The sequence below is a fragment of the Mesoplodon mirus genome (assembly GCF_964341445.2).
Source record: "Mesoplodon mirus genome assembly, chromosome: 9".
In the NCBI taxonomy this organism is placed as follows: domain Eukaryota; kingdom Metazoa; phylum Chordata; class Mammalia; order Artiodactyla; family Ziphiidae; genus Mesoplodon; species Mesoplodon mirus.
The window spans coordinates 88,922,910-88,983,857 of record NC_138985.1 but is presented as its reverse complement, the minus strand read 5'-3'; the positions used below and the strand labels follow the sequence as shown (position 1 = coordinate 88,983,857).

The following is a 60,948-nucleotide window of genomic DNA, read 5'->3' as shown; positions in this document are numbered from 1 at the left end:
GGCAGTAAGCACGGCACTGGATGAGATTCCCACACTAAAAAGAAAATTCTTTTGAAATGAAAATTGAGGCTGTGATGAAAATCATGAATCAGGCATAAACGCTTCAGTGAATGAGAGGGAGTTACCAGGAAGTTAGGAGGTGACAGAGGGAAGGAAGAGTAGAGGTTAGCGTAGACCAGATGACGTCATGGTAAGTGAGCCAGCTTGTATTTCTCAGGAGAAACAAGCAGAGACAAATTTCCTTCAGTAACATTCTTCCCTTATGTGCCAGATCTCGTGGACAGAAGTTGATGAGCGCAGTAGCTGATCTTATTTCCTAGTTACATCTTGACACTTCAACCCCAGCTAGCCTCTGCGCTCTCACAACTCTCTCATCCCTTCGAGTCCCAGTTCTCCTGGTGTCCTACTCTAATGGCTTCCCCTTTTCTAACATTTACAGCTCCTTGGAAATGTGTGCAAGCATGTGTCGTGTGTGTGTGTGTGTTTGTGTGTGTGTGTGTTAAGGGGAGGTGATGGTCATTCTACCTGTACGGTTTTTGTGTTTAGTTTTTGCCTCATAGAAATGATGATCCTCTGGATCCAGAAAAGAAAAAAAAAAATGAGTCATTGTCTGAGAGGTCAGCTAAGTGTACAAAATCAGTATTATACTTATAGACACAGAGATAGAGATATAGATAAACAGATAAGCTCTAAAGGTTGAGCGTGTGAGAAGTTAGAGAGTCATGAAGAGCAGTACTGAGAGGAGAGATGGTCATTCTCTACATTATTCTAGATCAGTTGCTGTATTTGAGATTCTGGATGCTCAGGACTTCACCGGAGCCAGAATGAAATCATGTCTGCAGGAGTCACTCTTTCTGTTGATGGGGCATGGGAGAAATGAAAGTGGGATGGAAGGGGAAAATAGTATTTATAGAAACGATCGTCACGAGGGCCTCTTATTCCAACAGTAACTGCTGTAAAATGGGGGAAAGCAGAGCCTTTTACATGTGTCCAGACTGTGAGATCACTGAGAGCAAAAAGTGTGCCTTATTGTCTTTTCTTTGCCTTTATGGGTTTCTGCAATTTTATTATAATGTTTTTTGGGGTTTTTTTTTTACTGTACACGGGCCTCTCACTGTTGCGGCCTCTCCCGTTGCGGAGCACAGGCTCCGGACGCGCAGGCTCAGCGGCCATGGCTCACGGGCCCAGCCGCTCCGCGGCATGTGGGACCTTCCTGGACCGGGGCACGAACCCGCGTCCCCTACATCGGCAGGCGGACTCTCAACCACTGCGCCACCAGGGAAGCCCCATAATGTTTTGAGGTGTGAATTTACTTAGCATTTTCTGCTTGGGATTCATTGAGTTTTGAATCTAAATATTAATGTCCTTTAACAGTTGTGTAGAATCTTCAGCCATCCTCTCTTCAAATAGCTCTGACATCCTTTCTGGAACTTGAATGGCTGCATATTCCTTTTCGTCTTACCCTCTACCTACTCTTGCTTTCACTTTCTGGATAATTTCTTTTCCCTGCAGACTTGATCATTCTCTCTTCAGCTATGCAAATCTGCCGTATAATCTTTTCACTGGGTTTCCTAACTTTAATGTTTGTGTTTTCAGTTTCTTCAAGTTCTATTTTTTAAAAATTAAAGCCAGGACTACTTTCAATTAAAATTTCCCCTCAAACTTTCTTCAGACAATCAAAATGGTGATGATTGGGACTGAAGCTCAGGTGAAAGCTTACTAATGATTATAAATCCTCAGAGGAGCCATCCGGTGCTAGACAGACAAACTTTGTTATTCTCTTCTAAAGAGAGGATTTAGTTCTTATCCACCTTTACTCTGAGGGTTTTGTGTGCTGGGGTCCAAGCTGTTTTCAGACTTTAGCCTTTACCTTCTGCCTGCTTATACCCCCGTCTTGCCATGGGGTTGTCAGAAACCACTGATAACAAAGCTAATTTTGTCACTTACCTCCCACAGTTCTTGCTTTCACTTCAGATTTGGACTCTCTATTCCTCAATTTTGTGCCAGATCTGCTAGGCTTTTTTTTTTTTTTTTCTTTTTTTTTTTTCCGGTACGCGGGCCTCTCACTGCTGTGGCCTCTCCCGTTGCGGAGCACAGGCTCCGGACGCGCAGGCTCAGCAGCCACGGCTCACGGGCCCAGCCGCTCCTCGGCATGTGGGATCCTCCCGGACCGGGGCACAAACCCGTGTCCCCTGCATCGACAGGCGGACTATCAACCACTGAGCCACCAGGGAAGCCCCAAGGCTTTAAATTTTAATATTTGGCACTAGTACATCTGTCAGAATTCATTTTAACTCATCCATAAACATGTCATTTGCATGTTGATTAACTGTCACAATCTCTTCTGTAACAATCTCAGATTGGAATTGCACATAAGTCACAAATGAACAGATTTCTATTAATTGCAAAACCTCATATGAAATAATTGTTGTTTTTCTGAAGAAAATCTGTAGCCAGTGTGCAAATTATACATTTTGTTTATATAGTTGATGTTTTAATTATGCATTTGTTTATACATAAAACTTGGATTTCCAAATCAAGGACTATAAATATAAAGAAGATCTAGCCAAACTAAACGTAAACCTCATGCGATCAAATTCATCAGTTTGGCAGCGGGACGCGCGGTAAATGGATCCACCCTGGCAATCCGACGCAGTGCATTTCCTACTGTAAGGCAGGAGAGGGCGCTCTTCCCCACAGTATTTTGGTTTGATCCTCCAGGAGCAAATCAGGTGTGAGAAGCCAGCCCAGTCAGAGGAAACACTGCACAAGTTCAAGCAGCATCTTGGCGGAGTCCTACTGGAGACCTTGAGAAACTAAATTAGACCTATCACAGCTCCGGGCGGGAGGACCTTTTCTCAGTTCTGTTGAGGTTCTCAGAGATTCCAAATGGCTTTGGAGGAATACTGAAGTTACAGTGTCCACTCAGAACTAAAAAAAGGAGGGTTTCAACCCAGTAAGTGCATCCAAGTGAATTCCCAGCCAGCAATCTTAAGTGTTCTAGAGGCAAACTATACTAACTCGATGAATGCTTTCTGACCAGGTAATTAGGGCAGCATTCACTCCTCAGTAGGGTTCTAGAAGGTGGAGGAATTCACAACTCTGAAAATGCAGTAGACGTTGAATTCTGGATCCCTTCCTTCACATGTTCTTTAACAGTTTGAAATACAACATTAAAGTTCATGATCTCTGGAGGGTTGAAGCTTTGAACTATCTCTGCCCTTTAAAGAATGGTTCTGGCTCTATGTTTTGGGAACTCAACAGCTAGTATTCTCCTGCATTATTTTTATCCTCCTTTAAATTGCACTATGATTGTCATGAGCCTCACTTCTTAAAGTAGTATTGATAGCATGGAAACATTTATTTATTTTAGTTAACAATGAGAGGGAGATTCGCCTACTCCCAGCCTTAAGAGTGAGTGGCTATACCAATAACTTTTGGGTCTATTTTTAACTGAACTGTTACCTTTAATCCTGTCCTCTGAGTTAGTTTTATGTAACTCTACATTATAGAAGCTTTGAGATGCTCATCCTTTTATCCCAGTCACTGTTATTAATGCCCAAAGAGCACTATGTTCTTGATTTTAGCAAATCAGTGGGCGTTTCTTATTTTCAGCAATAGGCTGAAAATAAAAACAGGGTTGACACTTAATTGTGATAGGACAAGTTAAATAGCTCACATTAGGGCCTCCCTGGTGGCGCAGTGGTTGAGAGTCCGCCTGCCGATGCAGGGGATACGGGTTCGTGCCCCGGTCTGGGAGGATCCCATATGCCGCGGAGCGGCTGGGCCCGTGAGCCATGGCCGCTGGGCCTGCGCATCCGGAGCCTGTGCTCCGCAACGGGGGAGGCCACAACAGTGAGAGGCCCGCATACCGCAAAAAAAAAAAAAAAAAAAAAAAAAAAAAAAAAAAAATAGCTCACATTAAATTTGTTCTCAGAAATAAATGAAAAAAAATCATCTATAAACATAGGTTATCGTGTGGAAATGATACATCTTTCAATAGGTTTCTAACATTCAGAAAATAATTGAAGCGTTATGTATGTTTTCAAAGAAAAGTAAGTAAAATGGAATGAAAAGGCATTTATTGGCAAATTGACCTCCAGCTATTCTTCAACTAAAATCTTTAGCTAGGGAGGCAGTTTGTGCCCTAGAGGAAAAAGCAGGAAAGTGAGGAACCCTGGGTCCTGGGTTTACCATTAATTAGCTGTATCACTGTGATGTTTATTTCCAATTCTGAGTCTCAGGCTACAGAGTTGTCAAATGTGCAGGATGGGGCATTGCAGGTGGAAAAGTCATCTGAGGAGTTAAAATTATTCACACTTATATGGTATTTATTAGAACAAATAAAAACATATATATGTATCTATATTTATATAGCTATAAAGAAACTAATGCCTATATGAGAGATTTAGATAGATATAGATACACACACATGGCCAGTAAGGCAATATGGTGAAACAGGAAGTAAAGGGTAAGAAAGGAAGGAGAAAAACAATTTGTGGGTAATATTGCTCTTCTATTTTTTCCTGGCAAAGTTGCTTCCAAGTTTCTTGAGTTAAAAGGAAAAAAAAATATGTAAGAATTATTTTCGTCCCATGGAAGTACGTTTTGTTTCATTTCCAAATTGAATGAATTACTTTGACTTAACTACTTAAGTCAAAATGTCAAGGATATTTTTTTTCCAGAAACTAATACATAAATTTTACAAAGCACTTTTCCCCAACATCTTTTCAAGTTTAAAAGGCTGAAACTTTGGGCCTCCCTGGTGGCGCAGTGGTTGGGAGTCCGCCTGCGGATGCAGGGGACACGGGTTCGTGCCCTGGTCCGGGTAGATCCCACATGCTGCGGAGCGGCTGGGCCCGTGAGCCATGGCCGCTGAGCCTGCGCGTCCGGAGCCTGTGCTCCACAACGGGAGAGGCCACAACAGTGAGAGGCCCGCGTAACGCAAAAAAAAAAAAAAAAGGCTGCAGCTTTGCCTGCAGTCCTACACTTTTGCACAGCTCCTAACAACTGACCCATTTATTTCCTGGGTCCAAGGCTATGTCTTACGGCCCCTCCCCTTCCCTTCCTCCCCCCACTCCTCCCCGTGTTCTTCTCCCTCATCCTTCCCTGGCTCACTGCCCCACCCCGACCATCTCTCCTTAGGCCCACACTATTCTTTCCTGGAAGCCCCCTGATCCATGAGTCTCCTTTACCATCTTTCTTGATCTGTTTCTTAGTTTGCCTCTCTGCCTTTTCTATTTTTTTCTCTCTCTTTCCCTTTGTCTGTCTCCTTTCTTGTTTCTTCACGGAGGACAATGTAAAATGGACCTATAGTTTAAAAATAAATGAATAAGATTGTGTTTCCTGTTCTAATTTCAAAATAGGGTAAATTGTTTCCATGTTTCTTTAAAACAGTAATCAAACCACAGTAATTAAAAGAAGGCTCTGTGCAACGTGTGGGTGTGCACACGCACGTGCGTGTGTGAGTGTGCACACTGCACTTGTGTTGTTAATCGGATATCTGTTCCGGAGAGCAGTGCAGTCCTTCCATTAAGACAACAGTGCAGTGTCTCTGTTTGCTCTTCAGGACCCACACTCCACCCTCCTCTCCTCTGGTCACACCCCCCTGAGGCTAATCTGCCTGAACGAAGTCAACAGAGATCCTGTTCCCTCAAGTCAGGTTTAGCAAATGGGAATTCTGGGAGGATGCAGGAAGAAGGTCACTGCTCTGTGCCGGTTGACCCGCTCTTTCTTTCTGAGTTTTGATAACTTTACTTCCCACCATCTCTTTAGCTTGGGTTTCTGCCCTGTCCTTTCACTTCCCCCTTTTAATTAGATTTTTGATAAATAAACCCTCCTCAAGTTATCCTAGTTCAAGTGTGTCATAGGTAGCCTGTTGGAAACCTGGTGGACACAGCAACCTTCACTCATGTATTCATTCATTTAGTAAATATTTTTTCAGTGCCCACTAAGTGTCAGGCTTGGCACTGAGCTTCAGGAATATAAGTAGTTGGCAAAAAACAGTCACAGCCTCTGACCTCATGGAGATGAAAATTTAATTTGGACAGGTTTTTCCACCACTGTGGGTGGCTGACATTGATTCAACTTATCTTTTTTTTTCATTCGATACTCGATAAAATCTAGCTCAAACTCAATGTAAATGTCACACTCCAAGCATTGTAAGCAGTTGCTTTATCTCCTTAGAACACTTCCTAATAGATGTTCTGCTGGAGTACATGTGGGAGCAGACAGGAGCACACTAATGAGCTACCAACATGGTCCACCAGTTGGAGTTGAAGTCTGCAGCAAAATTCCCTCTTGCTTGGGGGAGGTCAGTCTTTGGTTCTATTCAGGCCTTCAACTGATTGGGTGAGGCCCACCCAGTGTATGGAGGACAGTCTGCTTTACTCAAAGTTCACCAATTTACATGGAAATCTCATCCAAAATCACCCTCACAGAAGCATCACATTTAATATATTCCCCAAATGACAAACTACATCTTTACACCTTAATTAAATAATGAAATATTTCAGATCAAATACATTTTGAAAATTTAAGAATTTAAGTACATAGTACATGACTGTGATGTGCATGGCTCTTTGCTTGATACTGGCCTTACACAGATGAATGACCTAGACAGATTTCCCATATTCATAGAACTTAGTTTGATGGTAAAATAAACATATTCATGAGATCATATGGTTTTTATGTGCAACATGAAAAGAAACAATTGAAGTTTTCTCCACTCAGTGTCACAGGTACACATTTATGAAACTGATTTCTTCTTTTATTCACAATGCTTATCCTATAACTGTTCCATCAGCTTCCCTGACCTTTTTAACAGATATATCTGCAAAGACCACAGCTGTGTTATCAGGACCTCAACACTGTTGCTCGTTAATTTGGATGAGTTACTGTAATGCTCAGAGCCTCTGTGTCTTCATTTCTAAAGTGAGTGTGAAAATTTCTATGTTGTCACAATGGAATGGTAACGTGATTGACAGAGAGACGTAAGGTTTTAGTGGCAAATGGCAAGGAAATCTACAGCAACGGGAAAAACAGAGAATAGTTACGTAAAGCAAGGGTTTACACAGTGAGGTTTCAGAGACCAGGATGGCTTCTCATATTGCCCCACATTCCAATGAAATTATGCAGCTTCGGATGATGCTGCCTGAATGGAGTGAGGATCCTGCTAGCTGGGAGAAACTTGCTTCGCCATTTTCAAGAGTTTTTTAATACCCTATTACTGGTATCAGTCAGGCTGTCCTGGAGACTCTGGCTATATGCCTGCCTCCTGACTAGGTGCAAATAACTAGCACAAAACAAAATTAGCACCTTCCCGAGTGTTTACATGGAGGTGGGATGAAGCGAGGTTCTATTACCCATGATCAGGCTTCAGCAGGCCTGGGCTTCAAGCTCTAGGAGCGTCCCTACTGCAAACAACTAGCTCACAAAGATTTGATATGGAAATGTTTAAAGCACCCGGCCCATGATATGGGCACCCAATCAATTAAAAACTAGAATTCCGTGACACGAATAATATTAGTCATATTACTATATTACTAAAACGACAAGAAAAGATAATATTCTATGAACTGGGTTCTCTTTATTGCTAAAGTTACTCCTAACAGCAAGTTATTATTGTTATTTTTATTATTATTTGTTATTCTGTATATTATTATTTAATATACTATATTTAGAGTATATTCGGATTTTTCATATTCCCAACCTCGTACATTTTACTATATCCCAAGTTTCCTAGAAAAGCAATACTTCATCTTTGAATGTAACTAATACTGGTGGTTACATAATATTTTATTCATTATTTTTCTCAGGAACAACAGTGTGTATGCTTAAAGATGATTATTCAAATATTAATTGGTTTTAGTCAGAATGAGCTTTCTCTTGATTTTCTTCATGTTAAGAATAGCACACTATACTATTTTTGAATGCAAATCATATGTTTTAAAAAGCCATTCAGTTGCCTTACATTACAAATGAAAACATGCAAAACTTGTGATTGTGTTTTTATATATACGGTTTTAATACATTTTTAAAATAAATTTATTTTATTTATTTTACTTTTTGGCTGCACGGGGTCTTCGTTGCTGTGCGCAGGCTTTCTCTAGTTGTGGTGAGTGGGGGCCACTCTTCTTTGCAGTGCATAGGCTTCTCATTGTGGTGGCTTCTCTTGTTGCAGAGCACAGGCTCCAGGTGCACAGGCTTCAGTAGTTGTGGCTTGCGGGTTCCAGAGTGCAGTCCCAGTAGTTGTGGCACATGAGCCCAGTGGCTCTGTGGCATATGGGATCCTCCCAGACCAGGGCTCGAACCCGTGTCCCCTGCATTGGCAGGTGGACTCCCAACCACTGCGCCACCAGGGAAGCCCAATACTTTCTTTATATAGGATGCCATATTTATGTTTTCCACAATCTAGATATAAAACCACTTTATATTCAACTCCAATTACTATTACAATATGAAGAAACTGTTAATAAGGACTGCTGTCTGTCAGTAAAATTAAGAAATGATTGAAGTATAGAGTATGAATGCAAACTTCATCATGCCACAACACTCAAATAGCATGACACCTCACGCAAACACACACCATTATGTACACACACACACCTGAAATACTCCGTTGACTTTATATATGTGTCGGGATAGAGTCAAAACCCTTTACCATGCCTATGAGGTCTTTCATGATCTGGCTCCATCACTGCTCTTTAGCCCCACTGCATTCTGCAATTCCTTGGCACTCTCTGCTTTAGCCACAGTGACCTCCTTTCAGTCTCTCAACTGATCATACCCTCTCCTGCCACCATACCTTTAAGACATGGATGTTCTTCTACCTGGTGCATCCTCCCTTCCCCTGTTGAGTAGTTAACTTCTAAGAATTCTTCAGAACCTCTTTATAGAAGTTCCCTTTGACCTTCAGGATTTCATAGAGTCTAAGCATCACATAGCTCACCATCAAATTTGTCTCCACCGCAATTTCACATTTGCTTGTGCAAACACTTTCTGTGCCAGCTTCCCCATCCCCACTAGACCATGAGGTTTGTAGGGGAGAGTCCTTGTCAGTTTCTGCTCACCATTACATTCCCCCAGAGCCCAGCACTGTGCTTTGGAGAAGCTTGATAAATATTTGTAGAAAGGATGAAAGGTGAATATGAGCCATGTGTGAAAGCATGTAATGTTGGCCAAGTTTCCAGTTCATATATTAGCGCAACTGAACATCAGAAGACATAATAGATGGTTTAATTTATCTGTTTGGAGTATTGAAATGTAAAGATTTCAGTGAATGAAGTGTGATTTGTTCCTGCCCCTGCTTTTGATTCCTTATGGAATCAGTTGCCGAGTGCCTTTGATGAAAATATTTGCATTCTGCTTAATTTTTGTTTGTTTTCTTGTTGTCCTCGGGGAGCAGAATGCCTGTCTGACTCCCCCTGACAGATCAGCTATGGCAGGTCTGCTGTTATAGAAAATTCTCCACCCCAAAGGCTGTAGATCTCCTGCAGGGAAGACTGAGCAAATGCTGTCATTAGCAGCCATGCAGTGCTGAAGACATGCAGTGAGAAAATATGTCAGGCATTGTTTCAACGTACAGCTTTTAGCAGAAAACCATGAAGAATTTTCAGGATATTGATTGCAGATTAAAACAACCATAACCTTTAACTAAAATCCTGAGAGTTTCTCTTGTCATTTTTATTTTCTTATTTTTCTTGCCAATTTAAAAAAATTAATGCATTTGCCCCCATATTTTTCAGGGAAAGATGCTTTCATCAGAGAAGTTTTTAGCTCTACTATTTCACTTCACTTTTTACATAGTCTATTTCATATTTCTTGTTTTAAAATCATCAAAAGAAACCTTCCCTAAAGCTAGGACAATAGGTATATGGAGCTTTCTGAGATAAGATCTCTTTTTTCTTTTTTTTTTAAATGTACGTGCCAGCACACTGCACTGTTTTGTGCATCACCGTCAGTGAATATTTGTTGAATTAGTAAGCACTTAAAATAGTTACATAATCTGTACACTTCTCCTCTAATAAATCATTCTGAGAAACAGTAACATTTCATTTAATTTGGTCAAGACAAAAATGTCTTTTACTATTCAAAACTATCAACTAGAGTAATAATCCTTTGCTCTATATGGGGGCAACAAAGTTGGGTGAATGGACTGATTTGACCAAGAATGAATTCCCTTGAAAATAACAGTAATGAGAATAATAGTCAAGATTAAAAGCAGATTGTTGATGGGTACTTCTGAGATAATTGTCTTCAAGATCTTTTCTTTCAGGTTGTTATACTTCAGGGTGTATCTCTGCTTCGTTGATAATTAAAGAAGGACTTGAAAGGAATGAAAACATTAGAGGTTCAAGTGTAAGACATAGTAAGAAAGGAGCCACAGAATGATTACTGAATACACTGGCATCTAAATAAATAGTTATAATAGAAATTCTCTTATCTGATGAGTAGAACCTGTTGTTGGTTACATCACTGAAAAGCAGTGAATATGATGAAGCATTAAAAAGTGATTAATACATACCTTAAATATTGTATTTTAATCTAAAACATACAAATTTATTGTTTAGTCACCAATCTTTTCAGATGAGACCAAGAATTTGAGTGGTGTCTTCTGATTGAAGGTCTTCATCTTCTTTTTTACACAAACCACACCCATAATGCATCATTCACATTTCCAGTTTGAGTTTCATCATAGTAGAGAAAGAAGTTAACACTTGTAAAGCAATCTAAAAGTGTAAGCATTTTAAGTTTTTTTCATAATATTTTACAGTTGTCTCACTCGCACTTTATTTAACATTTTAATCAATCTTTATAAAATATTCAAAGAAACATCCTTATTTCATAGAAACATCACATCAATTTTTATATTATGTTAATTTATGTAATTACAGTGACAAGAACAACTGGCTTTCACAGGGAAAGAAACAAGCACAACTGATTTTGACTTTGGTAAGCAACATAGGTCAAGGAGCAAGGAGAGAGCAGAAGAGCCCACGTTACCTAGAGGACAGTCTATCAGCGATTGGACAGGTCATCTGCAGCCTGTGTTTTACAGGTAGAATGAAGAGCATTAGTGAATCCAACTTTGGTTAATTCTAATCAAACAATTTTCTTTTAAAAAATTACTTTTCCTTACTTTAAAGATAATATTAATTATAGAAATTTTTAAAAATATGAAAATAGGGCTTCCCTGGTGGCGCAGTGGTTGAGAGTCCACCTGCCGATGCAGAGAACACGGGTTCGTGCCCCGGTCCGGGAGGATCCCACATGCCGCGGAGCGACTGGGCCCGTGAGCCATGGCCGCTGAGCCTGCGCGTCCCGAGCCTGTGCTCCGCAACGGGAGAGGCCACGACAGTGAGAGGCCCACGTACCACAAAAAAAAAAATATATATATATATATATATGAAAATAAAAACCACACAAACACAATGCACCACTTGGAAAATCACTATAAATATTTTCCATCATTTCTTCAGTCATTCTAAATCCATAAAGTTCTTTTATGCATGGATCACATACAATACAATAGTTTTTAAAAATAGTCCATGTTTTTAGCTAAGAGTGCATATATGAATATACCCTAAGATATAACAATATGTACTTATAATGAGCCTGTCATAACTCATAAATATTAGTAGTGATGTTGGACCTAAAATCAGAGTTTCTAGACTTCCTTCTCTTCCATAAACACCCTATAAAAAAGAAAGATTTTTTATAAACAGTATAAAGGATGTGAATCACTAATATGAAAATTATATAAACATTTAAAACACGTATTACTTTTTTGAATATTATATTCTTTAAACAGTGCCTTAACTATTTACAAATGAAGAAACATGGGTAACATTAGAGACATTCCCAAGATTACCCTGCTAGGTAATTAATGGTAGAGTCAGAATTAAAACCCAGATCTCTTCTCCATATTGTAATATCTATTGGTACCTGTGAAAAGTCTCATCTTCATTATCTAGGTGAACAGTATGCTGTAATGGTCTGAGGGTATGTATTTTCCTAAATGTACTTTCCTCTAATAAAATGGCAGATTTCTAATACCTTTAAATATATTTCCCATTAATAATTAAAAATTATAGCAATTTTATAAGCAGTTACAGAACAGCAATAAAATATCTTCAAAAAACAAAATTCTGAATTGCTTTTTCAAAATGGTACCTGAAATTAAAAGAATTTCAAACTTGTTAGAAGTAAAAGCACCCTGTGTTATTGCCTCCAAAGTCTGGTACATAATTTTGAAGCCCCGTTTTAGACTGCAGACAACTCCAAATTAAGAACTACCTCGGCTCAGCTCACTTCATCACGCACCTAGCACAGTGCCACATAAAATGGTGCATACTTGTTGGTTGACTGACTGCCTCCAGTCATTTTTTTTTTTTAATAGAATCTCCAAGTCTTTTTTAAATGTTGTATGTATTTTATTTCTCTTCATCTTGAGCCTGGAAAGAAGAAATGCTTTCTCCACACACCTCCCGTATTCGGTGCCAGAGTCAGGTAGAACTGTTGTCCTGAGCTAAGGAGCTGGGACAATTAAATCGTGTGGTTGTATTTCCTGGAAAAGTGTGTGTAACTGGTGGTGAGACAAACAAGTGGCCCTTGTAAGAACTTCAATCTCTTCATTGATACTCAAGCAACTAAAACAACTCTGTCCAACAGTTACCGAGGACCTGCTGCAGGTCAAGGTGTGCTTTGAATTTACATACTTTCCTTTTCAATCATTACAGCAACCTTGTAAGTCAACGAAGTGATCACCCCTGACTTTTCCTGGTCAGAACCCCTTCTCATATTGGGAAATGCCCCCATAATTCTTCTGTGAACTCCCTTCTCTCCCTAACATAACTTGCAGGTGTCTGTGGAAGCTGTTCATTTCAGTTTTGTGCATGCTCTCTGACCACATCTGAGAGATCCAGGTATGATTATCTGACCATGTCGGGTCCTTTCCTCAGATACTGGAACTAGAAAAAGGAAGTTAATATCTCTCTCTCTAATGATTGAATTCTTTAATGTGTAAATGTGTAAGGTGTTGGCAGGTGTATTTTATCATATGTTTGAGGTGACCAAAGAGCTGGAATGCTGGAAGAAAGAAAAAATGGCAACCGGCAGAAAGAAGCAGAGACAAAGGATGGATCAAGGTTCGGATTCGTTTCCTGTGCCTCCATTCACTCCCATCCCGTCCTCAGGGCATTCTGTAAGGCCTCTTTGCAGGGATGTGCCCTTTGAAAATGTCTGGTTCTCAAGTCCATTCATAATACCTCCCTTCATTGCCTCTCTGGCCTGTCTCTCCCCATTTCTACCTTCAACTCTATTCCCAGCCACACTGTACAACTGCCACTATTTTTTTTTTTTTTGCGGTACGCGGGCCTCTCACTGCTGTGGCCTCTCCCATTGTGGAGCACAGGCTCCGGACGCGCAGGCTCAGCGGCCATGGCTCACGGGCCCAGCCCCTCTGCGGCATGTGGGATCTTCCCGGACCAGGGCACGAACCCGTGTCCCTTGCATCGGCAGGCGGACTCTCAACCACTGCGCCACCAGGGAAGCCCTACTGCCACTATTTTAAGTCTATCACGTTGAGTTTTAGTTCTGCCCTAGTTTTCCCTGGACGTCCAACCCTCCCCTTCTCCCCTGCCTTCCCTACCTCCCCAACCTTCATCTGCAGGTTTACAACTTTCTTCTTCAGGGGCATCAACTTTGACCCCTCCTCCAGTCAGAGTAAAACACCTTTTTATATTTTCCTAAGCAACCCTCACTTTGCCTATTTTAGAGCTAACTTTGTCATCGTGTATTCTAATTAAATGCTTACGTACTTGACTGGATTCTCTGTTACAGTGTGAGCTCCTCGAAGATACAGATCATAACTGTTTTTCTCACCGCTATACATCGAGCACACGTAACACTGTTCCCGGCACAGAGCAGGTAAGCAAAAAGTATCTTTGAATAAATAAAAGATTAATATATATTTTAATATCACAGAGTAAGGAGATCTCTAAGTCAAATATTCCTAAGTATTGTGATTGAGTACTCTTTAAAAACAAAAATGGTGTTAAGCTCTTTTTTTTTTTTTTTTTTTTTTTTTGCAGTACGCGGGCCTCTCACTGTTGTGGCCTCTCCCGTTGCGGAGCACAGGCTCCGGACGCGCAGGCTCAGCGGCCATGGCTCACGGGCCCAGCCGCTCCGCGGCATGTGGGATCTTCCCAGACCGGGGCACGAACCCGTGTCCCCTGCATCGGCAGGCAGACTCTCAACCACTGCGCCACCAGGGAAGCCCTTAAGCTCTTTTTTAAGAACTAAAATTCTCGTACACTATTCCTAGCAACACTGAACCACTTGTTCTATACACTTCCTTCTTTTTCTCTTCTCCCCAATCTTGGCTGGAGTCAGTCCCTCTGCTTACAACATGGTTTCTTCCTCCTACACTTCAGTAACTAACGCCCACCCTCCTGCCCTATTACCTTCCATCTCCTTCAGGAAGCCTCTCTGAACCACTGACTGGTGGAACTTCCTCTTCACTCTCAAAGAACTTGGTTTTTAGTTCAAATTCAATTTCTACCACACTGCATGATATAGGGCAAGTAACTCACCCACTTTGGCCTCAGTTTCCTTATTTCTAAAGACTTATTTTTCTTTTGCACTGAATGCTTTCTAACTTTTCTTATATAATAAGCCCACTTTAGACTTTTATGTATAAAGCATGATCTCCTTCAAGGCTTTCGTGTTCTTGATGGCATTTAAATGTTGCTAATAGCAATAAATAGTTGAACTACTAAAAACAACAACGCAAATATTGTACATTTGTAAAGTCTTTTCATATCTGTGTAATCATCATAACAACCTGGGTGGGCAGAGCTGAGAGGAGATATGGGTAGCCTTGCCTTACAGATACGAAAATTGTGTTTCCCAAAATATAAATGATTGACATTGTCCCAGACTCCAACAGGGTGGTTGGAGGTCTCTGCGAGTTTATTCATGGTCACAATAAGTCTTAAGGAGCCAGAGCATGGCACATTCAAGCTGGAAGGCATCATTGTTCAGGTTAAGGAGGGAGCTACTTATGAATAAGAAGGTATTGTTTCAGACAAGCACGGATAGCCCCTCCACCAGGATTTTCCTAAACCTCTCTCCAAGCTGGCTACCTCAGTGCTTCAGCTTACCACTTGAAGAATGATGCCCAACTCAAGCCAATTACATATTTTTCATTATATTTTCTCCTGTCTCTCTAGATATTCTTTTTTTTTTCCATTTCAAAATGTGTAAGGAAATAGAGAGTAAGAGAAGAGAGTAATGGATGGGGAAAGGTTGTCCTTTTAAAAGGATGGTCAGTGAAAGCCTTTCTAATAAGGTGATTTTTGAGTACTTACAAACATATATCCAGTAATCCCAAAGAAAATCCTGACAAATTGAATTCAACACCACCTGTTTTTAAAAAAAATACTGTAGCATACAATAAGGCTTATCCCTAGGAATGCTAGGCTAGATTAACATTCAGAACATTTTTTAAATAAGTTATGAAATTGAGATATTTAAGGACATGGATCACCTCTTTTAGTCAGCACTGTACTGGAAGTACTTAACAATGAAATAAGACAAGGAAAACAAATGGTTGTTGTAAAGAAATAAATTTGGCGTTATTTGTAGATTAGTTAAGTCTACATATAAAATTTAAAGTTATTGACAAATTTTAGAGCTACCATATGTACCTTACCAGATATTAAGACTTATATAACTGCAGAAATAAAAATAGCATGATGTTGGTACAGGGATAGCCAAATAGACCAGTGTAACCAATGAATAGAACAGAAAACAGGAAAGCGTAGGTAAACTTATGTGGGAGTTCAATAAAATAAGAGAACTGTCATTACAAATGGTAGGAATGGTTGGGCTAGTCAATAAATGGTGATGAAAAAAAATTGACAACCCATATAGGTAAAAATAAAATTATATATATTTCTTCATAGTATATATAAAATACATTTCATATTAAAGACCTCAATATGAACACTAAATATTTAAAACTTTGAGAATAATTTTTAGGAAAATGTCATTATGACATCAGAGTAGGAAAGATTTAATAAGCAAAACTCAAGAAGCAAAAGTATAAAGGACAATAATGATAAGTATTTCTAAAAGTTTTACATTTCTGAACCAATAAGGACACCATCAACAAACTAAAAATCAAGCCACAAGTTAGAAGCAGACTGTGGTGCAGAAGTAGTGAGATCCAGTGTCTATCTAGGATGGGATCAGGAATGTCACAAAAGAAGAAACCCAACTTACCAATAAAAGGTGGAAAGATGCTCAACCTCACTAATAATTATAGAACTACAAATTATAATAACAGTGAAATGCTATTTTACCTCCATGAGACTGGCAAAAATGAATGACAATGACAATATCCAAACAAAACTTTGAGGGGATAGGAAGAAAAGGGGGGCTCTCATATCCTGCTCTTGGAGAAAGTAATTTGTTAATACCTTAAAAAGCTGATGGTGTTAATATCCTATGAACCTGAAATATCATGCATAAGTATAAACCCTAGAGGAGCTCTTGCATGTGGGCACAAGGAAACTTCTACGCTTGCTTTTAAGAGTAAAAAGAATGGAAACAACACAAATGTTAACCAATGTAGGAATGTAAAAATTAACTATAGCATATTCATAAAAAGGACAAACTAGACTTACATGTATCAATTAGGCTGAATCTCAGAATTATAAGCGTAAAAGGAAAAGAGCAAAATTCAGTGTCTTAACTATTCTATGCCACCATTTGTGTAACTCTTAAAAAGCACACAGAACAGTATGATAAATCATATATGATCTAGCATAAAAGTACAAAATATGTGGCTGAAAAAATACACATCAACTTCAGAATATTAGTCACCTCAGGTGATAGAGAGATGGGAATAGGGTGAGAGAAACCTTCTACTTTAACTGTAATACTTCATTTAAAAAAAATTCAGGAGGGGGTAACCTGGGTTAGTTGTGAACAAGAAAAAAAAGTTGTCAACATAAAACCAGAGATATTGCCCCCCCATCTCATTAAGTTTAAGTCTCGGTTATACATGTGAGCTATTTTTTTAATCCTTTTTTTTTACTCTAGATCACATTAATGTGTCACTAATTTCCACCTCTACCCAGAGAGAAATTCAAGTTCAACAAGGAAATAGCTTTTGCACCCTTCCCAGAAACTCCATTGTAATTGATAGGTGGCTTTAAGTGGCTTAAAAAACACAAATTCATTATCTTATCATTCTGGGGGTCAGAACTCTAAAAATGATCAGGCACGGCCTATTCCTTGCCTTTTCCAGTTTCTAGAGATCTCCAGCATTATTTTAGCGCAGGGTCTCACTTCACTCAGACCCTCCTACCTCCCTCTTGCACGGACCCTTGTGATTTCAATGGACCCACTTGTATAATCCATGATCTTCTCCCCACCTCAAGGGGATGAGAATCCCTTGAGAAATCACATCTGCAAAGTCCCTTTTGCCAAGTAAAGTAACATTTTCACAGGTATTAAGAATTAGGATGTGGACATCTTTTGGAAGGCCATTATTCTACCTACCACAATAGGCATTATTTCTCATTGTGTTTTCTCCTGTCTCTCTACATGTTCCCTTCTTTCAAAATGTGTTTATTTCTTTCTCTATCACTTGTTCTCTCTTAAGCAGTTTGTCTGATATTTGTCTGTCGTATTAGCTATACCCTGACAGCTGTGGCCTGATTGTGGGGTTTTACAGTATAAAAGGCTGGAAAGGCCTGGTCAGCCAGGCTGGAAGTTCTGTTCAAGTTAATTTCCCCCTACCTATCATTTCCTTCTACTTCATCAAACAAAACTACTTTCATTGTGGTCTGAGTGGTTCTAAAGTAACCCCTGGTAGGATGCCTCCTAACCCCGTGTTAAAGGGAAAGGGGTATCCTTCGCATCCCCTCTCTGCGTCCCACTCCCATAGAGAGAACTGCTCATTCTCTATGATGGAAGCCTCGGAGCTTCCTTTCTTTCCCGTCCTCAGTTCTTGGAATCACCCAAGGAGGCGAGCGCCTCACCTTACGACTCCCTCGAGGACCCAGGCCTGGAAGCGAACGCATGGATCTCCCCCCATCCCCCGCCCCGCCCCGCCCCCCGCCTCTTCCCACAACCCGGCTCTGGGACCCGTCAGGCTGGTTCAGACATCTAGGGAATTAACATGTCCCGCCCATCCCTAGCCTCGAGCCGCGCAGGCTCCGCGCCTCCGCCCTCGTTCCCTCGTCGCTTCCAGCTCCTACGCGTGGAAGCCGCTACAAAGGGCTTGAATGAAACGTGTGTGGGTTTAGTGACCTCGTAAGCCGCCAGGGGATCCCGTCTCCCCACAAACCAGCGCGTCTCTCGCAGGAGGCTGAGCAGGGGGAGGAGGCAAGGAGCGGAGCGCTGGGTTTCGCGGGCGCGCGCTGCGGCTGGAGTGGCGGCGAGGGGCTTCCCGGCCATGCACCGCCTCACCCGCGGCGGTTCCGGGCACCACTCTCTCCGCCCGGGCTGCGCCCGCTGTCGCCGCCTCAAGCTCCTGCGGCCGCCGGCACTGTCCACCGAGGAGCAGAGCTAGCCCTCCCCACCACCGATTCCCTTCTCCGCGGAGACGCGCCGCCCAGCAGCCCGCGCCGCCCCCTGGTCAACTTTGAGCAAGAGGAGAAACAACTTTGGCCGCGGCCGCGGGCTTCGCATCCCGCTTCTCCTCGTCCGCAGGAGCCTCGCGAGTCGCTGGGGTTAGGTGGGGCGAGAGTTTCCCCGGCGCATGTGCGCGGCGTCTGGCTGTGGGCAGCCTGTCTCCAGCAAGCGGGAGCGGGAGTGTGGCTACTAGTCATCTGAAGGTGGGGAACTTGCTTTCCTTTCCCTTGAAGCGACCTCGTCTTGCTGCTGGATAAAGCTATATCGAAAGCATGTAAATAGGCAGAGCGACTGTTACCAGGAAGGCAGCCACCCCAAAGGCAGGGAGGAGCGTGGGGCTTCGTCTGGGCTTCTCCCAGTCGCAACATTAATCAACAGTCAGGCGTTGGTTGCAAGTTTTCAAGGTCAGCCACCGGCAGCAGCGATTCCCTCTCTGAATCTTGGGGATACGCAGCACTCGGGTTGGACTTGGCTGAGAAATGCACAGGACACCAGACGAGGAAGGATTGTAGAGGGGAAGGGCTGTGACCCTAAGACCCATCCCCCAACCTCCCCCTAATCTCCCGTCCCCCGCTGCAGGGGCGGGGGTTAGTATGTGACATGTGTCTAACTCTCAGCGGCAACTTTGGCAGCAGGTGTCGGTCCTAAGCAGGAGCCGCCGTTGCCGGGTGCGCCCTCGCCCAGCCATGCGGGCCGCGGGCGCGCGTCTCGCCCGCACCTCGCGGCTGCTGCTTCTGTTACTGCTCAAGGTTTCCGCTTCTCCCGTCCTCGGGTCAGCCCCTGCGCCCGGGAACGAAAATTGTCTGGGGGAAAGCTGTTCACCTACACTGATCCAGCGTCGCAGCAGGGACGCTTGGGGACCGGGGAATTCTGCAGGAGACCTTCTGCCAACCCGTGCGCCCAGGGAGGAGGATCAGGAGGCAGCGGTGCGCTTGGCGCCTTCGTGGGACCCACCCGCGGCCCGCGGCGGTGACCCAGGCGCGGGCAGAGGGGCGGAGGCGTCGGCAGCGGAGCCCTCGGGACCTCCAGCCAGACCACCTGGCCCCTGGAGGTGGAAGGGTGCCCGGGGTCAGAAGCCCCTGGGTACTTTGGGGAGAGGGAACCCCACGGCTTTCCAACTCTTCCTTCACACGTCAGAGGAGAAGGAAAGGGGTCCCAGAGGCGCTGGCATTTCTGGACGCAGTCAGGAGCAGAGTGTGAGGAAGGAGCCCGGAGCCAGCGACCTTTATTATTGGCCAAGGAGAGCCGGGAAACTCCAGGGTTCCCACCACGACCCCCAACCCAAGACGGTCAATGGACCGTCGGGGCACGAAGGGCGGACGATTGCACCCCCTGGCAGGGCGCTGGCTCTCAATGGGTCCTCCCTTGAAGGAGTTCACGAACGCGGGGGTCCTCGGCGGGGGAACAGCACGAACCCGCGCTTGCGACTGAAGAACCCTTTCTACCCACTGACCCAGGAGTCATACGGAGCCTATGCGGTCATGTGTTTGTCGGTGGTGATCTTCGGGACCGGCATCATAGGCAACCTGGCGGTGATGTGCATCGTGTGTCACAACTACTACATGCGGAGCATCTCCAACTCCCTCTTGGCCAACCTGGCCTTCTGGGACTTTCTCATCATCTTCTTCTGCCTTCCGCTCGTCATCTTTCATGAGCTGACCAAGAAGTGGCTGCTGGAGGACTTCTCCTGCAAGGTCGTGCCCTATGTAGAGGTAATGCCTTCCAGGGGGTCTCAAGCTATGGGCTTTATTCATTTCCGGGATTTATAGCATCAGACCGGCTGCTCCACGCACCTACTGCTGAAGCCCTTCACTTTTTCTCAGGGTCCCTCCCTCATTTCTTTTGCCAATCATTTATAGACATTGGCATTTATATTACTGGGCACAGGGGCGGACCTAAGCAACTTTGTCCACTCACCTTCAAACTCAGCTGCTCCTGGATTGGGAGATAATTAGCATCTCATAATGTATAGAATTGTTTAGATTTTAAATTTCTCTCTCTGAACTATGGTTTTATACATATAGATTTCTGATTTGGAGACTATCAGAGATTCTAGAGTTAATAAGTAGCCAGTCCATGACTGTCATTATTGGAATCTAGCAAGAAAAAAAAACCTGCATCACTCATCTACTAGGTTTCTAGTGCTCCAATATGATTTCTTCCCCAAGGATATTATCACATTTCTTCTTAAATATCAAAATTGGAGTAATATATATTTTATTTAACAAAAGAAATCTGCTTTTCTTTGTTTGTCACTTGGCCTGGATATATTAGTAACCTCCCAAATTAGTTTGTCTGGCTGTCTGCCATGCTATCCCACCTAAATTTGTATGTCATTTCTGTTTCTCTTTTTTCCTTCTCAACTTTGTAACCATTTTATTTATTTTTCATGAATGAGCTTAAGCAAAAATTACACTTTGTACATCATGGCACAGAATTTAACATTCCTAAAGTATATAGTATATATTTGTCGTTTGTTAGAGTATAAGGGATTGGCTATTTTTCCAAGACTAGAAAATTTCTTAAGAAGAAGGGGACACATAATAGGTTCCAAACTTTGGAAACGAAAATCTTTGAGTAAAATTTGACTGTTAACATCCTACAGCTAGTGTCCTTAACTGTTATTATGGTAGTTGGAATTTGCTCTTTAAATGGCATTTCTTTAAACACCAGCTCTTGGAAGGAGCCCACGTGCTTTGTTGCCAGTTGTGTTTTTAGCCAGCTGGCCCTTGATTTACTCCATTCAGACTGCCCATTTCATTTATGGAAGCAGAAGAAGGGAAACTGTAAATATTCCAGAGCCCCTGATCCTGTCTGGCACCAGGGCCAGTGACACTATGTTCAACATTGTTCCAGGGCCTAATGCTAGGGGAAAGTAAACAGAAAACCGTACCTACTTAGAAGGGCCAAGGCAAGAGACTGTAAATAAGACCCTCTGTTATCCTGGCAGGGATCAGATACAGGATCATGCCATGCTTGCTAAATCAGCTGTTGCTACTTTACCAAGATCTAGGATTTCTCTTGTTGCCAAGCTCCAGGTAGCTCCGAAACATCTAAATATTTGGTAGACAGCTCATTTTTGAATTGTAGAGAAGGAAGTGAAATTTATGGAAGAGAATATGTGTCTACCAATTGCCTTTTCAAGGTCAATTTCAATTTAAGATTTCTCTGATTGTTTGAATAATGCAGAAGAAATTGACATGTGCAAAAAAGAGACAAAAGTAAACTATAAAGTGAATAGGAGAGTTACCTCCAATAAGAGGGAAGCATATTGGCTTGTTTTAAATGTACTGGGCAGGATGAAATCATTATACATTAGAGGGAAAAACAATAAAAAGGACAGAAAAAAGAAACTGGGGAAAGAAAAAAATTACCAAAGTTCTTGAAAAAAAACTTTAAAAGAAAAGAATCCCATTCAAAGTCAGAAAAGAATATACAAACTTTGGTTAGTTTAGTGAGACCTATGAGTTTTGAGTGATGGTATTTATTATATATGTGTTTTAATTTTCTTTCTCTCTAATTCTGAGGATTTTAAAAAATGCATACTTTCATTTTTATTTCATTTTTAAATTTAATTCTCAGCTCCTTAAGAAAAACAATTATTATTTTTTACTCTCTATTTCCCCCCTTCTTCATAGCCCTTTTCTATTTTTAAATTATTGGTACTAGGCTCTTTTTTTCCCCTGGAAAAGCAAAGACTTGGAGAAAAAGATTCACTTATTTTTTTTTCTTGAAAAATTAAACTATAATGTACATTTTTACTGTTAGAATAATGAATAAAAGCCTTAAGATTTAGTGTTTCTATATTCATACCTAATCCTAGTCTTCTGAAATAATTCTATAATGTTTCATCGTACTCTGTGAAAATGATGATCAGACAGTAGTATTAGCTCCATACTTCCTGATTATGAGGACAAGAAATACAATCCAAATCTCAGAATAAAGCATTTCTGCTTCCAGGAGGCACTGCTGTTTTCACAGAAGTAAGAGGGATCTAATGCCTATTCCATGTTGGGTTTCTGAAAAAAAACAGATGCTAATATGGAGATCTGCTTCAGGAAGTTTATTGGGGTGTGAGCTCAGATTCAACACCTGTTAGGGAATGAAGGAAGCAGGACTGGGCAGAGAGGGATGTTGAACTGTGATGCAGATGCCACAGAGACCTCAGCTGACACCACAGGGAGCTCAGGGCTGGGGTGGTCCTAGAGGGAGGTCCTGAATGGAGGCAAGACGGCCCAGCCTTTATAGCCCCTAACAGAACAGTCATTGGATGCAAGTTGCTCCCAGGAAGGGGGCATAACCTTGAGCTGGGTGGATCTCTTTGGTTAAGGGCAATTCCTAGAGAGGGATGCAGCTAAGAGCCATCAACCACCCATAGTCCCAGCAGCTGGGGGAGATCAGCATTTCATTCCTAAAGGACTTTGGGGAAGAAGCAATCTGGGTGGGGAACCACAGCAGCCACTACAGTGGCTTTTGAATTACCACGTTAAATTAGAACCAGATGGCATTTTAACCCAACCCCCTCATTTTAAAGATGACACATGACACTAAGAAAAGAGAAATGACCATCCTACGTATACATATTTAGTCAATGGCAACCAGACCCTTATTCTCAACACTTGATGCTGATATTTGTTTAGTAGGCAAACATCTATGAGGCAAAACAGTGTCCAGTGAGTGTTTTCTTTTTCTTTCTGCTCCTTGGCATCTTTTAAAAAGATATTTGTATCCAACAGACGGGAAAAATAATAAGCCCATTAACATCATTTGTTATATGATGAAATTTGTAGCTCTTTATATTCTTAAATTTCATCATTTCCCATAAATTCCATAGTTGGTAGCTCATTAAATTTTAAAAAATTGCAATAATCTGAGACAATTGCATTTTTTCCTGTGCCAAACATGATTATTTTAATAATCAAATAAAGATACATAGGTTACATTTTATGTTCTTAAAAATCACAAAGTGTTCTAGATTAGGGAGGACATTACAAATCTTTCTGAAAACTCTCTCCCTGATTTGCCCTCATTCCAAATCTTTTTCTTCTTGACCACAAGACTTCTGAAAATTACTTGACATTTTATCTCCTTTATTATCTACATTTTGCCTTTTCTTTACTTTCTAGTCTCTTATATTTATTTTATTTGTTGGATAGTCTTCTTTTTCTTCCCACCACACACCTTCTTATTGATTTATAATGTATGATTTACCATTTTTCTAGTAGTCTTTTTTGCCTTTTTCAATGTTTTTATTTTTAAATTTTTCTTAGTTACTTAAAACTTTTAACCACAATTAGTTTTTATTGATCTTTACAATTTTTCTCTCCCATCTTCTCCTTTGCCTTCTTTTCCTTCTCTACCACAGTTCTTTTTTCTACAGCTTGAGTATTAACATAATCTTAAGGAGGAAGTAGAATTTGGGGGAGAGTTGGGTTTGTGTAGAAAAATAGGTGTTTCTTCAGCAGAAATTATATGTCTTTGCAATTTGCATTCAACTCTTCTTTTTATTTCAATTTGTTGACCAAAACTTAAGGAGAACACCCAGCTTCCAGAGTCTATCTCTAGAAAGCTAGGTTTGTTATAATACTGCTATGAGTGGGAACATAGTAGGAACATTTGTAGTTGATAATTTCTCTCTTTCTTTTCCAGGATTATGATGTCTCTGTGGCCTAGTGATAAGTCCCATAAAGCAGACGGAATGGTAGGAAAGGGGGATAGGAGAGAAGGAAATCTGGGTGGATTGTGGCCTTTCTAACAGCCACATCATTTTTAACTGGTCTGTCAGAGAGTCACCAGAAGAAACTATACTCAAAGCAGTAGTTTTATATATAGAGAGAGCATGTAGATGTGGGTTGAATATGGAGGTCTGGGTGTAGATTGCAGTAGAAGAATGGCAGAGGGGTCCCCTACCACACCATTCTCTTAAGGATCTAAAAAATGGCTAAAGCCAAATAACTCAGGCATTGAATATGGCAACTAGAACAGCTCTCTGCTAATTATTTGATGAAAGCCAACCAGAGTCAGTGTATCACCTGATCCAGATCCACTGCTAACTACTTATTTCCATTTGGATGTTAATTGGACGTTTTGAATAATATAGACAGCTCCTTAGTTTAGAGAACTCACACCTTCATGGTGAGTGGTAGGGAAGGAAGAAGGCTTCACATAGTTCTAAGTTACTCCCAGATCTAACTGTAGTTTTATTTTCCTGGGATACAAGATTCCTGCATGAGGGTGGTGGGTGGATAAAGGGAATACATCTCACCAGGGCCTCTGGACCAGGGATGATTTGTGGAGGTCTAGAACCTTTTGTGATGAAAAAAGCTGGATTCTCCAATGGCTTTAGAAATACTGGTTTTAAACTGAGTGAGCAAATGACTTTTTCATTGTCTTAGATTTTAGTTGGCACTGACAGATACGAAAAGAAGGGTGGGTACTGAAGCTGAAGATGATATTGCTATACAGTTTTGTGAGTCTACACAGATTTCCCTAAAACTCCTAGATTCAAGTACTAGCACATTGATCACGGCAGACAGTAAATTTGCTTGAGGGGTGGATTAGCCATTGGGTATTCTGATAGACTTTTAAGTGGAAACACAGTTTTGTGAGCCACTTGAAAGTTACTACTAATACTATCAGGGAAGATAGACACACTGTGTGAGAATGATGCTTAACAAATATTGTATGACTTCCTATTAATCCCTTTATAATAATTTTCACATTCCCATGCAAGTAACAGTATTTGGCTGATAACTCCAGCAGAAAAGAAAAAAAGTATAAAGTGTGCTCCTATGTATAACTCCATTCATGAACAGTGTACGGTGAAGTTTACTGAATTTGGGTTCCACATAAGAAATAAAAGCTTTATGATATTCAAATGTGAAATCCAAATTATTTCCTTGACTATTGATTGTAATAAGAATGTCATCCTTTTTTAAAGCTTGCCAATGAAGTATAAACAGGAACATGGATTTTTCTTTACTTGCCTTCTAGAGATATTTGTTGGCATTCAGCTTTTAAGGATTATACACAAAACAGCAGCACCCAATAACTGATTAAAGAACAGCTTGTCTAATTCATTATTTTCTATAGTCCTTTTCCATAGATGTCATTATTCATTCATTTATTTACTATCCATTCATTCATTAAACATTTACTGGGCTTTTCTGCTACGCTAGATACTATGTTAGGAGGAAACAGGAATGGAAGAAGAAGGGGAAGAGAGGAAAAAGTTTCCAAAGATGAGTAACATAGATATGATACTGCTATTATAGACAGGTGAAATCGTGTGCTACAGTGTGATGAATACTATAAAAGAGGCTTAAACAAGGTGTTATGGAAGTTCAGGCATGGCTCTGAAATGGGTCAGCTCACGTTTGTACTTAGTTATGACCAAGGATGGAGAAATTCAAGTGAAAACTATGTTCCCTCTCATTCTTTTTCAAGCATAGTCTTACGCTTAGTTTTCATAAGTGCATACAGCCTAGAGCCATGGTGAAAAGTTACAACTATGAAAGTCTTTTAATTCTTGTTTTCTCTAATTTTCCTAGGATAGGAGGTCTATAAGACTTTTGGGCAGATGGGACAGTCCTAGAAATTTCATTTAGAATACAGAATTATTCTAAATATTATTGAATATTAAATTATTATTTAGAATACACTGCCTGAGATAACCATTTCTGCTTTGGAATTAGTCATCCTTATTAGCCATAAGGACATTAAGTAAATCAAATTTTTAAAAGTTTATTTAAATGAATTGTTTAATTAGCAATGTAATAACAGTACATTAAATTGAGTCCTTTTCTTCTGAAAATCTCTAAAACGTACCTATTGTTTATTTGACCTTAGAGGACATAGGAAGACAGGCTGACGAGGGAGATACTTTAGACCCTATTATGGAGTCAGGGAAAGGGAAGCATAAAGAATGGACCTCCCTGAGAACTGGATTAATTTCTCAAGCCCACAGTCAAACTGAGGACATATCCTCAGTTCCTGAGGGCTGCCAGGGTATCTGGTTATATCAACAAGACATCTCTCAACAGTGAAAGAGAAGCAAATATTTCCACAAAAGCAAACTAGATCTGAGCTTTTGAGCGTGCCCAAGGCTGAGGAAGTAAAGGTCCACCTTGCCCTTCACCCTTGTACTGCACAGGCCTCGAGAGAGTGATCCCACCTTTAATAGCTCTTCCTATGTGCTGCAACTAGGTTTAACAGTGTCCCATTGGAAGCACAGGGATCTGAGTCTGGGATGTGGACCATGTGGGGAGAGGGTGGGCAGACTGCTATGCAGTGAGGTTTGTCTCTGGCACTGCATTTCTGTGCCCATCCTCCAGGGATCCTCTGTCTTTTTTTTTTATAACCACAAATGGACCTGCCAAGGTCCCATAATTAACTCAACCTTGTTACCAAGGATACTTAACTCTTATGTATCCTTATGAGAATGGTATTCTTTGTGCCAGAAGAGATGATCTCACCTAAAATTTCAAGGTTGCGTGGAGAATGGCATTGCTACAACCTCAAATATGGGCCCTTTCTATTTGCAAAGTAGGTACAGATACTTTCCACAAAACCTCCAGAAGAACCAATATCATCACAATTCCAGACTTATTCTTGAGACAGAATACTTTCAGTTTGTGAATGTATGATGGTTTTCGATGTGCTCTGTCAGCACACTTGAATGGTTGATAGCATGAATGGTGCCAAGGTCACTGATTTGATCCTAGCCTAGAATGAGTCATTTCAATTAGGTCTATGACTGTACTCAGGGCCGCCATTTTTTTATTCCCTTCTCCTCACTCCCTGCCTTCCGGGAACTTTCCTCCTACCTTTACTGTCTTCTCCTTGGTTCAGATTTCTCTTATATAGGAAAATCATCTGTTAACTAACTCACAGTAAACTGTGAAATTTAGAGATACATGCCTTTTAAAGAGGAATGAATAAAGAAAGGGTACTTCCTTAACCTACTACCAACAATGGAATTTTGGTTAAGAACAGAGGAATTGTGTCTTAAAATGTGATTTCTCATAATTACCCAAGCACAAATGGATGAGGCCAACTCTGATTTTGTCTTTAGTTTAGGTTCACCACCATGCAAATCAATTTCATTAGTCACAAGAAAAAAATAGGTGAAAATTTGTTACTGTTCTTTGGAAACTTGTCAGATCCCTTAGGTGAAAAACAGAAATTCCAGTTCATTTTAAGATTGATTAGAAACATCATAATAATATCAAGGGTTGAAATGTGGACTTTGAGCTTGTGGGAAATATTACATTTTGAAATGAATTTCTAATTATTGAGAATAAATGTGGAATATATAAATGCTTTAAGACCTGTTGATTCCAATAGATGGCTTCCATTTTAGGACAAATGATGTTAATCTTGCTTCATTTGCATTTTTACACTAATGAGCATTGGTATATTTATAATTAAATTGTAACATTTTAGATAAGTTGTAGTAAAATGATTATTTTTTTTTTAACTGCAAAGGAATGTACTTCTACAGAAGTCAGAAGTTGTAATTGGTAGGAATGTCAAGGTGGGACTATAAAGGTAAAGAAAGGTTTATAGGGTCAAGACAAATTTTAGGATGATATACTGGCTTTTAAATAGTCTCCATTGTTTTTTAAATAAGTAAGAGCATGTTATCAAGTTTAAAAAAAAGGGAAGAAAGTTGAAAATGAGCCAGTAATGACAGTTGATATCTTCATTGGAAATCACATTTAGATGAAATAGCCTGGATACAATAGAAATAGATAGATATTTATGATATGTGACTGTATCAGATTAAATCTCAGTGATATTGATAAAGGTAAGAAACCTTCTTTTTGATGGTGGAAGAGTGGCCATGAAGGGCTCTGTTTCATTTCAGAGATGTGTATGTCCTTGTGAGGGTTGAGACAAATCTCTCCTACTCTATATTTTGGTCTGGAAACACTAATGCAAGTGTGATGATTTGCATGCCCTCTGAAATGAAGACCTTTTGATAAAGGCCATCTCATTCACAGCAGTCTGATAAACAGTGGCTCTGAGAAACATGCTGTCTCCACTGTTGCTCAAAGAAGTGTCTGGTGGGGAAGTTGCCCTGAAGTGTTGCAAGGATAAGGATTATGGAAAATGCAAGAGGAAGCCAGGGCACACAAGCTCAAGCCATTTAGAGTTTCAAAGGAAACTCTACCCTTTGCTCCTCGTGCTTTTTTCCTGACTGATTGTTAGGTCTCTAACCATGGACTTATAATAGGTTATCATTCATGGCTCAGATGAATGGGTTTTGTTAACAATAACGCCCTTGTTTCGAGAGTTACTTGTGTACAAAGGACAGCACATAAATAGATGCACTTAAACATCTTTTTGAGGTAAAATATAAGTTAGGCTAGAGTAAGTTGTCATGACTTTGGTTAGAAATTTTCCTGTTTTATAAAAATCAGTGTATTCCAGCCGCTTCACTGTACTTAAGCATGTAGATTTGATTTCATATGAAAGAATTTTTGCTTGGAAGTACATTGGTCTTTTCTTTCCCCATCAGTGTTATCACTGATGTATATCAGAGGGTTTAGCAAAAGACACTCTTTATTTGGTATGAGTTGTACCTTCATAGCTTAACCTCATTCATAAAGGTTTCATATTTGTCTGTCTGCAGTAAGCTTCTGAGAAATGGATCAATAGTTACAACAGGAGTTCCATAGATGACTGTTTTTCTTTCTTTTTTTTTTTCGCCGCGCCATGCGGCATGCGGGATCTTAGTTTCCTGACTAGGGATCGAACCCATGCCCCCTGCATTGGGAGCATGGAGTCTTAACCACTGGACTGCCAGGGAAGTCCCGACTGTTTTTCATAAAGTATCCACGTGTTCTTTCTTCACCTCATTTTGAATTAACTTAATATAGTACTAGGTAAAGATGGTGGCCAGGATTTCCTCAAGGCTGGATGTTTGTATTGAGTGAGCACCTTGAGCAGTGGGGAGAACATTTTGACACTGGAGCTGCCTCTTTCCCATGTGAGTGTCTCTACTTGCCCTGTGCCTGCCCAGTGCCTTGAAGCAACGCTGCAGGTGACCACAGGTGACCACAGCTGCCCACAGCCTCACCCAACATCCACAGCCTCTGGATGTTGACTGGACAGGGGCTGAAGTAGCTTTACTGTTGTTATTCCAGGGAACAAAGAAGAGCAGAACATTGCTGTTGGAAGAAAAGATTTTAGATTTTGTTTATTTTGTTTATTTCAATTCTCTAGTGTCTGTATTTTGATGCCAATCCCCTCAAAATTCTCAGTACCTTATTTTCCCAACTAGTTAAAGATTTCTGCTTCCAGCTTTCCTCTGATCTTGATTCTCACAATTAATAGTCTTGTCTATTCAAAGTGTTTACAGTTGTGCTTTTGTTGATGTTAATTATTCCTTCCATTGCAGTTTAATTAATAACAGATTGCATCTCACTCATTCCATCTCTCAGAATATTGCTTCAAAGAACTACCCATCTAAGCTAATGCTTAACTGCTTTACTCCCAAGAGCATGAATTTTACAATCAGATATGGTCATTAAATGCAGAAGATCTAGCCTTCATGATACAGTTTTATAATTGTGTATAATTGCACCATGCATCTTGGTAGAATTTCTAATGAGCTGTATGTAAACAAGTACATTTAAAAATTGTGATAGAAATCTTTTCATGTTACCCCAGCATTTAGCATTCTAATTACATGGATAGATTCCATATCTAAGTAGGCAGAAATTAGCCCACCACCCATTGTCCAGGTGATTTTTATCAATTAATTTCTGAGGCATGCAGTTAAGCCTTTACAAAGGTTTACGGTCTCCTGTAAATAATTTGGGAAAGTACTGAGCTGGGACTTTGTACCCTTTTTGCTCTTTCACAAAATAAAATCAAGTGTATAAGTAAATTTACAGAAAAGTATCTGGAGTAATAACACTGCAGGCAGTGGCAGCAGGAGGGAGTAGCTATGTGGGACTGGCATTTGGGCTGTAGTTGCTGTTGGCAACTGCGTAGTAAGTGCTATCTGCATTGCGGGCAGTGTTTGCCTCCGCGGTTCCTTTAACAACTCTCTCTGTAGCTCTTGTGACCTTCCTGGACAGTTTGCCCCATTTCAGCTGATCCTAATTGCAGAGGATCCTATCAGAGAGAAGTACAATTTGAAAATAGGAAGCTGGACACAGGAGCTTCCTGAAATTTGTGTATGACAAGTGGGAAGGTTCCCTCAATCTATGATTCATCAAATATGTTTGAGGTCCTCAGTACTGAAGCTCTTGGGAGTATGGCTGAAGAACTGAGCATCTTCAAATAAGATACAGTATAGAAGGATTCCTGAGCGAAAAATTGAGGCACATCTTACTCTTGCTTAAAATTTGTCCTTTTTTTCTTTTTTTTTAAATCTTGTGAGATGAATTATACAGAAGCTAGAACCACCCCCCCTTTTTTTTTTGCTTTTTGAAGCAGTGAACATCTTTTAATGAAGAGTGGATGTGCAGCACCATTTATGATATCTAAGGAGTGGTAATCTAACACCCCTGTCATAGTACCTGTCCACCCACATTCATTTGTTCTTTGCTATTACCTCTCATGAAATGCTTTCTAACAGACTTGGAGATAGGTATGCATAGGCTAGCTCCTGTGATAATTGGTCCAGACTTTAAATCTCTAGATTTAAAATTAAAGAGGTTAATTGGCGAGAAGACGCTATGTCCTGTGTGTTGTGTGTTCTTTGTAAGGAATGATAGAAAATTACCAAGCACATAGATGTTCTGAGCCTCTAAGAGATTGCTTCTCTTCAGAGTCTCGTATTTTCAAAATCACCAAGCTGTCCTTTTAACAGAAATGTTATTCATAATTTAAAAAGAATGCACAGCATAAACCTTTGTAGCTTTGTATTTGTGGACTGACTCAGGATACAGAGTGACAAGGAAACATGCACAAGATTTGCCTCAGTGAAGACAGTGCAGAAAGCCTTGCTAAGGATTTGTGTACATTTGATGGCATGAGAATTTTTTTGTTTTTGTTTTACAGTCTTATAGAGAGATGAATCAAAACATTTGAAAAGCTAATATATAAATTAAAACTTTCAAAAATCTGTAAAATAAAATACAGCAATTTCCCAATAATACTGTTCAATGCAGACCTTTAGAAAATGGCACATCCTTGTCAGATTTCCATTCAAACTATGACATTCAAAAAAGTACTGACATTAAAACAAAATCTGATTTTAAGACAGTTGCAGTGTGGACTTCAATTTTAGAATTACTTTGAGTCTGGCATAGATGCAAAATATATTTCCATCAAGTCAAACAACTCAGTAAGTTGAAAGTTAATTTTAAAAAGGTGAATGTAGAGATGACTCTTTTTTCATGGCAGGCATATTAGATTGATATTTCTTAGACCGGTGTTTATGGGAAACTTCATGAATTTTGTAGTACAAGAACTGTGGTTACAAGTTCAACCATGACCTCTTGATTTGCCCTGATCTAGACTTTGTTGGTCATATTTTGCCTCATTTTTGCTTTTCAAACAGTTAAGCCCTCATTATATCTCCTTTTCAGGCTGTCTCCACCAAGTTATGAGAATAGTCAGGATGTGGATGCAGTGTCCTTATTTCGCACATGAGAACTAGTAGACACTGACTAATGTGTAGTGTGTAAGAAGAGAGATTATTTGACATTGGAACTCTCATAGAATCCACAAGGCAAGTTGTCATCGCTCTGGGGAGAGTGACGGCTTGAATGTAGTAAATAAACAACTAATGTTTTGAGTACTAAAATTACTAAGACAAATGGTTTTCCTTTTGTCAACATGATCCCTTCGAGTTCTAAAAATGTAGACATTAATGTATAATATATATATGTATGTGTGTATATATTTCCTTGCCCCTTTGCCAAGGCATGACTTATGCCTGTGCTTCTTAAACATTCCCACTTAGCGGGCAGGGGAGAGTGAATGCAGGTATTTGGGGTATACCCCAAAGCATCCATCCACCTAGGGAATTTTCTTTTAGTCTCCTGGTTTATCTTAACCCTTATGAACATTTTACATCCTATCCACTGTCCTTGTTTAAATATATAAATAAAGACTCTATTTATTTTATTTTATTTTTTGCGGTACGTGGGCCTCTCCCTGTTGTGGCCTTACCCGCTGCAGAGCACAGGTTCAGGACGCGCAGGCTCAGCGGCCATGGCTCATGGGCCCAGCCGCTCTGCGGCATGTGGGATCTTCCCAGACCGGGGCACGAACCCGCATCCCCTGCATCGGCAGGCGGACTCTCAACCACTGCGCCACCAGGGAAGCCCAAGACTCTATTTACCCTATTTACCCTATACAGTGGGGTAAATCTGATGCTCCCAGATAATTACTGTGTTTATCTTGTGACTTGACAACCACCTTGCCCCTCTGAGTTGACTATGACCTGGCTGATCTTCATGGCTCCTTCCAGCTTTAATATTTTTTGGCTCCATGACCCTGAACCACTGTATTTCTTCTTCTTTTTTTTCTTCTAGTTTTATTTGTTGTCCTTACAATGATTCAGCTGAAGTCACCAACCCAGTTACTCATGCCTCATTCCAGGAAATCGTTTTCTTTTTTTTTTCCCCCGTACTTTTTGCCCATCTGTATTTATTGCCTAATGTTTTGATCTTTCAGAGATGACCCAGGAAAAATATATTCTGTGTTCCTCCCGCAGGCTGCTTCTCTCGGAGTTACTACGTTCACCTTATGTGCTCTGTGTATAGACCGCTTCCGTGCGGCCACCAACGTCCAGATGTACTACGAAATGATAGAAAACTGTTCTTCCACAACCGCCAAACTTGCTGTCATATGGGTGGGTGCTCTCCTGTTGGCACTGCCGGAAGTGGTGCTCCGCCAGCTGAGCAAGGAGGACCCGGGCTTCAGCGGGCGCGCCCCCGCGGAACGCTGCGTCATCAAGATCTCCCCGGATCTCCCCGACACCATCTATGTTTTAGCCCTCACCTACGACAGCGCCAGACTCTGGTGGTACTTCGGCTGTTACTTCTGTTTGCCCACACTTTTCACCATCACCTGCTCTTTAGTGACTGCCAGGAAGATCCGCAAAGCCGAGAAAGCCTGTACCCGGGGGAATAAGCGGCAGATTCAGCTAGAAAGCCAGATGAACTGTACAGTCGTGGCTTTGACCATTTTATATGGATTTTGCATTATTCCTGAAAATATCTGCAACATTGTTACTGCTTACATGGCCACAGGGGTTTCCCAGCAGACAATGGACCTTCTTAATATCATCAGCCAGTTCCTTTTGTTCTTTAAGTCCTGTGTGACCCCTGTCCTACTTTTCTGTCTCTGCAAACCCTTCAGTCGGGCCTTTATGGAGTGCTGCTGCTGCTGTTGTGATGACTGCGTCCAGAAGTCTTCCACGGTGACCAGTGATGACAATGACAACGAGTACACCACGGAACTGGAGCTCTCACCTTTCAGTACCATACGCCGGGAGATGTCCACGTTCGCGTCCGTTGGAACTCACTGCTGAAGCACAGGCTTTGGTTTGCTTAGGTTTCTCTATTTGTTTCATTTTCATATCCTGTGAAGGTTTTTACTTCGTATTTTTCCTTAGTGGGAAAACATGCAGAAAAGGAGAGAAATATTAACTACTGTAGAACTGATTTTGCAAATTAATATTTGTGCTTTGAAAAAAAAAGTTTATATTTAGTTATTTAAGGAGTATGAGGAGGCCAGTAGTTCTAGATCATTTTATCTGGTATGGTGCTAATATTTTATTTGAAAAAAGTGACTGCACCTTAATTAATTGCTAACGTTCTTCTGTTCTTTTAAAAATATAATCACTGTATATTGATTATAGCCATGTGATTTTGTAGGCTATTTTATGTTTGAGTTGTGATTTGAAAGTATATTGTATATGGTATCGTGAGGTGAGTTGTAGTTAAGAAGCATTCACAAAGTAGCACCAAATAAATTACACTTTATTCTTTAACGTCATTGTCAATCTACTTTTAACCAAGATTCAATAAATCTTTTAATTGCCTTAAATGCACAATTACTGATTCTATGCACAATTTTAAATCAGCCTTATTGTTTTATAATTCTATTTTCCTTTAAGGTGGGCAATCACTATGATATAAAGACATTTTCCTAACAGTACTATTTTATATGCATGATTCATAAAACTATACTGTATGTTTAAAAAATTGTATTTTTAATATTCAGCTAGAGATGTAAAATTACTTCCAAATATTTATAAAATATGAATAAATAGACAGCAGAGTAGGAAGAAACTATCTTTTTCTAAAGAAATTCACCTCTGAACTAGCATGTAGAACTACAGGTTTTCCCATGAAGAATTATGAACAGCACCAAGGACTAAAAAGCAACCCACTTGTCATCTGATTTCATCTAAACACTGACCTTTGAAGCACCATGAATTCTGTGTGAAGCACTTTGAATTCTAATTTTTCTCCTTTTAAAAAATGAACTTGATTAAATCTGTGTGACTTAATTTCTCTAAGAAATTACAGTAGTGGAATAATAAAATATTTATACATCTTGATTAGAACACTTGAATATTCAAATACTACCTTTAAGTTGATAGTCCATAAACTCCCAACAAAAAACTAACCCTCTCTATTTGAATTATATGGACCCATTAAGGAGTTCAAGTTAAAGCAGTTGTGTAGCATGCCTTCCATGTGGGACACATGCCTAATCAGAGGGCAGAGGCAGTGACCTGAGCGACACAGTGTGGTTGTAATGTTGCTGTCTTCAGACAAATCATATAGGGGAACCCAATTTTCTGGCTGGAAACTGCCCTATGTGTTTTCTGCTTGTCAATTTCTGTACCATTCAGCTTAACTGGTACTTTCTTTCTTCCAGACTATATATAATATGATGTTCTTTAAATCGTTAAACTTTAGTACTAGAAAAATGAAAGGTACTTAATTCACACCACTGGTCTTCTGCATGAAACCCAGATTAACTAAAAGACAGTGCCCAGAATATCTCCTTTTTCCCAGTCCAGTACTCTTCAAAGGGATTTTTTCGCCTACTGTCTGTATTCTAAGGGGTTTGAGGAAGAATAAAAACAAGGCACCATTGTCCTCTTACAGATCCCTGTAATAGGTCTTTGGAAAACAACTGAGGATGCCTAAACTAGCTTTTGGCTGCTGAGCAGATCAACAGTTATAATTCCACAGTGTCCCTCATGATATTTAGTCAACTTTATAGATCAAGAAACTGATTGAGCATATGGTGTAGAAAAGGTTCTGTGTTATAGTCTGCAGTACATAAAGGTAAACAGAGCTTAGTGTCGGACTTTACAAAAGCAGACAGGGGTGGGATGAGAAGAAAGGAATAAGACACATATGTAAACAATTATGATGTAAGCTGGGACCGGTTGGGAAGGTGTAAAGTTCTGTGATAATTCAGGGAGAGCGCCTCAGATGGGAGGAAGTCATGAAAGGTTTTATGGGGTACCTGGAGGGACAGACCTTCAGAGGGAGTCGATGAAAGGCAGTGCGAGAAGTGGACACTTCAGAAGGAGAGAGATTACTAAGCAGAGGAATAGAAGAAGGCATCCTGGGGTGTGACTGAAGAATAAATAAATAAATAGTCCAGTTTGGTTCCTATGCTATGTGTGAATAGAAGCCTCATGAAGAATACTGATGAAAATATGTGAGACCATATGATAAAAAGGTATGGCTTTATGTCTTTGGCATTCCAGATGCTCTGTGTTCACATGAGAAGCCCTGCCCTCCCTGCCCCCCGTACTCTCATACAATGTGTTCATTAGCAGTGGGGCATAGCAGCTTCTGCTCCCCACATTCATACCTGGTCCTGAACTGAAAAATGTTTTGTAGGGAGCTTGATTCCTCTGAGAAATATTTAAAATACTTCTTTCAAGAAATTTTCTTCTCTGACCCTTCCCTGTCATTTTAAAAATTAGATGGACTTTTCCTGATCATCAAGGATTCTCCAAGATAACAGGTTGAGGTTTCTTCCTGATGATTTGAATTCATCTTGCATTTTTAAATACTCTTCAATTACCTTATGTTGGTTTGGCTTTCTCTGTTCTCTTTCTAGGCAGCATATTCCCAGTATATCCGATTATGGTAACCCTTCTCATAAAGAAAGAGGAAGAGAAAACATTAAAAGTTTCTACAATTTCACTATCATGTTTTATGAGTGTTTTCTCCTTCTTTCTGGAGAGTAGAAAAATATATGCTATATTTTTTTTGCCCTGGTCTTTTAGTGAAAGCAATTGAGGAGTATTTACTGAACCCCAGTTTTGCTTTGCTACTTAGATTGTTAGTTTTTGAATTCAAAGCATTCAGCATGGTGCCTACAATAGATCGGAATTACATTACTTCAGAGCTCAAAGTGATCTCAAAGTCTTCCAGTATTAATTACCCAGCTCTTTTTTTGTATGTACAAAACTGATTTTCTGAGATGTTAACTGAGTTACCCAAGGTCACATAATTTGACCCTGGTTGAATACTGACTTATCATGAAAATTCTAAGAATAGAAGATCTCCTTTTAGGGATTATATATAATAATTCTTTTCTACTTAATCAGTTGGCTCACAGCAGTCTGTGAAATACTGTCTCGATTAAGATAACATATAGTAAGTGTTCAATAAGTACTTGCTCAATGAAAGGATAAACAAATCTTTAAATGAAAGAACACTCAGAAAACACAGTTTAGCAAAAATACAGATGGAAAACCAGGACTATGAGTTAAGAAGGAGTGACAAAAGGAAAAGTAAAAAAAATATAGTTTTTTGGGAACTATGTTCAGACCATAAAATTAGCGGTCCAGCACTAATCAAATTATGTAATTATCTATGGCCATATACATGGTATATATATGTTCTGGACAAATTATAAAAACTGGATGCTATAATTCGCTTTTCAAACCTCTCTATCCCAAAGTTATTAAGTCCAGGTATTCTAAAAGCCACGTTAGTCCTTTGCACATTTTATTCTTTCAAACATTCACTCCATTCCTTCAGTTAAACACCTATTGCCGGCTTTGTGCAGTGGCAGCATCATAGCCAATGAGGTTTATCTGAGGTACAGTTATTGCTACTTGAAAACACCTACATGCCAAACACTGTGCTAAATCCTAGGGACAGAATAGTGTGTGATTTAGATACAGTTCAGTCCCTTTTGGAGTTTACATTATGTGCAGTGCCTACACATAAGATTATTCCCTACTCATAGATTATTCCCTATATCAAGTATTTAGTGAAAATGTGAGTAGTGCTGAGAAAGAAAAGTTCAGGAAGAAAAGTGCTCTGAGAGTTTGTTATCGGGGACCCTGACCTAGTGATAGTGTCAGAGAAAATTCCCTTAGGAAAGAGCTCAGGTAGAGGAAGGGAGTGTGTTAAGGCTCTGTGTGGATGCAGACTGAGCAAGTCCAGGAACCAAGAAGAACCAAGAAGTCTGGCACGCAAAAAGCAAAGGCAAGCATAGACCAAAGTTGGTATGAAACAAATTGCTCTTCATCTACAAAGGGTTTTGGTTATATATAAGTAGAGTAACTTCACTTCATCAATGTTAGACTGCCTTTCTGTGGTTCATGGGAGACTACTTATCATTGTTATTAGTAAACTGACTTCCTTTTATATTTTAATATAACAGCCTCACAATTGTTTGATTTTTTATTATATTTCACTGAATTGTGTTTCCACACTTTCACCCCAAATATTGCAATATGAAGTAGGATAATAGTTCATTAACTGAAGAGACTGTATTGTTATATAAGTAGAAGATAATTATTTACTGTCAAGTTATGAGACCTTTGATTCCTAGAACTCTGGTGCTAAATCAATTGTCCATTGCATTTACAAATTTGTAGAGGATTAGCAATCTTTTGCTTCCAGTGCTCAGAAGTTAAAGATTGATTTAAAAAATAGTTATAGTAATCAATCTTAAAGTGATCGTTCTCTTGAACTAGTAATACTTTAATCAGTTGCATGGCTGTTAAATGAAACATTTTCATTTCCTGTTAGTCCAACTGTTGTCAGTTCCACAAACTGAATTCAATATTTTTCTTCAATTTTTAAGAGATATAAATAATTCATATGCAATACATTCTGTGAAATCCATAGAAACCTTCTGAGTTGAATGCCTTGCCATATAGACAGGGATGTGACTGGTTTGTTTTACTCTCTCTCTACATATACACCAAATTTAAGTATAACCATAGACATTTTAAAATTTCCTAATTAATATTTATTTTCCTGAGTTTTAAGAGAAAAAAAATCTTTTGTAATTTTATTCCTTTTATTTGTATTTGTATTGATAATGTATTTAGAAACTTAGGTCTACCAGAATTTTTTTCCCTAATCAAAGTATGATGAACTTGCTAAAATTTGAAAGTTTGCTACAGACAGAATTTGGAAGTTTAAGGGAACAGTGTCTCTGAGGAGAAAAAGAAAGAGAGAGAGAAAAAGAGTGAAAGAGAGAGTGAGAGAAAGAGAGAGAGAAGAGAGGAGAGGACATTTGGGGTGTCTAGAAGAAATTGTGATGGTGTGAGGGAAGCTTTCAAAAGAGTTCATAAAAATGACAAAATCATATTTTTCTTATACCCTCTTCTCTCACTAATGACTTTTGTTCCTGAATTGTTTTTAATTCTGTTTACCAAGAAGAGTGGGCTCTGATCACCAGCGCTTTCAAGGCAATGGAACAATGATCTATATCAGGAAGCATTTTGGTAATGGGGAAGTTATGTTGGGAAGTATGATTATGCACTTTTGTCATTCTAAAAACACATCCATGTTTTTGTTTAAGAACATGTTTTAAACATGTAGACACATTTAAAAACTCTTCAGCTTGCTTCTATCACATTGACATTTCAAGTTTTGAGTTTAAAGATTTTAAGAACAGTTTATAAAGACAAATATGTTCTTTTGTGAATTATCAGTATATGAGCAGGAGGGACATCAAGAATCACACTTAAGTCCCTGAAAGTCACGTGTGCCATGTTCTCTTTCATTTTGAAAATATGCTCTTGTACCGTATAGTTATGCTATTGTAGACAGGGTTTGTTTTTTGTTTTTTTTTTTTTTTTCTTTTTTTGCGGTATGCGGGCCTCTCACTGTTGTGGCCTCTCCCGTTGCGGAGCACAGGCTCCGGATGCGCAGGCCCAGCGGCCATGGCTCACGGGCCCAGCCGCTCCGCGGCATATGGGATCCTCCCAGACCGGGGCACGAACCCGTATCCCCTGCATCGGCAGGCGGACTCTCAACCACTGCGCCACCAGGGAGGCCCATGTAGACAGGGTTTTGTTCTATTAAGTTTTATTCCTGCTTTTGCTACTCCTAGAAAGAAGACCTTTTTTGGTTTGTTTCTCTATGTTTGGCTTAGCCTTAGTGACTTGGTGTTGGGGTAGCATTCTGTCCTGAATTACTCTGATTTGAATTCCAAATTGATTGCACAAACCCCACATCAACAGGTTGGCATTATTCTATGGGCATAATACAGTGATTGTGGAGAAGTGTGGCTTGAAAGTCCACCCAGGGTGTCAGAGAGTAAATGGACCTTTTGTTGGCTTTGGGGGTTGGATTATTTTTCTTTGTCTTGCTGATTTTGAGATTGTTGGACAGAAATGTAACTTTTTCTTTATTTTCATTTTGGCAAGAGATTAAAAAATCTCAATAGTGTTTCTTTACAAGGCTTCATTGACATCCATAAAACTTTGTTTCTGAAATAACTTTTATCTCCTGAAAACCTTTGGGCAGGACAAGCCGGGCATTTACATGGCATTTGTAACAATTAGAAAGTTCACTGGTTGGGACTGATCTTTGGTCACCGAGTTTAAAAAGATGGGATGCTGTAATGCCCTCTGATTGTGTGATTGTTTAAACCTCACTCATGAAGGATTTTAGCTGAAGAGTCTTTGTCTAGGGCAGGCCTGTGAGATCCAGCTGCAGTAGTCCGGGAATGAATGCCTTTGTGTCAATGGTCAGCTCCCTCTGATATTTGATCAGCCCGTATTTGTATGGCAACCTATTTCTACATCAGCAAAGTATGCATATAATGCTGGGCTTTGTAATCAGGTTGAGAAAACGCATGGGTGTTCAGAGGTTTCCCCTATACTGTTACCTTTGGATGATTAAATCTAGTAGAAAGAAGTGTTATGTGAATAATGAAAAACACAGAATGATCAGATGAAGTTGAGTTAGGACTGTGACTTTGCTTCCAGTGCTGCAACTTCCTGTGGCCAAGATGAGCTATCTGACTCGGCCACTCGATTTTTCAAATTAACTAGAAAGTTTACAGAATCTTTATTTCATTTCCTCCGGACCCAAGGACTATGTCATCAGGCTCCAGCTACTGAAAAAGGAGAGACAGTAAATTTTATGTTAGAGTCTTTTGGAGAGTAGAGAAACTCATACAAAGCCAGCTACACACACACACACACACACACACACACTGCTATACAATGATACAGAAATGGAAAGTTAAGCTGGTCATACCATTTCCTGATCTAGCTGTGGTAAATGCACTTAAACCTCCAGTGTCTTTCTGTTTTAAGTGATAATCTCAGAACGTCTCCAGCAATCCTTACATCATAAGAGACTAGGAGCAATGTTTCCCTACAGAAATAAAATTGGCATTTACAACAAGACAGTTCTTTGTTCTTTGTTATGTGTGACTTCCCTAATATTGCTGCATGTTTAGTATACCTGAGCCCCAGGACCTAGATGCCAGTAATATCTTCAAGTAGTTGTCCTAGAGAAAGCTCCTTTCTTGTCATCCCCATCCCCCATATTTCCAAGTGTCCCAGGGAAACTATGGAGTGGTGCCAGATCAAGCAGATTGCGGCCCTCCGTAATGTATTATTATTACTGAAATATTCTGAAAAATACAGAGGCATAGCCACTATCCAGAGTTTACCATGTTTCATGAAAATTAGAATATAAAAAGAAACATTCAATCCTAAAATTACAGAATACATACAGATAACTCCCGACTTTAAAAATATTATCCCGCAGAAGAACTAAATAGACATTTCTCCAAAGAAAATGTACAGATTGCCAACAAACACATGAAAGAATGCTCAACATCATTAATCATTAGAGAAATGCAAATCAAAACTACAATGAGTTATCATCTCACACCGATCAGAATGGCCATCATCAAAAAATCTATAAACAATAAATGCTGGAGAGGGTGTGGAGAAAAGGGAACGCTCTTGCACTGTTGGTGGGAATGTAAATTGATACAGCCACCATGGAGAACAGTATGGAGGTTCCTTAAGAAACTAAAAATAGAGCTACCATATGACCCAGCACTCCTACTACTGGGCATATACCCTGTGAAAACCATAACTCAAAAAGAGTCATGTACCACAATGTTCATTGCAGCTCTATTTACAATAGCCAGGACATGGAAGCAGCCTAAGTGTCCATCAACAGATGAATGGATGAAGATGTAGCACATATATACAATGTAATATTACTCAGCCATAAAAATAAACAAAACTGAGTTATTTGTAGTGAGGTGGGTGGACCTAGAATCTGTTCTATAGAGTTAAGTCAGAAAGAGAAAAACAAATACCGTACGCTTACACATATATATGGAATAAAAAAAAATGTTCTAATGAACCTAGGAGTAGGACAGGAATAAAGACGCAGACGTAGAGAATGGATTTGAGGATGCAGGGTGGGGGGAAGGGTAAGCTGAGATGAAGTGAGAGAGTGGCATTGATATATATACACTACCAAATGTAAAATTGATAGCTAGTAGGAAGCAGCTGCATAGCACGGGGAGATCAGCTCCATGCTTTGTGACCACCTAGAGGCGTGAGATAGGGAGGATGGGAGGGAGGGGATATGGGGATATATGTATATGTTTAGCTGTTTCACTTTGTTATAGAGCAGAAAGTAACAACATTGTAAACAATTATACTCCAATGAAGATGTTAAAAATAAAAGAAAATAAATACCAAAAAAACAAACAAACAAAAACAAACAAACAAAAATATTATCCCAAGAGGGTTTTTTATTTTTTTAATTAGTTATTTGTAACTTTATACACACTTTCCATAGAAACTGTTAGGCTGTATCTCCAAAATTTATTTAACAAATCGTAGACTTTTTTTTGAGTGTCATCCGGTAAGAGATCCTACAGAGATGAATTTGCCAAAGTCTGAAGTCTATTTCATGTCCTTGAACTATTTCAGCATAATCCAGGGACAATGTGACTTGGGTTGACAAACTCACTGATTGAGATGTGATAGAATATCAACTAGTTTGTGTATTATGGGGTGTATACACATGCTCCACGGTGCTGTGTCCTGCTATCAAAGACCTGAGGCTTTACATTAGTAACCACCACGTGGGTGTCTGGTGAGTGAAGGGAAATGACAGGTCTGGATGGCTAGTCCCCCTAGGTCATGGCAATGCCTGGGCAAAGTCCTTTCATGACTGAGACACCCATGTCTCTCGGATTCTTTCCTTTGGAAAGTGATAGAGAAGCTGCAAGAATTTACTTCTGTGTTCACTACACTCGTTAAATCGAATGCTGTTTCTAGGCACGTTTACTGTTCCTGCATGTCTAAGAAATGATCTGTTACCTCCTATTTAGTGTTGACATTAATTTTACCTTCAGAAGGAGAAAGGTCTTCCTTATACCTCAGGGTTACTCTGGAAGAAACTCAGAGCCATCTTATATACAGCAGATACTCATTACAGAGGTAACATAGCATCAGTAACAGCAAATATTTATAGTACTCACTGTATTCCAGAAGTGGAAATAAACAACGTGTTAGAAAACAGGTCTTTGTTGTTTTTTTAAAAATTAATTTATTTATTTTTGGCTGCATTGGGTCCTCGTTGCTGTGCGCAGGCTTTCTCTATTTGCGTCGAACGGGGGCTACTCTTGGTTGTGGTGCGCGGGCTTCTCACTGCGGTGGCTTCTCTTATTGCGGAGCACGGGCTCTAGAGCATAAGACCTTCAGTAGTTGTGGCTCACGGGCTCTAGAGCGCAGGCTCAGTAGTTGTGGCGCACGGCCTCTAGTGCACAGGCTCAGTAGTTGTGGAGCATGGGCTTAGTTGCTCCGTGGCATGTGGGAACTTCCTGGACTAGGGATTGAACTTGTGTCCCCTGCATTGGCAGGTGGATTCTTAACCACTGAGCCACCAGGGAAGTCCAGAATTATTATTAACATCAGAGATCACTGGTTTTCAAATGTTTTTAATCAAGTAAAAGAATAAAAATTGTAATTATGTATTTAAAAGAGTAAAGTAGAAGTGCAGGTATTTTAAAAATCTTTAATAATAAAACTGTATAATCATCTCCAACATATTTCAGAAACACACTAGTAAAATATTGCAGAAAAAATACTCATTAGTTTCTGTAGTTTTTGTTTCCTCACACAAATTATCTCTTCATCTATGATCCCTAATAATTTTCTGTTGACTGTGATGTTAAACTTAATTTTAAACTATTTTTACTACTTATAATATAATATTGACTTTTTTTCCAAGCTGGCTGAGGAAGATTTAAAAGAATTATCGAAAGTTCTACTGGCAGGAGTCTTACCATGTGATTCAAACAAAATTTTCAAAAGATTGAAGTCATATAATGCTTAGAGGTAAACTATGTGTTAACACTTAATATTTTAAAATTCATGCTTTTTCCCTCGTAAGAATAAGTTAAAGATATGGTGGCTTAAAAATAAATATTATTAAAATAATGCCAATCAGTTATCCAGGAGGATACAATTTTTTTATGTTCTCTTAGAATACTATGTCTGCTTTTAATTAAATGTCTGAGAAAAATTTTGTATTGCTTTGATTTATCAACAAGAAAGTAAACCTTGCCACAGTAGTCAATATCAATTACATAGAAGAGAATAAACACCAAACCTCTCAAACTGAATAAAAATATTTTTTCCATTGGAATTCAATGTCTTGCTTTAAAAAAAATAGAGGTGCAGCAGGGCAACCTCAATATAGAATTTTTATTAAGTTTGGGTAAATTTAAAATCAAATCATAATTGTATAAAAGAGTTCCATTTTGTCCTAATTCTCTAGAAATACTCTTGTCAGGGAGCCAAAAGGAGACTTCTTTATTGGATGCCCTAAAATTTCGCTTCTTGAGTAATTGCTCCCCAAAAAGCTCCTGGCCCTTCAGAACCCCATGTGGAGCTCATAGAGGCAATGAGCTTCAATGTGTAGTTTCCAATTCTTCATTTATTTTATAGCATTCCTGTTATTTCTTCAGGCAGCTGCAATGGAGGGTGTCAGGATAAATTTATGTTTGAAATGGGTACAGAAAAGGAACAGGAAAAGAATTGCAAATCTGAGCAACTTGATGCTTCTGAAGCCTTACTATCAGGGCTCACTGTAATGCTGATATTTCTTTCTCTGTATTCTTTTAACGTGGCTTGTCTCTGTGCCAGGATGTCTGTAGTTTCAGTTGGAAGACTCAAAGGGTGGGGGGCAGAAGTGATCTGGAGGATCACTCATTCACACATCTGGTGGTTGATGCTGGCTATTGGCAAAGACATCAGCTAGGGCTACGGGCTGAACACCTACTTGTGACCTCTTTATGTGACCTGAGCTTCTCACAGTGGGGAGGCTGGGTTCTGAGGGTCAGTACCCCGAGTAGAGCCAGATGGAAGCTACATCTTTTTTATAATCTAGTCTCAGAAATCATATAGTGTTACTTTATGGGTTGGAGCAGTCACAAGCCTGCCCAGATTCAAGGATTGGGGAAATAGACTCCACCTCCTGATGGGGAGTGGCAGTTTTGTACCAGAATATGGGTTTTGGGAGTATATGGGACCACAAATATTAATATTACTGTGGTCATTTTGGAAAATACAATCTTTTGCATCCTGTAGAAAGGCAGCTTTAATCACTAAATCACTTTGTCACAGAAAGTCTAAATCTGCTTCAAAGCAGCCCATTCATTTGCTCTAAACTTACTCTCTGCATATGAATAGTGTAAACAGTGTATTACATGACAGCTCTTTATACACTTAAATTCTGTCACTGAATCCTTCTTTTCTTTATTTAAATACCCTCATTTTCTTTTAAAATCCCTATGGATACACTCTGACTTATCAGTGTACTTAAAATGTGATATCCCAAAGTGAACACAATATCCCAATGTTTCAGGCCAGGTTTTAGAAAAGAATAAAATAAATTGTGAGCCTTCTTATTCACGTATTATACCTTAGATGGTGTAGCCTAAAGTAACTACCTTTTTAAAGTAAATCACACTATTATCTTAAACTGGGTACATTGCTAACTAAATCTGATATTTTATTCTGTTGTGAAAGTTCCAGCTTGAGTAATTTCTTTTCTATTTTATTTTTTTTCCTCTTCTCCTTTCTTCCTCCCTCCCTCCCTCCCTCCCTCCCTTCTTCCTTCCTTCTTTCCCTCTTTATTTATTGTTCCCTGAGTTTAGAATGTGAACAAGCATTATTTTCTCCTGCAAATGTTCTTCATAATCAAATTTAGGACAAAATTTATGCTAATTTAGCCTATCAATTTCTTTATGAAATTATATCACTGCCCTACTCTCAATAAACCATTCTCTCAGGTCATATACTTACTGGCTCAGTTCTTTATCCATGGAAGATATAAAAATCCATGGCCATGAAAATTAGAAATGAGAATAAAAGTTTTCTGTCACTCAAAGAGGAAAATATATAATGAAAACTGAGTACTAAACACTAGTTTAAATCCTTTCGAAAAGCCTGCCATGATTATATAGTTGTTAGTACTCTGTGTTGTGTGAAAAGCTTGCTAGGGCTTGACCCTATTTAGATGAATCTTCGAATAATGAAAGTAATGATAAGAACATACATGAAAATAACTACAACTAACACTACAGTCATTTAAAAATACTTATCATTTGTGTACTGTATAAATGATTTTTTACAACAATCATGAAAGGTGAGCATTATAGTATTACTATCCCCATTTTACAACAAACAAAACTGAGCTTCAGGGAAAATGAAATAACTTGTTCGGGACTAAAACAGCTAGTAAATGGCTCAATTGGGAATTCAACTATTGACAGTTCTAATCCCATATTGTGTGCCTTTCTAACTATGTAATGGATTTGCCCTTCTGAAGAATGCAGTTGATTTTTTCAAGTCGGTTATCTCCTAATAACACAAGGAGTTAACAGCAATGGAAAGATTCTCCAGCTAATTTAAGTGACAAATTTATTGAAAGGATAAGGGTGCTTATATCTGCAAATACAGGAACCATGGTAATTCTGGGATCCAGATTAGGAACTAATGGTCTTTTCTGGGAAGCACCATGGAGATGAATCTGACCAAATTCTTTTCTGCACTAGCACCATTCTGCTAAGATTCAAATCTCAACAGAGCTTCACTGGCCCTGGTTGGGTCATATGCCCACCCTGTGGCTTATGGGAGAGTAGTGTGATTGCAGCCCCCCAAGATTGCCATAATAGGGTTTGGAAAGTGGTGGGAGATTCTCTCAAGGGAAGCAGGGATCTTATTACCAAGAGAAGGCAAAAGGACCCTGGACAGCTAAAAACAACAGATGTTCTCTATGTTACCCTTCAGGTTTGTTGGGGAAATTAAATTAGACAAGACGTATGAGATGGCTGTGACATAGTGCTCAAAAAGTTTTTATTATTATAATCATCACTTAAGTAGAACCCAGCAGTCAGTGCCTTACATATCAAACATACAGTTCAAGAAAAATCAATAACATTAATCAGTTTTTCTGTATGGGAGAAAGATTTACCCCACAGGAGGCCGATGCACATACTCCTGCACATTCAGAGTTGTCAGGTAGTAAGCCAACCAGCTAAGCACTTCAAGTGCAGAAACACCAAAAATTGTCTCTCTTGTTCCTTCCCAAGCCAGTGCCTAGACTAGGACAAGCTCCACCAATGGGGAGGCTAGCCTAGGTAGGCAGTGACTACAGGTTTAGAGCCAGAGTTCCTTTGGAGACACCCAAGCAAGACAGTAGCTGGTTCACTGGATGATGCTTAAAGGCATATAAGGGTCCAATTGGGAGGCTTAATCTCATATACCTACAAGTGCTAGAAAAGTGGTGCATGGTTACGGAGCCAATAAGAAGGATGGGTTGGCAGCAATTTGGGAAAGATGTGCTTGATCCAAGAGGGCACCTGATACTCTGTTCCAGCCAATGTAGTGAGGAGGGGAAATGCAGGCTTAGGGTGGTCAGACCACTTGATCTTTGAAAGAACTAGAAATCCTGATTTTTAGGTGAAGTTAGTTTGCAGTGAATTCAAAAAGTTAAAAAAAAATACTTTGTAATCTAACACTGTGCAGGCCAAATAAAACCCATTTGTTGATTAAATTTGTCCCATGGTGGTCTGTTTGCCATTTCTATTCCAAGAAAGGTTATCAGCCCATAACCTCATTGTCGGTAAATAAGTTCTCTTTGCTCACAGTTGTGCACTCCACGGGTTGCTGCATTTTCTACATTATTTTCCCCCTCATGCTGCCATTCATTGCTATTCATATTAGCATGAATTTAATTATAGAGGGGACGTGTCAGGGAGAAGGTGAGAGGAGCACCGGGGAGAATTTTTCTCAGGCAGTGACCCACACTGCTGTACCTATTCCTCAGGCTTAGACCATGAAGCTAAACTACCTCCAGAAACCCAGGCTGAAGAGAGTGGCCACACGTGGTTCTTGGAAAAAGGAGGAAAACACAATTCTCCCCCCACCCCCCAAATCTCTTCAACTGCTCCTTCCACAAAATACTTGTGGAGTTGAGAACTGGGGTAAGAGACATTTTTATGTTTAGGTTTTTCTTCTGTGACATTTCCTTCCTTCTTTGTTGAGCTTCTCTCTGTGAAGCTATTCTGGACTACTTCTGCTTTTTGAACGAGATCTCTGCTGGATTTTTATACCATGATAAACACCAAAGGCTCCCACTGTACTCTGCTTAGATTTTTGCAAGCTGCAAGTTTTGGCTTCTGGGCAATTTTCTTCCAGCAGATGGGCATTTCCAAATGACACTGTGATATCTAGAAGGGTCAAAGAAAGTTAGATATTTTTTTTTTCAGCAGAGCTTTATCTTATACTGTAATGCTCCACAGCACCTAGCTTAGTAGTGGTCATGGAATAAATGCTCTTGACTGATTTATAAGAGGAGTGACCTCACGTAAAGCAGAAATATGGGACCATGTCAATAGGGTACCTTGAAAATTCCTCTAGATATCTACCTGTAAATATCTTGTCCTATCAGTTTACTAAGGTACTTAAAATTTACATCATTAGTCACTCTTTTGGACTTTCTTCTGAAGATACAATGTAATTATTACCAAGAGAAGTGTGCTTTATTCTATTAGCTACCATTATTTTAAACAATGAAATAGTTGTGAAATAATGTGTAAAATTAAAAATAGATACCAAAGACCCATTCAGGACAATGGCTGCTTAAGGAGCGAGAAAGAACTGGGACTGGGACTCTAAAGGGTAGGCGATGCTCACTACAAGACAAGAAGAGGCTGTCTGGAGGGAAATTATGTCCATGAACATTTGTCTTCTCTTGAAAGTTTGTCAAGATTTTTGGTCTTGGCATAGTTTCCAGTGGGTCTCAAAGCTTCAGAAAATTTATCAAGGTTCAGGTTACATCTCCAGTTATTTCCAGGAGAACAATCTGCAGTCTATGGAACAGATGAGAATGAAAGAGCAATAGAATATATAGCATGGGGCTTCCCTGGTGGCGCAGTGGTTGAGAGTCCACCTGCCGATGCAGGGGGCGTGGGTTCGTGCCCCGGTCCAGGAAGATCCCCGCTGGGCCTGCGCGTCCGGAGCCTGTGCTCCACAGCGGGAGAGGCCACAGCAGTGAGGGGTCCGCATACCGCAAAAAAAAAAAAAAAAAAAAAAAAAAATATATATATATATATATATATATATATATATATATATATATATAGCATGGTCTAGTTTGTAATCAGTGTATGATAGAAACTGTTGAGGTTTATAGCCTCTCTCAATGATGTCACCTTCGGTAAACTCCACATATAAAAGAGAAAGGTCAAGTGTACTTCCCAACTTTAACTGGTTTTCTTGAGTGTTCTTAATTTAATAAAGTATCTAAAAAACATTTTGAGAAATCTGAGTAGGAGGTGCACTGCAGCCACATACTCAAATACACTTGCCACATTCCAATGGAAGCTGATTGCTTAAGTAGTTTAATAGTAATTATAAATGTTATCAGCAAATCTGTCACATCTCATTATGAATTATGAAGTATGCTTTGTTTCTTCAGTTCTAAAACTACCCATTAGAGGTTTCTTAATAACCTTAGAGACTCAGTGACCATTTTCTGCTGTTAGGCTTCTGTCCTCTCCCTATGTAAGCACTCAATTCTCACCCTGGTTTTATTCAGTCTTAAGACAAATCAAATGAATAATTGATCAAAATCCTCAGGTTTTATACTATTGTAAAAATACACACTCAGTTAAAGAGTTAAATAACTTTATGGATGTGTATTTTTTTTAAATTTATTTATTTATTCTTGTCTGTGTTGGGTCTTCATTTCTGTGTGAGGGCTTTCTCTAGTTGTGGCAAGCGGAGGCCACTCTTCATCGCGGTGCGCGGGCCTCTCACTATTGCGGCCTCTCTTGTTGCGGAGCACAGGCTCCAGATGCGCAGGCTCAGTAGTTGTGGCTCATGGGCCCATTTGCTCTGCAGCATGTGGGATCTTCCCATACCAGGGCTCAAACCTGTGTCCCCTGCATTAGCAGGCAGGTTCTCAACCACTGCGCCACCAGGGAAGCCCATGGATGTGTATTTTTTAAGCAAACATCTTTTGGGTATTTCAGAGCTGCACTGCTGGGTTTTACTGGCGCTGCATGCGTGTGTAAGATACAGATCCCATTCCAAGTAATAGTGGAACTCTGCTCTACACCTGGAGGCTTGCTTATGGAGATGGAGGTCACAAGGAGATTGTTGGAACATCTTGACAGAATTTGCCAGTATCATTAAATTAATTTTATAAATACAAGGTAACCTGGAATAATACAGGTATCAAATATGTGCACTAAGACTATATATCAGTGGAGCATAATTGCTGGGCCAGAACATGTCCAACCTGATGGTATGACTATGGGCAAATGCTCTACCAGTGATGAAGTAAGCTTTAGGATCCCAGGATCACAGAGTACATACACACCACTGAATAGATTATTCTATAGTGCAATTTGTATTTCTTTAATGACAAATGTTAAATTATCAGTTATTAATTTGTCTATATAAACCAATAAACTAAAGTGATTAATTGTAACTATCATTAAATAATACCTTTTAATCAATAATTCTACTCGGAGGAAGTAAAAAAATTATAAATGCACTTATACTGTACCTATAAGCTTATAGAAACATTTCATTTAATCACAGCCCTAGAATGATGTAGCCACAGATCATGAGTCATGAAACTGTCAATTTCATAGATGAAAACAGTGAAATATTGGCAGTTTCATATACCTCAGCCTAGGAGTTGAGAAAGCCAAAATTTTGAAAGATTAAATAATTTGTACAAGCTCACATGGATTGTAGTGGCAGAGCCAGCTTTAATCCAAAGGCTGTCCATATGCACCTTCTCTTGGCCACTTGACTTTCAGTGTTCAGTTCTGTCCAGTGTCTCAATGACAGCTCCAGTTACCTGGCAGTTATACCGCAGTTAAAACCACTTGAACACAGAAGCACTTCCACCTTCTGGTGGGACACAGGGACACACTACAATCTATTTCATGCCTGAGCCATTCCAGTCAGCATCAATCAATTTTCCTCTCTTTCAATAAGGTCTTGTCCTTGCTCATACATCCCGAGTGAGCAATGAAGCGGTCAAGAGGAGAACTTATCCCACTTTCTTTAGAAACCAACTGACCAGTATATTCAGAAGTATATACAGGAAAAAACTAACCAAGTCCATTAAAAGACAAAGTTCATACATACCTCTTTTATAAGCCAATAAAATTGATTTTAATTAGTGGGCTAGATGTGCTCACGGAGACACTGTACTATTGTATGATACATATATCTCCCCCTCCACACATGGTATTTGAAGCAGGAAACAAAAATGTATTAGAACCAAAGAGAAAATCAGAGGGAAAAATGTGAATTGGAACAAAGCCGCTGGAACAAGAATGTTGATGTTTGTTCCTACACTTTTGTCTATGTTTCTCTTATGGATCAGCAGCTATGATATAGACTGAATATTTGCATCCATATGTTGGAATCTAATCCCCAGTGTGATGGTGTTTGAAGGCAGGGGGTTTCAAGAGCTAGTTAGGTCATGAGCATGAAGTTCTCATGAATAGAATTAGTGCCCTTATAAGAAGAGGCCAAAGAGCTAGCTCACTCATCTTTCTACCATGTGAGAATACAATAAGTCAGCCATCTGCAATGCAGGTGAACACTCTCACAAGAACCTGACCGTGCTGCCACCGGGATCTCAGACTTACAACCTCCAGAACTATGAGAAATTAACCTTTGTTGTTTAAGCCACCCAGTCTATGATAATTTGTTCTGGCAGCCAGAACTGACTAAGGCTGCTTCACCACAAATGTATAACATCGTATAATACTCATGAGATAATGTCAGTCTCCTCACACACAACTGGAGAAAAGCTATTCATGATGGTTATTTTATCTACTATATCAATTTTAGTAAGATTTTGTTAGAACAACAGGTCATTTTATTTTTGGAGTTTTTTCTACAGTGCAGATGGAAATAATGGGGTGGTGCACATGTGTTCCAAGCTTTGTAAACCACTCTATGCCTGTCCCCACCCATGCACACATGTCTGTAGTGTTCATCAAACTTCCCTTTCCCCAAATCTCTTATGTCTTCCTCTAATGTGGTGAATTTTTGTTTGATTCTCTTAGTGTGTACACAATGTAAAATTGTCCTCAGTTTCATATTAAATTTCTTTTTCTAAAAATAGCAAATGAAAATGCTTACTTTAAACAAAATTAGTCATTGCCATGTATGGACTAAAGATTAAGTCTAGAAATTTCACAGTACATGTAATTCCCCATGCTTTAAGTTGAGATTCAGATCCCTCACAAAGAAGATATTTGAGTTCTATTTGTCAGTGGGGTCCTCAACTATTAATAAATCTTACTATACTTGGTTTGTATTTCTCACTTTAGGGATCAGACATCAGATAGAGCCCAAAGTAATTTTATCTCTGTTCTGCTGTTTAGTTTTCAGCACTTCAGTATCAACTGAGGTCCCTCATTAATCTTATATATCCCTTCCCCAGTATCCAATTTGGAAAGGACTAAACCATCTGAAACTAAAAGTAGCTATCAATTGATTAATATCCTGCAGATGTCTGAAGGGTCAGTAAGTAGAGACCAGCTTCAAAACGGTATCCAGGATTCATAAGTCTTTGTCTTGCCATAAGAGCAGATCAATGACCATCACCAGTGGGCAATTGAGCGTAGGTCTGACAGTTTTCTATTAACACTGGGTGTTATAGATGATGCCCTCTCACATCCAAATATTCATGTGATTCACAGTTGGCATCTTGCTGAAGATTAATGGCCCAATGTGAAATGATGGGTTTGTGATGGATTTCACTTATGACTGTTTTTTGACTATTTCACTTAACATTCTTCTCTAGCTGGAAATTCACCAGCTGGAGTCACTGAACTCATTCAATGCAACATTTTAAAGTTGTACACATTTACCGCCATGTCTTTTTAAAACTTTCTTTCCTCTAAAACTGTGAATCAAAGAAAGAAAACTGTTTTTTTTTTTTTTTCTCATCTAGCCTATGGAAATTGTTCTTTTGCAGGTGTAAATTGCTGGGTGACAGTTTCAAGTTTGGATTCATTCTAGGGTATGCTTTATAATTCAACAAATTCATCTAACATACTAGGCACAGGCTAGTCATAAAGCCCCATTCTTTTTTTTTTTAACATCTTTATTGGAGTATAATTGCTTTACAATGGTGTGTTAGTTTCTGCTTTATAACAAAGTGAATCAGTTATACATATACATATATCCCCATATCTCTTCCCTCTTGTCTCCCTCCCTCCCACCCTCCCTATCCCACCCCTCTAGGTGGACACAAAGCACCGAGCTCATCTCCCTGTGCCGTGCGGCTGCTTCCCACAAGCTATCTATTTTACATTTGGTAGTGTATATATGTTCATGCCACTCTCTCACTTCATCCCAGTAAAGCCCCATTCTTAATTGTTTAAAGGACTATAAAAGAAAGCGAGACAATTACTGGAAAAAGATAAACACTTTCGAAATTGTGATTGCGTGTTCAATAAAAATAAAAACAAGTTTAAAATCAAATCAAACAGTTATAGCAAAACTTGAAGATTTTAGCTCTGGCTTACTGTCTTTAATAATACTCTGTATTGTGATGCTTGTTGACTGATTTCAATATAACCCGACATGATATTCTGGACTCTAATTTCCTTGACTATCTATCAATAATGTCCTTCATACAACCTCAGTCACCTACTCCCATACTTATACCTGGATATTGAGTTTTCTCTCTCTCTCTCATAGATAACTACTTCTTACCCTAACCTCTTTCTTCACATGGCCAACTCTGTTTCCACTACCCTCACTCTCCAATGAAAACCTTGATTCCTATGTCATGAGTTAACATGAAGACAATTTTCCAAAACTACACAACTCCTTCTGTTCATCTACAGCATCACAGCCTACATCCTTTGTCTTCCCATCATCACTATGGATCCACTGTCTTGGCTCCTAATTGAACAGCTGTTTTTGTTGAGCACTAGCCCCCATCCTCTCTCATCCAGTCAGTTGCTTTTGCTCTCATGTCCTCTCTCTCCCATCAGTTTCCTCTCTTTACTATATCATTCCCATAAATATAAAAAATGTTGTTATTTCTCCTTGTTAAAACAAACAACCTTCTCTTGACCTCAATTCCTCTCCATCTACTGTGTTTTTAAAGCAAAAATTTTCAGAAGCGTTGTCTATAATGTGTCTAATTCACTTCCTCCCTGGTTCTCTTAAACCCACTATAAATAGACATTTGTTCCTTCCATGCCACTAAAAATTTTCTTGTATGGTCACCAATAACCTCCCCATCCACTCAGTAAGCAAATCCCATTGGATCCAGCCTCACAGTGTATCCAAAATCTCATGACTATATCACTTCTATTACTATCACCCTGGTCAGGCCACCCGGATTATAAACCACCTGGATTACTACAATAGCCTCCTGACATGTCTCCCTGCTTCAACCTCCCATCACAGCCCCTCCCTACAACACCTATTTTCAATACAACAAAGTGATTTTTTAAAAAAGTAAGACGAAGCTAATCACCGATTAAAATGTTCCAGTGCTTCCTGTCTTCTTCAAAGTAAAAGCCAGTGTCCATATAATGGCCTGTGGGATTGGATGCCCCTCCTTAACTTTTTGATCCTTTTCTCCTACTAATCTCTCCCTTGTTCATTTTACACCAGCCTCCTTGATGTTCCTTTAACATTCCAGAACACTTATGCCTCTGAGTTTTTGCCCTTGTTCTCTTGCTTTCTGCCTGGAATGTGTTCCCCTATGTAGTTCACCAGCCTCGCTAGCTCACTTTCTTCAGGTCTTTGATCAAGTATCTCCTTCTCACTAAAGGCTTCCCTGACCATCATGTAAATTTGCCCGCACCCCCTGCCACTCTCGCTATCTCCCTCTCCTGTTTAACTTTCTCAACTTTTATCATGATCTGGAATACTGCATATTTTTCCTTATTAGCTTTTGGACTCACTCTCCACCACTGCAGTGTTAGCTCAATGAGGGCAGGAATTTCGGTCATTTTCCTTTGTTGCTGTAGCTCCAGCAGGACAGTGGCTGGCACATGGTAGGCCTTTAATAAAATGTCTTAAATCATAAATGATTGGTACTTCATACTATGCTTGGTTGGAAGTACGTGGCAGATGTGGCAAAACTACTAAGGCATTTCTTTGAAAGTGTTTCTCTCTACACCCCCACAGGAAACTCTATTACAAAACTGATCTCAATCCTTTATCTGTCTTCCTAGGACATGTTTTGGTTTCTTGAGGGCACATATGGTGATTTTAATTTTCATATTTTTATCACCTGGGAAAAAGGTGTATGCAATAAATGTTGAATGAATAAATATGTGAAAAAACAAAGAATACTTTGATGGACAGCAAAGACCCAGCTATTCTGGGTCTGTTCTGTAAGCCAAAACCCTGCCTGAAGATTGAGGCTCTAAATATCCTTGTCAATAGGGTCATGAGGACGATGATGCCTGAAATTACTCTCTGACCGTAAAGAACATTCTATGCTTCTCTGAAACTGGTTCAGAAATGAACATTGTGTATAGGAGTCAGATAACGCCAAATAAATTAGATTTTAAAACAAGTAAAAACAGAGTTGGCTTTCCAGGTTACCTTTAGTTTCCTCACTTAGTCACAAACTGCTAATGGCTGCTTTCCTAACATCATAATCATCATCATTGTCATTTACACATACCAATCAGAAGCCTTTCAATTTCTTTAGCAAACATTGAGCATTTATTACACATTTGGCATGATAAGAGGCAGAGGCAATACAACATAACATTGAAGAAAAATCAGACATGGTCCTGGCCTTTTGGACCTTACAAGTGATTACAAATTGCTACTATGATACAGAATGGGGCATTTTTTTAATCTTTAAAAAAAAAAAAAAACAGCTTTATTTTATTTTTTTATTTTTTTGCAGTATGCGGGCCTCTCACTGTTGTGGCCTCTCCCATTGCAGAGCACAGGCTCCGGACGCGCAGGCTCAGCGGCCATGGCTCACGGGCCCAGCTGCTCCGCAGCATGTGGGATCTTCCCGGACCGGGGCACGAACCCATGTCCCCTGCATCGGCAGGCGGACTCTCAACCACTGCGCCACCAGGGAAGCCCAAAACAGCTTTATTGAGACATAATTCCCATACTATGAAGTTGACCGTTTTGAAGTATACATTTCAGTGTTTTTTAGTATAGTCGCAGAGTTATGCAACCATTTCCAGAATTTGAGACTATTTTTGACAACCCCAAAACACTCCAGCACCCAGTCACTCAATCCTTACTCCCCTTATCCCCAGGCAGCCACTAATCCTCTTTGTGTGCTTCTATGGATTTGTCGACTCTAGACGTTTCATATAAATGGAACCATACTATATGTTGCCTTTGTGACTGGCTTTTCTCAGTTAGTATGATGTTTTCAAGGTTAATTTATATTGTAGCATGTATCAGTACTTTATTCCTTCTTATTGCTGAAGAATATTCCATTGTATGGATATACTACATTTTGTTTAACCATTCATCAGTTGATACACATTTGGGTTGTTAACAAGTTTTGGCTGTTGTGAATAAGGTTGCTGTGAACATTCATGTTCAGGTTTTAGTGTGGACATATATTTTTCATTTCTCTTGTGTTTATACCTAGGAGTGGAATTGCTAGATCGTATGATAACTCTAAGTTTAACATTTTGAAAAACTGCCAAACTGTTTTCCAAAGTGGCTGCACCATATTCAATCCCATCAAGAGTATATAAGGGTTCCAACTTCTCTACATCCTTGCTGTTACTTGTTATTGTCTGTTTTATATTTTAACCTTCCCAGTTGGTATACAGTGGGGTCTAATTGTGGTTTTGGTTTGCATTTCCCTGGTGACTAATAATATTGAGCATCTCTTCGTTTGCTTATTGGCCATTAAGGATAGTATATTCTGAGAATATTTATTTTCAGGGAAGGCCTTTCTGAGGACAAGTTATTTTAATAAATATGAAATGTAAGTAAGATTTAGCTGGAATGAGGATGACAGAAAGAGCTCCTCATGCTGGGAGCACAGCTGTTACAAAGATCCTGAGGTTCAAAGGCACTTGGTTTTTGGAGGAACTGAAAGAAGGTTAGTGTGGCTAGCAAGTAGTGAGTGAGGTAGAAGGTGGCAGTGAAAGGTTTTGAGAGATCAGTAAGAACTAAAGCATACAAACACTTCAGAGGACATAATTCAGCAAATTAATTTCATTCACAGGGTACAGGGAAGAGAGCAGATTTTTAAGAAGAGAAGTTAAAAATCTGATTTATGTTAAAAATAGCTGGTGCTACATAGCACCTAGCATATTCTAGGCACCATTCTAAGTGCTTAATTTGTATATATATTTACTACATCCATAACCCTATAAGGTAGTATATTATTTTCCTATTGCTGCTGTAAGAAATTACTAAATTGATACAGCCACTATGGAGAACAGTATGGAGGTTCCTTAAAAAACTAAAAATAGAACTACCATATGACCCAGCAATCCCACTGCTGGGCATATGCCCTGAGAAAACCGTAATTCGAAAAGAGACATGTACCACAATGTTCATTGCAGCTCTATTTACAATAGCCAGGACATGGAAGCAACCTAAGTATCCATCAACAGATGAATGGATAAAGAAGATGTGGCACATATATTCAATGAAATATTACTCAGCCATAAAAAGAAACAAAACTGAGTTATTTGTAGTGAGGTGGATGGACCTAGAGACTGTCTACAGAGTGAAGTAAGTCAGAAAGAGAAAAACAAATACCGTATACTAACACATATATATGGAATTAAAAAAAAAAAGGTTCTGAAGAACCTAGGGGCAGGACAGGAATAAAGACGTAAACATAGAGAATGGACTTGCAGACATGGGGAGGGGAAGGGTAAGCTGGGACGAAGTGAGAGAGTGGCATGGACATATATATACTACCAAATGTAAAATGGATAGCTAGTGGGAAGCAGCCACATAGCACAGGGAGATCAGCTCCATGCTTTCTGTCCACCCAGAGGGGTGGGATAGGGAGGGTGGAGGGAGATGCAAGAGGGAGGAGATATGGGGATATATGTATGCATATAGCTGATTCACTTTGTTATACAGAAGAAACTAACACACCATTGTAAAGCAGTTATACTCCAATAAAGATGATAAAAAAAACCCACAGCTTATTATCTTACAGTTTTGGAGGTCAGAATCAGTTTCACTAGGCTAAAATCAAGGTGTCAACAGGGCTGTGTATCTTCTAGAAGCCCTAGGGGAGAATCCATTTCCTTGCCTTTTTTCTGTTTCTGGAGGCTTGACTTTTTTTCTGTCTCATAAGCCACATTTCTAGGCTCATGAACCTGCATCACTCTGACCTCTGCTTCCATCTTCCCATCTTCCCATCTTCTAGGGAGACATTATTCTGTTATCAAGGTATGTGCTATTATTTTCTGCATAGTAACTTGTTCACAGTCACATAGAGAGTGACAGCACCAGGATTTAAACTAGAGTTCTGATTCCAGAATGCACATCTTTACCCCTTAAGTTAGGTTATGTCTCATAGTTACTAGATTTTCACAAATCGATAACTATTTCTTTTCCAATGCTGATGCCCTATTGAACTCTGCATCAGAATATGGTTAATATAACTGATGTGATTCTTCTGTGTTCTTGTGGGTGATGTTTAATATATCTCTGGTTCCTTTTAAAGTTGTGTGGTTTTTTCTAGTTTTTATAAATGCTCTCCTACCTGTTAACATTGGTATCTTTCTTTTAGTTTTCCAAAAAGCTGGCTATTCCATGGAAAAATCTAAATGTTAGATTTCTGCCTGTTAATACAGGAAAGAAAACTTGACATTTGTGAGAGTCAGCTGTTCTGAATATCCTGATATATTTATCAGTTTTCACAAACAATGTATAGTGAGGAGATGTCCAGGATAATTCTGTCATCTTGGCCACTTGAACTTTCTAAGGCTAAATGTTGATGAATAATCTCTGCCTCAGAGGGTTTTGCTGTTTAGAGTATTTACTGGAGGAAAAAGTATATGAAATAATTTTATAAAAAGAAAGAGGTACACATATTAAGTACCTAAATGGAGAGATATCCTAACTACAACTTTTCTATTAAACCCTGAATATGTTAAATAATAGCAGTTTTAAAGTCTGGAGTTTCTTTAAGTCTAGTCAGTTATCCCATAAATTGAATAGAAAATGTAGCCTACGATGTAAAGTTTAATATATGAATTTATATGCTCTTCATTAATTGCTGTTGGTGGAACAATTACTTTTGTCTTTTGGGAAAAAAATTGCCACAATTTTTCCTCATCTGTAATTTGGCCTTTCTCATTTATTATAATTGTGTTCAAAATGAATACAGCTTTGTATTGTTTGGGGGAAGCAAGTATTGGAACCAACAAATATGCCCGTCATTAATACACGATGCCTTACATCATATTGGAACAAAGCTTTGCTTTTTGAATTGTTGACTAGAACTCTCCTAAGTTGCACACATATTAAGATGTGTTCTGAAAATAAGAATGTTCTGTGAAATGAAACATATATCTTTACTACTGAAAGTGTTGATCGTACTGTTAAAAAAAGTCTTTGTAAAGGAAAAATGTACCCTTAATAATAACAAAGGTTTACATGTACATATTCACATCTAACTCTTGCAAGTACGTAAAATGATTTAAAATCTGACTGAGATCTTGGTGAGAAAGAGAATGATAGAAGCTCATCTTAACTGTTGTATCTCTATCTCTTTAATTACAGTTTCCTTGTAAGCACTGAAGGCCATACAAAGATGACAAGCCAGCTCATGCCATCTTATATGGTCCATTTCTAAGACAAAGCGGGGGACGGGGGGGAATTTGAGGGGTTTCCTGCAAATGTGGTTCTCTCTTCTTCATCTTTCCTCTGCCTCATCTCATGCTTGAGTGGAGCACAGTTCAGAGGTTTCTGATGTTGCAGCACAAGCCAAGACTAACAGTGTGGAAAACTGGGTTTCAGCATTAGCTCTGCCTTAAATATGACCTTGGACCAGTCATCTAGCCTTTTGGGGAACTAGTTCACTAAATTACAGCCTGGAAGAACTGGACTCGGTGATTCTGAATGTCTCTTTCTGCACAAAGTGTCCACACTATAAAAGCATAAATAAACAGTGACGTACTTTTCCAGGAATTGATTATGTAATGCACACTGATACGGGGTCGACATGGTCCAGGGATGGCCAGCACAGGGTCGTTCCTCCTTCTTATTCTTAGGCTTGGGAAGTCTCTGCCCAGACGCTGAAGTCTTGCCTCTCCCCAGCTGAAGTCCCATGTTTTCTTGGTTTTCTTTGAACTATGTTTCCTCAGATCCTCTTTGTTTTACCTCCAAACCAAATTTAAGCTCTTCCCCTAAACTCTCCTGGTCACCGAAGAAACCAGTTTTCGTCCCCTTGGTTTTTTATTTCTCCAGGATAGAGAAAGTAGAATAAGTAAGTTCTTAAGTCCCCACACTTCCTGCACGTACACCTATGCGGGCCCCATGGGATTAGAAACCCCCAGTGTTTTCTG

The 60,948-nt window shown here is 39.6% G+C and overlaps 1 protein-coding gene across 1 annotated transcript; it reads left to right on the top strand.

Moving 5' to 3' along the window:
* Window positions 1–18,374: 18,374 nt before the first annotated feature.
* On the top strand, window positions 18,375–34,351 carry GPR37 (G protein-coupled receptor 37). The gene is made up of 2 exons (XM_082632219.1): window positions 18,375–20,360; window positions 33,329–34,351. Exons 1-2 carry the CDS (start codon window positions 19,335–19,337, stop codon window positions 34,145–34,147), a joined length of 1,845 nt encoding a protein of 614 aa, XP_082488345.1. The 5' UTR covers window positions 18,375–19,334; the 3' UTR covers window positions 34,148–34,351.
* Window positions 34,352–60,948: the final 26,597 nt, after the last annotated feature.

Coding starts and splice junctions, on each gene's coding strand:
- GPR37 (XM_082632219.1), top strand. CDS start 19,335: ATGCGGGCCGCGGGCGCGCGTCTCGCCCGCACCTCGCGGCTGCTGCTT. Junction 20,361..33,328: donor AGGTCGTGCCCTATGTAGAG/GTAATGCCTTCC, acceptor TTCCTCCCGCAG/GCTGCTTCTCTCGGAGTTAC.